This window comes from Nicotiana tabacum, chromosome 1 (assembly GCF_000715075.1).
Source record: "Nicotiana tabacum cultivar K326 chromosome 1, ASM71507v2, whole genome shotgun sequence".
Classification (NCBI taxonomy): Eukaryota; Viridiplantae; Streptophyta; class Magnoliopsida; order Solanales; family Solanaceae; genus Nicotiana; species Nicotiana tabacum.
Genome location: NC_134080.1, coordinates 10,346,876 through 10,418,964, shown reverse-complemented (window position 1 = coordinate 10,418,964; position 72,089 = coordinate 10,346,876). Strand labels below are relative to the sequence as shown.

The 72,089-nt window shown below is 36.4% G+C and overlaps 5 protein-coding genes, 1 long non-coding RNA gene and 2 other non-coding genes across 29 annotated transcripts; 4 read left to right on the top strand and 4 right to left on the bottom strand.

Moving 5' to 3' along the window:
* Positions 1-14,305: 14,305 nt before the first annotated feature.
* LOC107791743 (protein neprosin-like) lies at positions 14,306-17,836 on the top strand. Its single transcript, XM_075218035.1, has 8 exons — positions 14,306-14,356; positions 14,420-14,452; positions 14,788-14,880; positions 14,973-15,167; positions 16,260-16,415; positions 17,060-17,113; positions 17,236-17,376; positions 17,465-17,836. Exons 1-8 carry the CDS (start codon positions 14,306-14,308, stop codon positions 17,834-17,836), a joined length of 1,095 nt encoding a protein of 364 aa, XP_075074136.1.
* Positions 17,837-21,252: 3,416 nt separating this feature from the next.
* On the bottom strand, positions 21,253-22,587 carry LOC107791744 (uncharacterized). The gene is made up of 3 exons (XM_016613863.2): positions 22,301-22,587; positions 22,097-22,215; positions 21,253-22,026 (listed from the first exon to the last, which is right to left on the bottom strand). Exons 2-3 carry the CDS (start codon positions 22,193-22,195, stop codon positions 21,736-21,738), a joined length of 390 nt encoding a protein of 129 aa, XP_016469349.1. The 5' UTR covers positions 22,196-22,215; positions 22,301-22,587; the 3' UTR covers positions 21,253-21,735.
* Positions 22,588-26,674: 4,087 nt separating this feature from the next.
* LOC142161922 (uncharacterized) lies at positions 26,675-27,484 on the bottom strand. The gene is made up of 2 exons (XM_075218029.1): positions 26,915-27,484; positions 26,675-26,827 (listed from the first exon to the last, which is right to left on the bottom strand). The coding sequence occupies exons 1-2, from the start codon at positions 27,482-27,484 to the stop codon at positions 26,675-26,677; spliced, it is 723 nt and encodes a 240-aa protein (XP_075074130.1).
* Positions 27,485-36,200: 8,716 nt separating this feature from the next.
* LOC142165360 (small nucleolar RNA snoR114) lies at positions 36,201-36,287 on the bottom strand. Its single transcript, XR_012696163.1, has one exon. It is a non-coding gene; the product is annotated as a small nucleolar RNA snoR114 (small nucleolar RNA).
* A 5-nt stretch (positions 36,288-36,292) lies between these two features.
* TRNAG-GCC (transfer RNA glycine (anticodon GCC)) lies at positions 36,293-36,363 on the bottom strand. The gene has a single exon. It is a non-coding gene; the product is annotated as a tRNA-Gly (tRNA).
* A 4,429-nt stretch (positions 36,364-40,792) lies between these two features.
* LOC107791742 (putative xyloglucan galactosyltransferase GT20) lies at positions 40,793-43,019 on the top strand. The gene has a single exon (XM_016613861.2). The coding sequence runs from the start codon at positions 40,914-40,916 to the stop codon at positions 42,999-43,001; it is 2,088 nt and encodes a 695-aa protein (XP_016469347.2). The 5' UTR covers positions 40,793-40,913; the 3' UTR covers positions 43,002-43,019.
* A 1,986-nt stretch (positions 43,020-45,005) lies between these two features.
* Positions 45,006-60,055, top strand: LOC107791745 (importin subunit alpha-1a-like). 22 transcript variants are annotated; one of them, XM_075236156.1, is made up of 12 exons: positions 45,006-45,120; positions 45,494-45,582; positions 45,693-45,785; positions 46,039-46,133; positions 46,245-46,339; positions 46,439-46,570; positions 46,658-46,768; positions 46,853-47,082; positions 47,175-47,256; positions 48,062-48,199; positions 59,216-59,401; positions 59,496-60,055. In XM_075236156.1, the coding sequence occupies exons 4-11, from the start codon at positions 46,061-46,063 to the stop codon at positions 59,276-59,278; spliced, it is 924 nt and encodes a 307-aa protein (XP_075092257.1). In that variant the 5' UTR covers positions 45,006-45,120; positions 45,494-45,582; positions 45,693-45,785; positions 46,039-46,060; the 3' UTR covers positions 59,279-59,401; positions 59,496-60,055. The 22 variants fall into 22 exon arrangements, with proteins under 22 accessions (XP_075092257.1, XP_075092103.1, XP_016469357.1 ...); XM_075236002.1 differs by having other exon boundaries at positions 45,494-45,597; XM_075236023.1 differs by lacking the exon at positions 45,693-45,785 and adding an exon at positions 45,336-45,390 and having other exon boundaries at positions 45,057-45,244; positions 45,494-45,597.
* A 5,171-nt stretch (positions 60,056-65,226) lies between these two features.
* Positions 65,227-67,755, top strand: LOC142172067 (uncharacterized). Its single transcript, XR_012701556.1, has 2 exons — positions 65,227-65,820; positions 67,477-67,755. It is a non-coding gene; the product is annotated as an uncharacterized LOC142172067 (long non-coding RNA).
* The last annotated feature ends 4,334 nt before the right edge of the window (positions 67,756-72,089 follow it).

The window sequence follows — 72,089 nt, the reverse complement described above, 5'->3', positions numbered from 1 at the left end:
TACCTTGTATATACTGCCCCAATCTCAAGCTATGCAATTGTCAAAACTCCTTAGTCTACAATAAGAGAAACGATACTATCGTTATCATTTAAGCGTCATAACTATTATGTATCGACCACAACCTATTTTACGATGAAACGGACAGCACCTCCCCTATATATATGACTTCACACCATTCAAAACAATCACCAAACAGCCCAAACAATATCAATAATAAACATATTGAGCTTCCCAAAATAGTCCACGCACAGCCTAATCACTTCATACATACGACGACCACCGTAGTCGTGTCAAACGACCCGGAAATATTACGAATAACTATTAGCCCACAACCCTACATATATATGGTGTTTCTCCACACCCTTCCTCCTCCAAAACTCCACAAAATAGTAGTAAAATACGCAGCCCAACAGCAATGCAAAACAGTCCACAAAACAATAACATTACTACCAAGCCTTTCGATATATATTTCACAAGTTCTAGCTTCAATGGCTTAGCCGCAACTTGGATAATCTTAAATACATATAGAGTAAGAGGTTTCTTACCTTTATACAGAAAGAACAACTCCAATTTGACCTTAAAATTCCATGAAATATCCCTCCAATGCTGCCACAACAACAAGAAAGCGAAACTAGCGATCAATTAGTGTTTTTCGGCACTAGAATCACTTTAGAAGGCTTGAAATCACCTAGGATTGATATTAAGAACATGAGGGAGTATTTAAAGAACATAAACCCTTTAAAACAACCTCTCACACGAGCTGGAACAACACAAAAATGAGCAACAACAAGAAGAACAAGAGACTTACTAGCGCCACGGAATTCCCGACACTTGATTTGTGTTGTTTGCCCTTTTTTTGGGTCTTGAATCTTGAGAGAACCTTGAGAGGATGTTCCTAGGGTTTTAAGGTCTGAAAATAGTGAAAAGAAATGACTTAAAATGGGTTGGAGGCATCCTATATAGGTCCAAATATCTTAAACTGCCTTAGTGGGCCCCATAGAGAGGTGCTCGGCGCAGTCTTGCGAAAACGCGAATATATCTCTACTCCGAGATCGTATCGATGAACGGTTTAATGCGTTAGAAACTAGACTCATTGATACTTAATTTGGTTAGTAGATCACCCCGTAATTCCTTGTAAATTAGGAGAAAAGATTAGAAACATTTGACCTAATGTTTAAGTAAAATTATGAACCTAAGTTGCGACAACTTTTGTCGACTTTTGTTTCATAACTCGATTGACTTCAAGACTTATTATATGGATATTATATGATTAAAATACCTTAATACATGACCTCTTGAGTGTATTAAGAACCGCTAGATTTACCTGAAATTATGAGTTACAACATCCTTGATTCGTTTAACTTCTAATACTTGTTAATCACCCTTATACACTCTTGTATCACTTAAGACCAATATGATTAACTTCTTATCATCTCAAAGATAATTCCTTCTTGGATTTATATTAACTAATATATGGCATGAACTAACACATGTAGATATGGGTTGTAACAAATAACCTTTCGAAGGTTCATAATAAATACCTTTTTCTCATAACACACGAGAACTACCATCATAACCGGGGAAATACTCCACGGTCCACAACCCAATAAGTCGAGTGCCCTCCAGGCATAAATTCTCAAATTAGTGATATTACCACGATCTTCACACTTGGTTTAAATCTTTAATCAATCAAGTGACTACATGTCACACTTATACAATCTTCCCGTGTGATACGCTCCCACGACCTTCCGCACTAGATGAAAAGTCTGCACATCTATACCACCGATCACACTAATGTTGTAAAGCATATCAAGAATCCGTAACCAAGATGCAAAGCCTCCAACATAAAATGCCGATCTTAGGTGACGCTGAGACAATAACAACTTACTCCAAATATCCAATTCTCCTTCTTGCTCATCCGAGCTCGTGACATCCTCCTCAAACACCGAACCGCAACCTTGATCCTCACTTTCAAATTTCATACCACTCACTGCACCTAACAAGCCAATATGCGATAGTACAAAAATTTCATTATAACTCCTGAACCACTATTAGGGTAAACACTTCATCACATAGAAACTTTTTACTTAACTCATTCCAAGAGAACTATAGCTACATGCGAGTGAATTCTCATAACCGTAGAACATTCAAATCCTCAAGTAGTGGTCTAAACCACCATGACCCTTCTGGGATCCGCCTACACATAACAAGGCCATAATACTTGAATACTTCCAAATAAAATCAATTACCGCGGTCGTCAAGCCTCGCACGTACCGCCACAAATCACATGCATAACTTAATCACGCTGAAGGAACTGATCACTGCCACCATTATGCTAATTCAACCATGGCTAAATAATCTAACTTCTTCTAATTCATCCTTAACTTGCCTTAGAGATAATAATAGCTCCAAACCTTACATCACCAACCTAAATCCGCACTCATCTTGAGTAACCCCATTCCACGAGACCATATTGTCTTCAAACCCATGAACCGTTAACACCCTCCTTACACGCACATTCGCATTTTCAACTGATACACACATTCTGATAATTCCTCTACGAATCCGAAGTCTTTTTCTCATTTTCCTCCAAATGTTACACTGCAAGTTGAAAATATCATAGAACATTTCGAGCCTCTTATCATAATCTTCTATAAAAGCTCAATTCTTAACAATAATTATGGACTCGAAATCCTTAGGCACCACACTTTAACCTTTGAATCCACTAGGACCGTTATTCACATGAACACCCATCTCCACGAAGAACCCAAATGAATCACTTCCCTTGTAAATCACCTCTGTATGAAGCATAAATCCCGAATCTTCCCAAAGCCCGAACATGAGCCAATAAGGCCAACTATAGCACACATTTAACAATTCCTTCACTCAAATTACTACTTATGTTCTTTCCCTTAGCTGAAATAACTCACCAATATGCTGGTAATCTTAAACCTTACAAATAGACGACCATGCAATCCAACCGTAGGTTGTGGGACTCTCCCACTTAGCTTGAAGCCACTATTACACATCTCTGAAACCAACCAAGATTCTTTATTTCTTACTGTCATGACCTTACGAAATTATACCGCTAGATTCCTCGAAATCCTTCCATTAGCACTTCATGAACACCCTGAATTTCCATCAATATTCACATATTCGACCTCTTACCGGAATGGCCAGTAAAATCCTCCGCAAAATCTTCACCAACCATGCGACCGATAGCCTGCTCATAGGGAATAACCCACCTATGGAAATCACTTTCCGACATCTTACAACGTTGTTGCACGGGGTACAATCACTACGACATCAATAACACATCCTGAGTCTGATCTCACTCTCTAGTTGCACAAGTACATTCACCCCTCGTGGACATCAATTAGATGTGCGACAAGATCCTTCCAATTCAAAGTTATGTCGTATCCTTCTTCATTTCAAGCAGCTCATTTTCGTTATATCAAATCTCCTGCCGCATAATAGCACACGCTCCAAATTAAATTTGTAGGCCCCAATCACCAATCTCTTAAGTTCCCAAATCATTCCAAACTCTCCTCAAGGTGCGTGGCCATCCTACTACCAAGCCCCTACGCAACTCCGCCACTCTCTCACTTTAGCGGAACTCACCCCTTTAATCGATTACTCGACCTTTTATACTTGGACTGCTAGAAATTTTAACCATTGTCTGACACTCCCACATGTCCTTCCTCATCCTTTGCCGCTCAGTTGTTGCCTTAAATAAAATCTATCTTCGTAACACTTGAACCTACAAATCACTACTAACTTTAAACCTCTCCGAAGATCATTTTTCTCGAGCCGTTAGCATTAGAAACACCGATTCAATCCAGAACCACTGTACCCAGCGATATCTAACAGTCATTTCTCCAATATTATTTCACAATATCTTACCCCAAAGGAGAATTGCAGAATACCATAACACTGGTGAACTTAACGCATTCAATCAAGGACGACGACACCACATCGTAGATGAAAATCCCATCACGCTTGAAATCACCAAGTCTTGTTACTCCATCACTCCAAATCTGGACGTCCCTAGGCTAATTGCTTTTCCTCTACCGGAAATGAAATATTAGATCTCTGAATTGTGCACTGAGTAGAGGCTTCCTTTCAAATCATTCACTACCCCAACACATAGGCAAGTATCCTACTATCAAGTCATTATTGTGCGATAACCAATCGTGAGCATCATAGCAACCTGTGCATGGCCTCTAAGCTATTAGAAGCACAACTACCGAGCCGAAATGATAGAAATATCCTTCCGCAAAGTGACAACAATAGCCCAATCATCTATACCGGGAGAAACATCTCGCACCACGTCCGTAGTACCATTACAATTCCTTAATTCTCGATTTTTAAAAAGCGATCCGCGTCGCGTAAGGTTGAGTAGGAAGGAAACAAGGGCATAAGCCCCAAGGAATCAACGCATGATAAGGAATCAAGAAGGGAAGTGCTCCTAACAGCCCTGTAGCCTCTCGAAGATAAGTACAGATGTCCCATATCGATCCATAAGACTCTACTAGACTCGCTCATGACTCGTGATACCTAAGGGAACCTAGTGCTCTAATACCATGTTGTCACGACCCAAAATCCACTAAGGATCGTGATGGCGCCAGAAACTGCTGTCAGGCAAGCCAACCAAAATACTTAATTAAATTCTCGTTTTAATAATTTTGAAAACTATGATTTTCCTTCAATTTTACCAGTAAAAGATAATCGTTTCAAATCAAATATGAATGTTAAGAAGTTAATACAAAATACCTCATAATCATCCCAGAACAAGGTGTCACAAGTGCATGAGCATTTACTAGGGAATGAAATAAAATACAGTAACTGTCCGGAATACAAAGTGGACAGAAATGAAAAGCATAGTAAAATACTCTGAAAGGGACTCTGCTGGCTACGGGTCGTCTCGATAAATGCAGCTCACCTAAGTCTCCGTATCAACCATGCCGCTATGTCACTAAGACACTAGCCACATATGAACCTGTGCAACAAAAATGCATAGCAAGTATAGTATGAGTACGAAAACAACGTGTACCCAATGAGTATCCCGTCTAATCTCGAAGAAGTAGAGACGAGAGGTCGACTTCGACACTTACTAATGGTCCAATGATAATATAGTAAAAGTGTGAGAAATTCATAGATTTCATAAAGCCAAAATTTAACTCATAAAACCGTAAAGCAGGTAAACAACTTCTCAAATAATAAGGATTTCGAAAGATTTACTTTTCATTATCTTTATCAATTTATCTCTGGCTAGGAAGGGCACTTATCAATATTTAAAATTCTCAGGCAAGCAATACAAGCATGCGCATATCATGCCGAGGTCGTACGGCCCGATCCAACATAAATATAAAATGTGCATTGCCGAGGGTCGAACGGTGCGAACCATAGATGCATCTATTACCCCGCTCGCGAATCATACATGTGATGCGGTCAACATAAATAAACAAACACCCTGCTCACGAATCATACATGCGACGCAGGTACACATAGAAATACATGCTCAAACAGCAAATTAAGAATTTATCGGCGAATGTCTATCCAAATAAAATTCAATTCTCTTTTAGCGATTTAAGAAAATGAAGTTTAATCCCTTTTATAAATTCATTTACTAATTCGATAAGATTTACCCAATTCAACTACCAACAAGATTACAGATATTCCAGGTATAGCATATTTTTGGGTCCTAGACTACCCGGACTTACACATAATAGTATCTACGCACGGACTCTCGTCACCTCGTACGTACATATCCCCCACAAATAGGATCACATAACCAATTATTTCACCTATGGGGACAATTCTCTCTTACAAGGTTAGAAAGGAGACTCACTTCGCTCTGAAGATCCATAACCGGCATTCCACGCTCTTCCGAAGAATCGAATCGATGCACAATGATCCAAACTATCCAATAATTATGCAAATCCATTGATACATATTCAATTACTCACTACAATCCAATTTTTAACAATTCCTAACCCCGATCGAAAAGTTGACAAAATTGCCCTCGGGCCCATGTGCCCGGATTTCGAAGTTTCTCGAAGATAAAGTTTACCCATGAACTCACGAACTCAAATATATGATTTTCTCTTAATTTCATACCCAAAATCGTGGTCAAAATCCAAAAATATCAATTTTCTAAGTCTTCCTCAAAAACCCCAAATTTTCATTAATTTCCATGTTAAAATCCATACACAATCAATGTATTTAACTCCTAATAAGTGGGGATAACTTACCTTGCCATTAAATGATGACACCCCCTCTTGAAATCTTCCAAGAATCGCCCAAGCCAAGAGAAAAATGAAAGAAATGGGCCAAATCCTGTCTTAAAACAAGTCACTGCCTAGCACTTGCCTTCTTCGCGAACGCGGAAATGCCCTCGCGTTTGTGAAGCACAACCTGCTTCAGCCCCAAAATTTCTTCATCGCGTTCGCGGCCCGACTCTCATGTTCGCAAAGGCCAGCTCCCCGGACCCTATGCGTTTGCGCTCCAGGCCTCGCGTTCGCATAGGCCAACGGCCTCAGGCTCCGCTCCCCCCTTTCCTTCTACGCGTTCGCGATCTCCCATACATGTTCGCGTAGTCAACTCAGCCCACCCCTTCGCGTTCACGATTTCCACTTCGCATTCGCAAAGGCCAAATCCAGCAGCCTCCCACTTTCCTCTTCGCGAACGCGGGACTCCCTTCGTGTTCGCAAAGAAGGAAACCAGATACCAGCAATCAGCAGCAGCTTTTTATCCAAATTCGATCCGAAACCACCCCGAAACACACCCGAGGCCCCCCTGACCCCGTCCAATCACAGAAACCAGTCCCATAACTTAACACGGACCTGCTCGAGGCCTCAAATCACATCAAACAATATCGAAATCATGAATCGCACCCCAATTCAAGCTTAATGAACTTTAGAACTTCAAACTTCTACATTCGATGTCAAAACCTATCAATTCACGTCCGATTGACCTCAAAACACAAGTCATATTTGACATTACGGACATATTCCAACTTCCAGAATTGGATTCCGACCCCGATATCAAAAAGTCCACTTCCGGTCAAACTTCTCAAAAACCTTCAAATTTCTATTTTTAGCCAAATGACTCCAAAATGACCTACGAACCTCCGAGTGCACTTCCGATCGCGCTCCCAACTCCAGAATCACCATACGAAGCTATTCTCATACTCGAAATCCCAAACGGATATCGATAACCCTGAAATGCACTTCAACCCAAACTTATGAAATTCCTCCAAAATGCTAACTTCCACAATAGGCGCCAGAACGTTCCTGGGTCTTCCAAAACCCGATCCGGACATACGCCCAAGTCCGAAATCATCATACGAACCTGCTGGAACCTTCGAAATCCGATTCCGAGGTCGTTTACTCAGAAATCCAATCTTAGTTAATTTTTCAACTTAAAGCTTCCTAAATGAGAATTCTCTTTCCAAATCAACTCCGAACTTCCCGGAATTCAATTCCGACCGTGCGCACAAGTCATAATAATACCTGAAGTGAAGCTGCTCATGGTCTCAAACTGTTGAACGACGCGCTAGAGCTCAAAACGACCAGTCGGATCGTTACCAATTATATTTTCTTGATTTAAATTCTTAATATTATCTCATACCAAATTTTAAATATTAGATTATAACTATATTTTATCGAATAAAAATTCTTTTGTCAAATTGTAAGAAAATCAAATGAGTGGAAAATAGTTTTGTATATTTTAAAGTATTTTAGTATATAAAAGAGTTTCACCTAAATTAAAACATAAAAAAAGCTACTCCGTCATCTTCCAAGAACGTCATACTTCCTCTTTCTTTTTTATTGAATTCTTTTTATCTGTCCAAAGGGATAAACTTCTAAATACCAAGTGGTTACGTCCTATTTGGTTAGTATTTTTAATTCTTTCATTTTCTTGCCATTTATATATAATTTAAGTGTATAAATTTAAATAAAATAATATATTAATATTTTTGTATTTCTAAATATTAAATTATTCTGCATAATCCAAAAAAGGAAGAATGTAATATATAAAATTTAGTTGATTTTGTAGTCCTAAATATTAGAAAATAATTAAATGATATTCCTACATATAAGGAAAATAATTAAATGAGTATTCCTACATATTAGGAAATTAACTAAATTATTATTTTATCAAAGGTAAACTCTATTTTTAAAGGGGGAAAAAGTCAACGATATTTCGCTAAGAAGTTTCGTGCATACTATATTATAATTGATTGGACTTTATTTCTAATTTCTTTCATTATCGGTGGTCTTTTCTATTGAAATATATCTATTTAAACTAAAAAATTTGTCAACCTGATGATAGCTTTACTTGTATGATGAATTTGAAAAATAAAGAAATTAATTTTTTGTTTGCTAATTAGCTATTCCAAATACTTAATTATTTATTTTCAGCAAAAAAGATTTAAATTATATTTTACTGATTTAAATTATTAATATTATCTCATACCAAATTTTAAATATTAGATTATAACTATATTTTATCGAATAAAAATTCTTTTGTCAAATTGTAAGAAAATCAAATGAGTGAGAAATAGTTTTGTATATTTTAAAGTATTTTAGTATATAAAAGAGTTTCACCTAAATCAAAACATAAAAAAAAGCTACTCCGTCATCTTCCAAGAACGTCGTACGTCCTCTTTCTTTTTTATTGAATTCTTTGCATCTGTCAAAAGGGATAAACTTCTAAATACCAAGTGGATACCTCCTATTTGGTTAGTATTTTTAATTCTTTTATTTTCTTGACATTTATATATAATTTAAGTGTATAAATTTATATAAAATAAAATATTAATATTTTTATATTTTTAAATATTAAAATTTTCTACGTAATCCAAAAAAGGAAGAATGTAATACATAAAATTTAGTTGATTTTGTAGTCATAAATATTAGAAAAAGAATTAAATGAATATTCCTACATATAAGGAAAATAATTAAATGAGTATTCCTACATATTGGCAAAATAACTAAATTACTATTTTATCCAAGGTAAACTCTATTTTTAAAGGGTAAAAAAATCGGACGACATTTCACTAAGGGGCTTTGTGCATACTATATTACTAGTTTTTAGTGTACGTGCGTTGCACGTGTCTATCATGTTAATCAATAAAATATATACAAAAGGAACAAATTTATTCTGCATATACCCTATACACTCCTATAATTTAGGTAAACCGATCTGTATTTCAGTCATCTTCGTAGGTCGTCAGTCACACACTCTTAATTTAATCCCCTTTTTTGAGTCTTATGTTTCTTCTTATCTCAAAGATTTTTATTTAACTCTAACTTATGCACCACAGGAGAAAGTAGGAACACACCAAAAGAACTCATTCCACCCAATCCCTTCCTAAATAATTATATTTATGGATTACATAATTATATATATTCAAAGTAAATATATAACATTCAAAATTTAGCATGTAAATAGAAAAGTTTTTTTTTAAAAGGAATAAAGGATTCTACTTTTTGTTTGACAAAGTTGCCGAAAAATTGCTCAAAAAAAAAGTAGCTAAGAGTTTCCTTTTAATGTATTGTCCTATTCTATTTATGCATAGGAATAGAATTTAAAATAATTTGATTCCTTCTTGAAATATATATTTTCTTTTAATTAACTTAAGATTTTAGGAATCGAATATATTTTAATTCCTTCTCTAAAACGTACTTTTCTCATTTACTTATGGTAGGAATTTTAGGAATGTATTTTTCACTTTTCTAAATCAAGGTCCTAAATAAGAAAGTAATTAAATGACTATTTTTAAATATTAGGAAAGTAAATTGAATGATTAATACTATATAAAGAAAAATAATAAAATGACTATTTTGTCAAGTGTGAACTCTATTTTAGAGGGTAAATAAGACGAACGATATTTCGCTTAGGGCCTTCGTGCTTTTAATATAATATAGATAATTGATTTGACTTTATTTCTAATTTCTTTCATCATCGGTGGTCTTTTTTATTGAAATATATCTATTTAAACTAAAAAATTTGTCAACTTGAAATTTACTTGTTTATTCATGTTTATTTTTTTAAAATTGTGAAAATAAATAATTGGACTGTTTTACTTAGCTCGTCACTACTGCTCAGTTCCTTATTTATTTCTGTTACTACTGAGGTGGTTGTACTCATACTACACCCTACACTTTATGTGCAGATCCAGGTGAGTTAGAGTGCGGCGATCGTTGAGTTCAGGCCGGCTATTTGTGGAGATTGCAAGGTAGCTGCTAGTCTCCGCAGGACCTTGTTAGTCCTTTTGTCATTTCTTATTTTGGACAGTTAGACAGTTATATTTCTTAGTTCACAGTTTTAGACGCTCATGACTTAGTGACACCCCCATGTTTGGGACTCGTTTCCGTATTTTTCTATATTATATTTAGAGTTGATTTAACTTATGAAAAATTTAAATGTTGAAATATTTTATTAATTTCGTATAATCGATTTAGTAGTAATATTTTGGGAAGTAGGCTTGCCTTATAACACGATAGGCACCATCACGACCATGGTTAGATTTTGGGTCGAGACAGATGCACGACTCTAAACCCGAACCCGGTCGTGATGGCGCCTCTCGTGAAGACAAGGCCAACCAACTAGACCCAATTCACTTGTTAAAGCAGTTAAACAATATAAAAACAGTCTAAAACATGATTTTATTGATAATAAATAGCAGAAATACAATCCGACACAGCCCTAACTGGGGTGTCACAAGTTACGAGCATCTAACAATACTGAATCCTCAAATGTAACTACAGAGTTTTAAATACTGAACTAAGAACATAAAGGAAATAGATAGGGAGGAGCTCCAGGCTGCGAAAGCCAACAGCTACCTAAAGACTCCTCGAAAATCAGTTTGAAGCTGGAATGAATCAGCACTCGGGAGCGGGACCAGCTACGCCTGAATCTGCACACGGCGTGCAGGGAGTAAAGTGAGTACTCCAACTCAGTGAGTAACAAATGTAAATAATGACTGAAAGTAAGAAAACACGTAGGGCACAAGGCATTCTATAATGAAGCAGTAAAATTATTTAAAAACAGTAAACCAGTGAAAATCAAGTAAAAATCCTTTTTCAACAAGTAAACAAGTAATTGACAGGTAATTAATGTAAAGAAAACAAATAGAAGTTCGCCCCTCGGACACTGTATCAACAAATCCGCCCCTCGGACAACGTCTCAAAACAATACCACCTCCTCGGGCTCAATCTCACATCACAATGGGTACCCGTGCTCACTGGGGGTATGCAGACTCCTCGAGGGGCCCTTTACGGCCCGAGCGCAATAACAAGCCATCTCATGGCATCAAATCTAGGCCCTCGGCCTCATATCAATTAAGTCACCTCGTAGCGTACATATCTCAGGCCCTCGGCGTCAAATCAGTATCAGTGTTTCCTCACAATGTAGGCCTCCGGCCTTACTCAATCAAAAATCATCACAAGCCTCTCGGGTAATAGTAAAACAGTGTTTCTCAGCCCAAACATCATTTAAAATATCATTTAAGTCTTAAAACTGAGTAAACATGGTTGAGTAGAAAAACAGTGGACATTAACATGACTGAGTTCAAGTATAAAGTCAAAACAGTGAGGAAATAGTAATAAAAATCCCCGAAGGGTTCAAATAGTTGGCACGAAGCCCAAATATGATATTCAGCCCAAATAATGATGATAGCAATTAGTTTTCAGTCAAATACGCGGTAAAATCATCAAGCGAGACGTACCAAGTCACATCCTCAATAGTGCACGACCCCACGCTCGTCATCAAGTGTGTGCCTCGCCTCAACATAGCACTACGATGTGTAATTCGGGGTTTCAAACCCTCAGAGCATTATTTACAATTATTATTCACCTCGAACCGGCTAAATCTCTAGCTCGCGATGCCTTTTCCCCTCAAATCGGCCTCCACGCGTGTCGAATCTACCCAAAATCAGAACGAGAATGTCAAAATATGCTAAGGAAACGAAGCCCAAGCGAAAACAATCAATAAAAGGCACAAAATTCGAAATTATCAAAACCCGATCCCCGGGCCCACATCTCAAAATTCAGAAATTTTTACATCAATAGATTCTTCATCTCCCCACGAGTCTATACATATCAAGAACATTAAAATCGGAGTCCAAATGACCCCTCAAATCCTCCTTTAAAGGTCTCTTAAACTCAAGCCTTAATCCTCCATTTTTAGCCCTTTAACTCTTTTAATTACAGCCTTAACCCATGAAATACTACCATAAAAATGTGTTTTAGGTCCAAAATCTTTACCTTAACGAAGTCTCCTTGATTTCTCTCTACAAAATCGCCCAAAGCTCCCGAATCCGTGTTCAAAAATGGTGAAAACCTTCAAAAATCGCGAAGAAATCCTTATATACATTCTGCCCAGGGATACCCGCATCTGCGGTCCAAAATCCGCTTCAGCTGTACTGCATATGCGGTCAAATCCTCCGCTTCTGCGGAATTCACTTACGCAGCCTACATCGCATCTGCGACCCAACTTACGCATCTGCGTCTCTGCTCATCTGGTCCTTTTTCGCTTCTGCGATAGATCACCTGGGGACCGCACGTGCGAAAATACCAAAAGCAGCAAATTCAGCTGCTACAACAAAATTCCAACTTCTCCGTTAACCATCCGAAATTACCCCGAGCTCCCCGGGACCTCAACCAAAAGCACAAACATAAACCGAATACCTTATTCAAACTTGTTCCAATCATCAAATCAACCAAAACACCTCGGATTCAAGCTTAAATTTCTAAAATCCTCCAAATTCCGCTTTTGATCAAAAACCTAACCAAACCGCGTCCGAATGACCTGAAATTTTACACACACATCCCAAATGACACGACGGAGCTACTGCAACTCTCGGAATTCTATTCCGACCCCTATATCAAAATCTCGCCTATCAACCGGAATCGCCAAAATATCAACTTCGCTAATTCAAGCCTAAAACTACTCCAATCCTCCAAAACCCATTCTGATCACACTCCTAAGCCATAAATCACCTCCCGAAGCTAACCGAACCATCGGAACTCGCATCCGAGCCCTCTAACACATAAGTCAATATCCTGTTGACTTTTCCAAACTTCCTTAAAAGAGACTAGGTGTCTCAAACCTTACCAAAATCATTCCGGACTCGATCCGACCAATCCGATACCATAAAACACGGATAACGAAGCATAAAGAAGCAGAAATGGGGGAAACGGAACGATAACTCATGAGACGACTGGCCGGGTCGTCACAATAGAATAAAAATTCTTTTGTCATATTGTAAGAAAATCAAACGAGTGGGAAATAGTTTTGTATATTTAAAGTATTTTAGTATATAAAAGAGTTTCACTTAAATCTAAATATATAAAAAAAAAAGCTACTCCGTCATCTTCCAAGAACGCCGTACGTCCTCTTTCTTTTTTATTGAATTCTTTGTATATGTCCAAAGGGATAAACTTCTAAATACCAAGTGGTTACGTCCTATTTGGTTAGTATTTTTAATTCTTTCATTTTCTTGCCATTTATATATAATTTAAGTGTATAAATTTAAATAAAATAATATATTAATATTTTTGTATTTCTAAATATTAATTTTTTTTACCTAATCCAAAAAATGAACAATGTAATATATTAAATTTAGTTGATTTTGTAGTCCTAAATATTAGAAAAATAAATTAATAAGTATTCTTACATATTAAGGAAAATAATTAAATGAGTATTCCTATATAATTGGAAAAGAACTAAGTTACAGAAAATCTTTTTATGTGAGCAGTCAACATTGACTCACAGAAAATCTTTTTATGGATTCTGTTAATCCCGTTTTAGAAAATTACATTAGTGATAATAACCTTGGATAATTTTCCATTTTAAACTCGTTACTTCACTATATAAAACAATTTCATAATACTAGCAAAGTTGATATTTGCTCATATACTTCATCTCTCATACATCTAGTAAATCAAGTTAGTCCCAGGTTTAATGCTTTCATTTTATGTCGATTAATTTGGTTTCTTAAACAATAGTTTTACATGATTTTTTACTTTCATCCATATAAAAATGAAAACAAGTTAGCCCTCGGTTAAGTGATTTCATTTTATGTATGTAAATAAATTAATTTGGTAGCTTAAACATTAGTTTGGTATATAGATACATATACTTACACATTCCTACCTATAAAATGAATTTATGAATTCAGGCAATGTTGATGCATCAAAGAATTTTTGAACGATTTTTACTGGCGTTATATTTTCTTCTAAGTTACAATGGAATTCAAGGAGAAACAAAATTATCCCAATCAGAAGATCTAGAGATGGAGAAGCAACTTAAACTCTTGAACAAACCGGCGGTCAAAACAATTAAGGTATATCTTTGAAAATTCTTGTGCTTATAATTCTCTTGAGTGATTATTATATTTGTGTTGCAGGAAAAAGAGAATATCTTCCATTCGTTCATCTTTGTCTGTGAAGATAATTTCGGTAGATTAAATATATCTATGTAAATATTTTTTATATATTAAAATGCAACTGTATATTAATTAACTAGAATTTAGTAATAACCATATTTATGAATATATGTTTCATGTAATTTTTGGGTTAATGTAACCACCGATTGTGAATAAATATTTACCTTGAATTCAAATATGGATTAATCACGAGACAAATGGAGTATGTAATCGTTCTATCGCGATATCATTTTGCTAGGTGTTAAATTTGTATGTATTCAAAAGTTACAAATTAAATTGCAAGATATTGTGTAACCAGTATTACTTATTTATGAGTTTTTGGTTCACAGACTATATACGGTGATACATATGATTGTGTGGATTTTTATAAACAACCTGCATTTGATCATCCGTTATTGAAGAATCACAACTTTCATCCTCAGGCATGTCTCTTACCCGTCCGTCTTATATTGAGCTTTCTATTAGTGATACAATATTTGTGATGCATAATTCAAGTTTTATTTTGGATGGACAGATGAAACCTATTTTATCGAGGACAAAGCAAAATTTAGTTACATCATCAACTAATCAGTCGTCGAAATTATGGTTAAATGGAAAAGGTTGTCCTTCTGGAACAGTCCCAATTAAAAGAATTACAAAAGATGATCTTATCAGACAAACACATATGCCACCGCCAGAGGATGTCACATTTGATGTTCAATTGGTTGCGGTAAGATAATGATACACCAATTTACTACTTTAGCTAGAATAACTCACTTCCAAAAAATAAAATCCATAATTCCATTTAAATAGAAGGAGTGTCTTGGCGTAACTGGTAAATTTATAGTCATATGACCAAAAGGTCATGAGTTCGAGCCGTGAAAGACATCTTCTTACCGCCATTTACATAGAATATAACAGGCTAAGAACTCAAATTTACAATAAGAAATATTGAAAAGTTCGTGTATAAAGAATAAACATGTTTAGTTTTTCATAATTTCGAAAATCTCATATCTATATATATTTATTGCCTCTGCACAGACTAATAACAATAGTGAGCCAAAAGGAATGTACGGATCTTCACAAGGATACAAGGTACACGAATATAAACATTCATCTTCTCATTTTCTAGATTGTTGTTTGTTTTGTCTTTTAATTGAATTTATTTTTGAAATAATACCCTAAAAGACTTTTTAATTATTAAATATTGAATTTTGCTTCGCAGGTTTTTCCTTTTGCCTTTTTTATATTTAGCTTTTACATGGCATAAAAACGGTTAAATATGCAAATTCCACAATTTGATTTTCTTATACTAGTAGGCAAATCCTTTTTCCACTTTTTCCGGGCAAGCCCTTAATATTTAGCGCTTTTAATATATTTAGCTGGTAAGTCGAAAATAATTAATACTGCTTGTCAATTATATAAATGTGTGTGTATATATATACACACACATACATTGATATAAAATGTGTATACTATATATTAATTTACAAAATATATATTTTTCGGATATTATTTCGGAGGCGGCTATACAATATAGATTTTACTATTATTTACTCAAAGATAAAATAAATAAAAACAAGGGATAGTTATATTTTTGGGCCGCACCCAATATAATAGTCGGCAATGTATAAATATTGTATATTTAGTATATAATATACATCTAACACACATCTATATATGACGGTATATATTTCGTATATATGGGTTACCGTTTCTAATTATTTTAGACCGTCGAAACAAATAAAAAAAAGCCAAAACTAATATACATGTTAGATATACTTTTGTCATGAGTTGACAAAATTTCATTTGCTACATACAGGTTGCTATAGTTCGGACTGAAAATAATCCAAATAATAAGTTTGCGGGAGCTCAAATGGCAGCTAGTATATGGAATCCTCTTGTTAAAGATCAACAACACAGTGCATGCCGATTGAAAATTCAAAAAGGATCAGATACTATGCAAGTTGGTTGGAGAGTAAGTTCAACAACTTGTTAATACAAAAAATAGTTAATGAATACTCCCTCTGGTCCATAATAAGTGACCAATTCGCTTTGGACATACCCATTAAGGAAATACTAAATTCTAGACGAAAATAGTTAGTGTGACTAAACTACCCTTCATTAAATGTTGCGCCGTAGTTATAGTAGTACTTACTTCTCTTCTCAAATGTGAGGAGTAAATGACTTTTTTAGGGATATGTACATAAGGGTAATTTTGAAAAAACAAATTAAATTTTTTCTTGATTATATAAATGGACACTTATTTTGAACCAAAATAAAAAAATAAATTAGTCATTTATTGTGAAGGGAGTATTTTCTTTTAGTTGCTAAAAGTGGGATAAGGGAAGAAATGGAATAAGGTGAAGGATAGGAAATAACTATATTGTACTCTGGATGCAAGTTGTTAAATCACACCAACAAGGATTAGTGATGAAATGGCACGTACTCTTTTATTAGAAAGCATTTTACTCCTTTATGAGACTTTAATTTTCGGTGTAAGTCTAAATTAAATCCGACCCCAATGTAGTTATCGGGCATCGTATGAGAAACGCCAAAAAGGTATTAAATCACTTTCAATAAGTTTCTCAATCATCACGATTTCTCTATTACATGCTACAGGTGGACCCAACACTGTATGGAGAAAACAAAACTAGGCTCTTTATACATTTTCAAGTAAGTTATCTCAGTTACTTCGATGATTTATATTTTAATATTGTGTAACTAATAATCTTTCTGTTTATCTAATGCCTCAATTTGCATAGCATATATATGACACAATTTTGTATATTTTGTAGGGGGGTAACAAACACTGTTTCAATACACTATGTCCTGGTTTTGTTATAGTAAACACTGAGATACCGGTTGATATGGTATACGATCAAGTTTCACATCGTGGAGATAAAACTTCAATGGAAGACACAATGTCCATCGGTCGGGTACGTTTAATTATTCTTTTCTAGAATTAGTATTGAAATTTAAAAAAGAAAACTAATTTAGACATTTCTTTCTTCACAATAAAATTAGGATCTGGTGAATGGAAACTGGTGGCTTTTCCTTGAAGAAAATCATATTCAAATTGGTTTTTGGCCTCAAGGGATTTTCACTGACTTGACTAGCTTTGCTACTAATGTCGAATGGGGAGGAGTGGTATATAGTCCACCAGGTGTACCAGAACCTCCAATGGGCTCTAGCTTTTTTCCTGTTGAAGAGACTAGTTATGATGCTTATTGTAGAGGACTTGCAGTTTTAAATGATAATGGTGAAACTATTGATGTAGATAAAACAACTACACATGTCGATAATCCAAACTTATACAAGGTTGTTGACTTACCCCATGCGATACCGGGAAAGTTTCAGCATTTTGTACTCTATGGGGGACCTGGTGAGAATGCATAAATCTAGGTATTGTAAATTATTACCGTCATGGTATTTAATTCTGGTTATATATAAAATATTTCACATGCTATAAATACTATTTTCGATATATTTACTTTCATTTTCCAATTCTCAATGTTGGGTTCAATTGTGTGTGTAATATGATTTGGAGTCGACATGACATACTCACTTATAAATAGAATAAAAGTTGAGGCAAAGAGTGAATATATAGGATACCGACTTAGAACTAAGACTTATTTGTTATGAGATTGAGAAGGATCGCCCTAATATCTTTAGCATGATGTCTCAAATTCTCGAAGGTGAAAGATTGACAAACAACAAGAATACACTTGTCGTCATGACATCTGCATAGGAAAGAACTCTTTTGAAAAAAAACATCAGAGCATTATAAATGAAGAGATAAAATCTTACTTAAAAAATTCATTTGTAACAATAAGGATTAAAATGGGAATAGAAAACTGAGGAATTTTACTTAAATCACATTGGAAATGCGACATATAAACCACGTTCACCAAAGCGACTTAACTCGTAGCGACTTAAAAGTAGCATTTGCCAAATGCGACTTATAAATCGCATACAAGGAATGCGACTTATAAATCGCATACAAGGAATGCGACTTATATCTCGTTTTCAAACAAACCATAATCCTAATTAGGAGGCTTAAGTACCCAAATAATACAAATATAAAACAAATTAACAAAACTAATACACATCTTAAAAAGTAACCAAGATAGTGTAGACGCTAACACAACTAACGTTGACGCTTGTAATATGATCTATTAACATAACTAAATAGAAGTAGTATTATTTCTTGGAAATAAATATCAAAATTACAAACATATTTATTAGACTAAAGAAAAGTGCTGATTTTACTAATCAGTCAACCGTAGCATCGATGTCAGTTTCCTTCAACAAGTAGGGGCTGTTTCTTGAAGAAGTAAAAGCAAATCAAAACGAAATCGAAAGATTGGTGGAAAAATCTATAACCATGATCCTGAATCTTGAACTCACCTTTCAAGCCATCCACAAAAAACACGGGGACATCGCAAAGGATTGTTCACTGGAGTCGGTAGGAGTGGCAAACGGGGGTCGGGTCGGATATGGTTCGGGTCGAAAACGGGTAATAAAAAACGGATCAATTATTCGACCGACCCATATTTAATACGGATAAAAAACGGGTTAACCGGCGGATAATATGGGTAACCATATTATCCATGAATTCTTGCATATGATCACTTTTGGGAGAATTCTTATTCTCCCTATCTTGAGGAACCCCTAATTTGAGACTTTACAAATATAAAAGTTAGACTCATTGGTTACTCATTGGTTATTCATTGGTTACTCATTGGTTATCTATTTAGAAATATGGTTCTTATTCATATTTGACCCATTTTTAAAAAGTTTATTATCCAACCCATTTTTTAGTGGATAATATGGGTGGTTAACTGTTTTCTTTTAACCATTTTGTCACCCTTAGGAGTCAGGTTACATGTTGACTTCTGTTGTGGTAGTTACATGTAAGGTTGGTGGAAAAAAAACATTTGACTAAAGTTGATTGTAATCCCTTGAACTTTTATTACTTGGTAGTCAAGGATGCTCAGAAAATTTAGGTGAATGTCAACAGATTGAAAATGATGAGGTTAAATGTCATATTAATTATTGAACAGGCTTCATGGAACATATTGAAAATGAGCAAAAAAGGAGCTGAATTGCAGAAGAAAAAAGAGAGAGCTAACTTCACTGCTATCAAATGCACTAGCCGGGAATAAAATCCGAGTTTGTACCGTGGCAGGGTACTATTCTACCACTAGACCACTTATGCTTCTTATTGAAAATATATTTAAGACGACAATAAGCAAACAATTTGTTTAAGCATAAAGTCATCCACCCAGATTTTGATTAAGTTCATTTCTTTTTCTTTTTTTGGTAATTAGTTAGATTTTTATTACCAAAATTAGAGTTATGTACAATATACAAACACCGAATGTTTTGAATGAGCAATGAGTTTGATTCTAAGTATTCAAAGCAGAGGAAATAGAATATTACATAGCCTATAGCTATAGGGCTATGCTCCGCTCCTCGCTCGAGCTACCAACTTTCTTAGATTTCATTTCTATTGACTAATCCGAGTCCTTGAGAGCTTAAACGTCAGCGGGGAAGAACTCCGAAAGAATTTCATCGGCTCCTCCTCTCTTGCCCTCTTGATGGTATCCAATTGAAATGGTTGCTGGATTGCCCCTAGTTCAAGCTCTAAGTCAAGGACATCAAGTCCCAACCTTTAGTCTAAGCTTAGAAACTAAAATAGCAAAAAGATCATCTCAATACCAAAAGTAATTAGGCTTTGCAATCTTCACCTTCATTGAACCTCTAAAATGGATTTCTTGAACTACCTGTCTTGTCAGTACCTCAATACTCTACTGCTTGCCTTGAAACTGAACACTCTATAATTCCTTTCCATCCACACATGGTAAACAACAACTGCTAGTAGTATTTTGTATACCTCAACTCTTGAACTGCTCCTACTAGCATGTTGCATCCCCCACTGTAGTTCATCTTCCCAGACCATTAGATTTCTAGTGACACCTATCCAGTTGAGCAGCTTCTTCCAGAGTTGTGCAGTGGTCTCACAGGTAAAGAACAAATGGGCCAAGCTTTCATGGTCTTGCCCGCATAAGAGACAAAATTGATCTTGAGTCACACCCCACTTGAATAATCTATCTTTTGTATACAATCTCTCAAGTGCAGCCAATCTCAATATGAAAATCCATTTGGGTAAACTTTGGTTGTTACACACAAGTTTCCTCCATGCTACTTTCTGGAATGTACCCCTTAACTTTAAGTAAAATTGCTTTGTAGAGAACTTCTCCGAGAACTAGCAATTTAGCTCCCCAGGCCCACTTGGTGTTTGAGCACCACCACCTTCAGCACACTACTAAAAAAAAGTAAAATTTCGTCCGCTATTTCCGACCAATTTTAATTGGTCGGGAAAACGATGGTTGCAAACGTGTATCGACCGAAATCGATCGGAAATTTCAAACCGATGACTGCCTGTCAAACTTTAATTTCCGACCGAAATCAGTCGGAAACTATTAAAAAAAAATTAATTTTCAAATTTCCGATCAAAATCGATCGGAAACTATTAATTTTTTTTTTAATTTTCAATTTCCGACCGAATTCGGTCGGAAATTTTTAAAAATAATAAATTTATTTAATTAAATAATTAGTTGTAAATTATAATTTATTTAAAAATAAATACAAATTCATAATTTCCAACCGAATTCGGTCGAAAACTATGGATTTCTGGGCAAAAAAATTAATTTCCGACCGAAATCGGTCGGAAATCTAGGTAAAAACTGGGCAGAAAATGCCTATTTTTGAGCTACACCACCTGCCAATTACAACCAATATCCATCCTATAATGACAGCATTACATTGTTGTCATTCAACCATAATTAATTAACAATGAATATACTAACCACAATAACAACAATAAACTAACAAAAACTATTAACTAACACTAACAACCATTATCTAACAACAACAACAATTAATAACAACCACAACAACTAATAACAACCACAAAAACAACTACTAAAATGTTCAATAACAAAATAACAATACAATCATCATTCAAAACTAGTTTCAACTAAATATTGACAAGTACAATACTTTGTTTAGCAATACACACCATTCAATGAGTGTTTTATCTAGCATCATCTCCATCTTCTCTCCTAGAACCTTCATCGTAGGCACATGGGGAAGGCTCACGAGACCGGGGAATGGGGAAAGCACCACTAGCAAGAAGATTGGCCAGCTGACTTTGAAGGAGATTAAATTGTGTGTCCCTCCTTTCTAGCTGAACTCGAAGGGTACCAAATTGTCCATCTCTCTTTTTATCTCTAGCCTGTCTCTTCAAGCTCTGCTGTCAGCTTTGCAATCTTCTGTTCCATAGACGATATAGTCGACTTATCAATCGCCTCGCCTCGGGCGGAAGTCCCTATACCTTGCAATCCAACCCTGTAGCACCGAAATGATTTATCTAGAAGGTCGTATGCTATCCCCTTTTTAGGACCAACAACAACACCCAACCATATCCTCTGCGCTTCTTCGTCTGAAATGGACGGTCGCTCGCCTTGCTCATTCGGTGGCAAGCTTTGAGTGTACTCCTCCACATTAATCTTGTAACGACCCTTTATTTAGAAGATAGAAAATTACTAACTATATAATATTATAACCATTTATAGTAGTTATGAAACTTACATGTGTAGTCTTCGCTCGGTCCTCGACCCATCTAGTTGGATCTGTCGGTGCCTTCTTCTTCCGAATGTGAGTCTCCGCGAAGAACTTATCATGACTCATCTTCCTCCCATATTTTTTTCCTACAAATATAATAAAACGTGTTAACGAATTAACATATATAAATATAGTTCGATAAAAATAGACCGAAATATTTTAAGGAATTACCAGGTGTTTCCTCGTATCCCCATGCTCCTTGAACCCAGACAGTGCAAGGAGCCACCCTTCTCAGAAGCTCGGGCCTTCTTTCCCAGTTCACTCTGCTTCTCGAATTTTTCGATTCTCCAATACCTCTGCAGATCCTCGCATAAATCCGGTAGAACCCATGAAGGCTTCTTCTTAACCTTTCGAGCGGAGGAGAAGGAATCAGAGAGTCTCTTACGGTATTTGTACTCCCAATTTGCACAAATTTAACGGTTATACCGGTCCTCCCAGACACACTTAGAGTGCATACTCCCTTGTTTTAGTGGACGACTTGCGGCATCTAACTAGTTGTTCATAAAAATATTTTGCTTCTTCATTAGGAGGTTGTTCAACACTTTCGTGGGTTTCAAAATCGAAGTACATCCCTAAGCATCCGCAACCATTTCATGGTATCTCGGATGTTGAACATTATTCCCCACCGACCTACTACTTTCACCACCAACTACGTTATGAAATACACCATCACTACCATCAATCTCTCCATGACAAGTCCACACAAAATAATTATCCATAAACCCTTTTTTATAAAGATGAGTCTTAACATCCTCCGATCCAAAAAAATGCAAACACTTGCACTTCACACAAGGACACCTAATCAACCCTCCAATCCGAAACGGTTCAAGTGACATTGCATGCGTAATAAATTCCTTAACTCCTTCTATAAATTCCTCCCTCAAAAACCGACGATTAGGATAATTCCTATTATACATCCAACTATGATATTCCATCTACATAAAGAACGAATAAATTACATGTTATATTGATTATAATTCAAATTAATTTATAGAATTAAGTTGCATAAGAAACTTCTATAAATTTGGACAAATTTTACAAACATATCTGCACAAATTTGATTTCTACAGAAGGCAGAACATATAACCTTCTTTACAAAATAACCAATAAATGTAATTTGTGCAGTAACCTTCCACTAAATGCATTTACAAGACATACTCAGAGAAAAGAAACGACATCAACTAATTCCAAGGTATGCATCAATTTATAACTAAATGCAATAATTCCACAAAGCAGGCACTCATGATTTATACAATCACAACCTTAAACTAAAATTATCATTCCCAGATGGGAAACATTCCTCTTTCTTTTGGTTGAGCAAAGTGAAGTATTTAGGAAATACTAGTAATTCAATTGAGTTGGTCATAAGTAATTAAGCTGAAGTGGCATGATTTTTATTTAAGATCATATACACATACTGCTATGGTCCTATACCTCTCAAGGATTTTTGCACAGATGTTAATAAGTCTAACATTGAGATTTACAAACAAAATTCACAGTTGACACTATTTCTTTCTAAATAAAACCACAGCTGGCCATTGCTCGAAAATCATCACACAAAATTAAGGAAACAGAATACCATTTAAGCTCATTCAACTGCTAAACAGATTCAACAAAGAAATTAAAGAAAGCGACCAAACGGGGAATAGATAAACAGAAGTGAACCTGAATAGACTTGCGAGAAAAGAAAAGAAAACAACTGCCGGAATCCGACAATCCACCGGAACGGCGACCTCGAACGGACCTCAAATCTACTGGGTTTGGATGGTGCTTTCAAGCTGTTTTTCGCGCTGGTTTTGGGTTGATTTCGGGTCTGTTTTTAGTGCATTTAGGGGCAGCTTTCAACTGGTTTTTGAGGAAGGTTCTGCTGCTCTATTGGGTAGGACAGAGCTGGTTTGTTGCTGCTGCTATATAGCAAAGAAAAGGATGAGTGAGGCGGACAAAGAGAAAGGAGTAAAAAAAGTTAGGAAAAGCTAATTGTAACTATTACACTTTTATACTTAATGTAATTATTAACGGCGAAATGTCTTTCTGGCCACTTAAACTTGTAGGGCTTTTGAAAATCGATATATAAACTTTTGTTTTTCCCATTTAAACACTCAAACTCCTGAAACCTATAACTAATAAACACAATTGACCGTTGATCAATCCCATGTGGCGTCAGTTGGTCCTAGTCAGCCCCTGCGTGATGTCACGACTTTTAGGAGCGTGAGAGACCCCCTTCCCAACGCCCAATGGTCAAAAATAGGGCCTATTTAAGTGGGGTCTTATTCTTTCAATTGGATACATATTATCCCTTTATTATATGCATTTGAAGCTTCATTTCGCCTATTTCTTAATATCTGAAGCTTTCTTTAATTTTTTTTTTCTTTTTCCAGATTGTGATAATGAATCAAAGTCATGTATTTTGTCATTGTGGAGTTGAAGCTCATATTTGCATCACTTGGAAGCCAACAAATCCAGGAAGGAGGTTTTATGGGTGCTCAAACTATGGTCGAGCCAATTCTTGTAATTTTTTTAGGTGGTTTGACCCACCTCTTCCAGATCACTATAAACAGGTGATTTCAGGGTTGTTATCAAGAATTAAAGAGAGAGAGAGATCGACTACAGCGTAGGAAGAGGGTGAAGATCATTGTAACTTTAGTTGTTGTAGTAGCACTAATAATTGTAATTTTCTTCTTAGTGTAGTTAGCACTAACTTCATAACCCTATGTACAATGATAATGATAGAATGAATGATGTATTTTTTTGTGGAATGAAAAGCAATTTTAACATAAACAAGCACACATATATAAACAACCAAGTTCGATCAGCCTTCTTGGTTGACAAAATTAGTACTGAACTGCTGTCTAGTAGCAAAAATAGTTTAAACATTGTTCCAAAGGAAAAGTCATAGTTAAACAGACTTAAGTTAACCTACAAATTAAGTTCTGCAACTAACAGACTTAAGTTACCACAAAAACAAACATTCAGTCAGCTTCAAGGTTGAGATTGGTTGATGTTTTGGTGAGATTGGCTCAAGTTTGGACATGGAGACTGGCTTGGATGAGATGAAGAATGGACTTGAGATTGGCCAAGGCTTGCTTGAGTTTGTCTTCTCCTCAACTGTTGTTGAAGTTGCCTTTGTGATATAGCATTTCTTCCTTACCACCTTAGTCCAGGTGCACTGTATCCAAGATCGATATTGGTCTGCCAAGCATCCACTACTTTTGTAGGAGCAGAATGTACCCTATCTCTTGCTCCACACTGCATAGGAAGCCAAATTAGTACCCAAACTACTAATATATAAATAAAAATTCAAATCCTTAATGATCTTACCCTTTCTATCACTATTCCTGTATCACTAAACAATATACTAAATCCAGTAGTTCTTGGTCTTCCTCGTAGTCCACTACCTCTTGGCCTTCCTCTAACACTAGCTATAATATCCTCAGAAGTTCTTGATCTCATACTTCCAGTATCCTGATGTAAGATAAAGTACTTTCTTGTAATTTAAAAATTTTGGTCCTAATACAGATTAACTAAATTAACTAAAATCAATACTTACAGATGTACTAGCAACAGCTGATGGTTGAGTATTTCTGTCCCTGTCAGTTCCAGAATCACTTGTAGGACCTGATTGTTGAGTTGTTGTTTGAGCAGCCTGTGATGGTTGAGTAGCACCAGCATTATTGGTTCCTGTTGTTCCAGATCCTTGTCCTTTCTGAAATTTCCAAAATAAAAATGAGATATAGAAACAACCAAAGTACAAGACACAATCAGACACAAATTGAATACATTACCAGGATAGGACACCCCTTCTTGTTATGGCCTACTGTATTACAATTAGAGCATGTCATTGGTGTCTCTTTCCTTGATCTCTTACCAGACTTCTTCTTAGGTTCAACTTGAGCTCTTTTTCTATTTTTCTTAGGTCTACCAGGCATCTTGGCAATCATAAGAGGCTCAACAGTTGGATTCTGTGTTGATGGCCACATCTCCATGTTGGTTACTGGCTGTATGTAACAACTAAAAGCCTTCAGGTATGTTTCTTTCTTGTACCGGTGGGTTACATAGTCAGCAGGCTCAAATCTCTTAAAAACATTGCACATATTGCATGGGAGCATGGTATTCCTTTGAGCTGCCATGATCTACATGTGCATGTATTGTTGGAGAAGTCAACAATATGTTTGTAAACCCCATGTTGTATCTCATACCTAGTATCCCCATTCCATTTAAATTCATGCTTAACAGCATATTGAGATTGTTCCTCTATGTACCCCATTGCCATAGGAGATACATTATAAATCCACCTTGTTGCAAATTCTCTCATGGTAGTCATCATCTCCATCACCTTCACTCTAATCTCTTCTTACATGGTTATGATAGACTTGTGCCTAGCAGACAAGATCCAACTGTTAAAGGTCTCACACATGTTGTTCTTTACAGAATCACATTTACTCCAATCTTTGAAGAGTGCTCTACACCAACATTGTTTTGGGTATCTCAACAAGTCCTCAATGATCTTACTATCACCTAATTCTGCTAGCTCATCTATCTTAGCCTTCAAATATGCTTCAAATAAGCCCTTGCACTGGCCCAAAACTTCTTCCTTCTTTCCTCTTCTTTCCACTTTTGTTTCCAGTTACTCCATATGTGTCTTGCACACATTCTGTGCTCAGCATTTGGTAACAACTCAGAAACAGATGCAACAAGTCCCTTAAGCAACAAAAAAATAATTAGAATATCATAAACATATATAAAGTATCGAAGTAATTAAAGGAAGAACATGGGTGTAGTATATACCTTCTGCATATCTGAAATGATGGTCAGCCCCTCACCTTGGAATTCAGTGAGCTGCAGATCATGCATCAGGCACCTAAAAAACCATGACCATGTGTGCTTTGTCTCCTTTTCCACCACTGCCCAAGCAATAGGGTACATTTGGTTGTTACCATCTTTACCAATGCATGATAGTAGCTCACCCTTACACACACCCTTCAGAAATGCTCCATCAAAGCCAATAATATTTTTACACCCTTCCAACCAACTAACTTTGCAAGAATGTAGACAAATATAGATACCCACAAACACCTCCTTACCAGGTATTGTCTCATTGGAGGTCTTCATAACAACAGTGCTGCCAGGATTTGTAGACCTCAACATGTCAGCATAATCATATATTCTAGCAAACTCCTTCTTGTAATCACCAAGATATTGACCCATGATCTGATGTTTAGCCCTAGCACATATAGATTTTCCCACATACACACCATACTTTATCCTAATCAAATCCTGCAACTTCCTAAGCTTAATGTCAGGTTGGTTGATAATCTTGTCCTTGAAATGTTTAGCTACCCATGCTGTATTAGCCATCTTGTTTCTAGTTGCTCTAAAACACTTATGAGCAGGGTAGTAGCTCTTGACAATGAAATTCCCTGCCCAAAATATGTCATCTACATCTTGTTGAGTTCACACATTTTGCCCTAACCCTATGTTGTTCATTAGGCCTCAACTTAATTTGAACTCTTCTTTGTACAGCATAATCTTGCAAAGCAGATCTGAACTGTTTCACATTTTCAAACACCATTTCCAACTGGAAATAAATTTTCTTACAAGCAGGATCAAAGTATACCCTACTATTGTATCTTCTTGGTTGAGGGTTATGCACCTCATCTTCTTCATCTACTTCATCATCTGTATCCTCACTACTTGGATCTGAACTGTCCAGATATTGCTCATCCCCTCCCAACTTTCTAGCATATATGGATCTCTTATCTTTATACATGTCTTCAAAACCAGGGTCTATACCTACAGGTCCACTAGGTATCTCATCAGTATTAACTTCAAAAGATCTTAATTTACTACTCTTTGCATTCACTTTAGCCTGTCTAGCAACAACAACTTCAGGTTCTAGGTCACTTGTCTCTCCAACAATATCCTCATCAGAACCATATAATGACTCATCTGTATCATCATCATCATCTTCAGAAATAGCCTCATAATCTTTATCACTCTCAGTACTTAGCTCATCACCCTCAACATCACCCTCAGAATCAGTTGCTAAATGAAAGGTATAAAAGTCATTTTCATCTTCACTGGACTCTTCTGTTTTAGAAGAACTTTCAGCAGCCCTCTTTTTACCCTTTCCATGAGTGTTATCACCCTATTTATATCATTGTTAGGTGAGTGTGTTTCCCTAGCATTAACATCACTTCTTTGCCCATGTGGCATTTCATTAAAGCCAAATGGCTAAATATTAGTGGGGTCCACATTTAAACCACCACTACTTAACATTTCATCTAGGTCCAAATCAATACATGGTGTATTAATTATATGACATATATACACATAAATAAAATCCTCATCCTTAAGGTCGTGACAGAAAGCTAACACATCAGCATCATATTTCAGAAATCTAAATTCTCCTTTTTGGTTAATTTTACATGTTGTTAAGTACCCCATATCCTTAGCCCAATCATGTAATTGAATTATATGTTATTCATCAATATCAGCTTGAAGAACAACTAGCCAAGTTTGACCATTTACATACCTCATAATTAGGTCAGTCACTAACCACCCTAGATGATGAAACTGTAATTTCACAAAGACATCCATTGAAACCTATAACAAAAAGGGGACAAGTCAGATACTCTTTAACCCTAAAAAGCCATAAACTTTAACAAAATGGGAGACAAGAATATTTTGATATTCAAAAAAGACCTAATTTTTTAACCCTAAATGCCATATCACTCATGAGAAAGACAAACCCCTAAAATAAAGTGAACGTACGACTGTTTTCCCCAAAACCCTAATATAAAATCCCATAATATGTGCATGCAGACAAAAGCCCTAATTTTTTAACCCCAAATTCCAGATTAGTCATGAAAAAGACAAAAAAAACTAAAAGAGTGAATATTCAAGTGTTTCCCCAAATATAAAATCTCAAAAAGCGAAATAGCTTCCACTATATCAGATGAAAAATTATGCATGCAGACATACATAGCTTTCACATTATTTGAATCATATAAAAAATTATCCACATTATTTCACAAGAAATTAGAAGACAAAGATGAAAATGACATCAAAAGAAACAAACTAACCTTCAGAGACTAACGTGACTGAAATCGAAAGCTCAGACGAATCTCGATCAGCTTTTCATTAAAATAGGGGGGACCCCAATCGTTTGGTTTTGGAGTGATTAAGATTATTTTGGAAGGAGATGACCAGGTTTAAGCCATTGCTTAACCTAAGTTTAAGAGGGGAGGGATGGTTAGAGAGAGGAAAAGAGACGAAAAGTGGGGGAGGGTTTGTCGGTGTACTGATTAAAAGAGGGGGACCCCAATCGGTTGGGTTTCATTTTGCGCCATTGACGTGTACCAGTCTCATTGGTCATTTGCTGGCTGGATGGACACGTTAGCGAATGTGTAATATACGCGCCTAGGATCAAGGACAAATTGTGTTTATTAGTTATAGGTTTCAGGAGTTTGAGTGTTTAAATGGGAAAGACAAAAGTTTATGTATCGGCTTTTAAAAGCCCTACAAGTTTGAGTGGCTAGGAAGTCATTTCGCTTTAATGTATTAATTAATTGCCAAATAAATTATTAATATCAATTAACGATATTGCTAATATAGTTTTACTTACTTCAGTTGTCAATTTAAGATAATTAAACAATCACCAATCTTTGTCACGTCTACCTAGTATGTAATTGGTAACAAATTATCTAGTATGTAATTATTATATAAAATATCAAATTGACAATTTATTAAATTCTAGCTAGCAAATTACAATGAATCAATGAAAATCAAACTAACATTTTACAAAAACCTAACATATAATTCTTCTTACTGTATAATTTATGTGTAATATTATGTGTAATTATTCTAATATATCACTAATGCACTTCTACTTAGTGTAGTTATCATTTTATAAACTAATCAATGAGTAACATTTCTTAAGAATACTCCTAATTGTCACGACCCGAATTTTTCACCCTCGGGAGTCGTGATGGTGCCTATTCGTGAAAGCTAGGCAAGCCGAGCGTTATAAATTCATTACCTTTTTAATTAAGCATTTTCAACAGTTCAATATAATAGGTGATCAAACAGCGAAATAAATTAAATAACCAGAAATGCGGAAGACGAAAACTTAATAGTTTAACCAAACATTGTTACATGAATCCGAAATACAACACTACCCAAAATTTGGTGTCACAAAGTCATGGACTATCTACGAATACTACAAATAGAGGTCTGAAAGATAAATATAAAGTTGTCTCTGAAATACATAAAAGAAACAGAATGGAAAGATAAAAGGAGACGCCAAGGCCTACGGACGCCTGCAGGACTACCTCGGGTCGCCTGTTGGACAGAAGGCAGCAACCTCACTGTGGTCCAAAAGCTGCAGCACCAGGATCTGCACATTGTGCAGAGTGTAGTATCAACACAACTGACCCCATGTGCTAGTAAGTGTCTAGTCTAACCTCGGCGAAGTAGTGACGAGGCTAGGACTAGACTACCAAATAAACCTGTGCAGTTAAATCATATACAGCGGAAAAATAAAAGCAAATAATTACAGCTAAAGATGAGAGGGAAAAAATATGTTGCGGGGAGTATCAGATAACAACAGAATACCAAAAAAGAATGTAAAGAAACCAAAATTTAAATGCCAACAAGAATAAAGACAACAAACACAGTATTCACTTTCATTTTCTTTCATGTTGCAGGCGTGCAACCCGATCCCATTTCACATATCACCATGGCGGCTTGCCACCCGATCCCATTTCATATATCTTGTTGTAGGCGTGCAACCCGATCCCATTTCATATATCACCGTGGCGGCGTGCCACCGATCCCATTTCATATATCTTGTTGCAGGCGTGCAACCTGATCCCATTTCATATATCACCATGGCGGCATGCCACCCGATTCCATTTCATATATCTTGTTACAGACGTGCAACCCGATTCCATTTCATATATCACTGTTGCGGCGTGCCACCCGGTCCCATTTACAAATCAACATCAATCATAAAAGAATTCTGGCAAGGAAACAAGAGTATAACAACAACATCCCGACAAGGGAGACAATATCTTGAACAATAACATCCCGGAAAGGGAGACAATGTCATAACAATAATATCCCGGCAAGGGAGACAGTATCATAAACAATAACATTCCGGCAAGGAAAACAATATTATAAATAATAACATCCCGGTAAGAGAACCAACAATGATAATCAACATATTAAGCACGAAAAAATCACAACGGAGTCACAACAATTACCATACGAGACTCACGGGCATGCTTGACATCGACGTATAGATACTAATCACCATGCATATACGTCGTACTCCACAATTAACACATAGAAAATAAGACACAACTCATAATCCCTCAAACTAAGGTTAGACCAAACACTTACCTCGATGCCATGAACACAATTCAAGCCTCAACTACCACTTTACCTCTTGTTTCCACTATCAATTCACTTGTATCTAGCCACAATTTACTTAACAATATCAATAAATGCTAAATGAATCAATTCTAATGCATGAAAATAAGTTTTATAAAGTTTTCCCCAAAAAGTCAAAAATCGACCCCGGGCCCACATGGTAAAAACTCGAGGTTCGAACCAAAACTCGATTACCCATTCACCCACGAACTCAAATATATGATTTGTTTTGAAATTGAACCTCAAATCGAGGTCCAAATCCCCAAAATTCGAAAATCCTTTGGTTCTACCCAAAAACACCCAATTTCCCCCATGAAAACCCTTGATTTTGAGTTGAAATCATGTGAAAAAATGTTAAAGATTGAAAGAAAATGAGTTAGAAATGACATACAATCGATTTGGAAGAGTAGTTGCCTTTGAAAAATTGCCCAAAGATGTTTAGGTTTTGAGAAAGTTTGAGAAATGAGAGATTTTCGGCTAAGTTTTATTTTACACAGGTGCAGATATCGCATTTGCGAACCTGACTTCGCAAATGCGGCCCAGGCTTCGCAAGTGCGAAGGTAGGCCAAATCCTGCTTTATTCGCAATAGCGAACAGTTGTTCGCATTTGCAGTCCCTGTTGAGGTCGCATTTGCGACATAAGCCTCACAAATGCGAAGGTTCCTGCCCCAGCCCATCATTGCAAATGCGATTGGTCTTCGCAAATGCGAGTTCGCAATTGTGAAGCCTGCAAACCTGCAACACACAGCAGTTTTTCCTAAGTTCAAAACACTCCGTGACATTTTAAAACTCACCCGAGCCCTCGGGGCTCCAAACCAAACATGCACACAAGTCCAAAAACATTATACAGACTTGCTCGTATGATCAAATCATCAAAATAACATCAATAACTATGAATTTAGCATCAAAATCAAAGAAAATTTCAAGAACTTTCAAAGTTTCAAAATTTTCAACTAAGGATCCGAATCACGTCATATGACCTCCGTTTCTTACCAAATTTTGCAAGCTCAACTTAAATGCCATAAAAGACCTGTACCAGGATCTAGAACCAAAATATGGACCCGATACCATCATATTCAAATACATTCAAATTTCTAAAAACTCTTATAATTTCAGTTAAACAATTTTCTTCAAAAATTCATTTCTCAGGTTTGGGGCCTCGGAATTCAATTTCGGGCATATGTCCAAGTCCCATATTTTCCTACGGACCCTCCGGGACCGTCAAATTACGGGTCCGGATCCGTTTACCTAAAATATTGACCGAGATCAACTCAAATTCATTTTAAAAGCAAAATTTATTATTTTTCACAGATTTTCACATAATGGCTTTCCGGATACACGTCCAAACTGCGTAGATAAATCGAGGTAAGACAAAAAAGAGGTTTTTAAGGCCTGGGAACACATAATCGACTTGTAAAACAAGTGATGACCGTCATCACACTAATATACACTTCTACTTAGTAGATTTTTCAGTGTATAGGCTAATCAATCACTAATTTTTCTTGCTGGTATTACTAATACACTTCTACTTAGTGTAATTCTCAATGTATAAGCTAATCAATAAGTAATAGTTCTTAAGAATACTATTAATACACTTCTACTTAATTAGTCTAATTATTAATACATTGGCTAATCAATCATTAATATTACTTAAGAATATCACTAATACACATCTACTTTCTGTAATTATCCATTTATAAGCTAATCAATCGCTAATATTTCTTACTGATATCGCTAATACACTTCTGCTTAGTGTAATTCTCAGGTATAAGCTAATCAATTAGTAATAGTTCTTAAGACTACTACTGATAAACTTTTAGTTCATCAGTGTAATTACTAATAGATAAGCTAATCAATCATTAATATTACTTAAGCATACCACTAATATGCATCTGCTTTATGTAATTATCAATTTATAAGCTAATCAATCGCTAACATTTCTTACTTATATTACTAATACACTTCTACTTAGTGCAATTCTTAATGCATAAGCTAATGAATCAGTAATAGTTTTTAAGACTATACTAATCCATACTTAATTAGTATGATTATCAATGTATAGGCTAATGAATCACTAGCATTACTTTAGGATACCACTAATATTACTTAACGATACCACTAATAAACCTCCACTTACTTTAATTATCAAACTAAAGATAAACAATCACAAATATTTCTCACAAATATCATTAATACACTTTCATTTAGTGTATAATTATCAATGTATTGGCTAATTAATCACTAACGTTACTTATATAAGGATACCACTAGTTCACTAATTGTTAACGTTACTTAAGGACACCGTTAATACACTTCTACTTACCGTAATTATCAATTTATAAGATAAACCATCGCTAATATTTCTTACGGAAATGACTAATACACTTCTTCTTAGTGTGTAATATTAATGTATAGGTTAATATATGTAATTAAGAATACTACAAATTCACTTTTAGTTTATGTAATTATAAATTACTAAGCTAATTACCACTAATATATTTTTAAGTAGTGTATTACCTTCCCTTAGTGTAAATTTCAATAAATAGGCTAATCAACCACTAAGATAATTAAGTAAATACTTACCGATGGACTTACCGACAGCTTCTTTAGTATTGTGTAATAAAAAATACAAAATAATTATCTATAAGATTATATATTTCAATTACCGACGAAAGTCCATCGGTACTGTAAGAACAAAATTCAAATTATTATGTAAACTTTATTTTCTTTTTCATTTTTTTTTATATATTTATACACACAGACGTACATAGATATAGGACATAGTGTCCATACACACACACACATATATATATATATATATATATATATATATATATATATATATATATATATATATATATATATATATATATATATATATATATATATATATATATATATATATATATATATATATATATATATATATATATATATATATATATATATATATATATATATATATATATATATATATATCAAATAAGTATTAAACATTATTTATTAAAAACCTCTTTATTATTCACACACAAAAAAAATTATTAAATTTATATTTTAATTTGTACAAAAGCGTTTTTCCGATCGAATTCGGTCGGAAATATTGAATTATAATCATTTCGGTTGGTTAATTAAATATATATAATTTTTGTTTTGGGCGGGAAACAAAAAATTCAAACTTTCCTACCGAATTCGGACAGAAATTTGGAAATTTTTTTAATAAATAATTATTTTTGTACATTATATACAAATATGACCAAATATTTGACCAATTTTCGACCGAATTTGGTCGGAAATTTGGTCAATTTTTAATAAATAATTACTTTTGTACATACAAATATTTGACCAATTTCCGACCGAAATCGTTCAGATTTTTTTTTTTGCTGATATAAGTATTATATAGTATTATTTATTTAAAACATCTTTATTATTTACACGCATAAATATTATTAAATTTATATTTTAATTTTTATAAAAGCGTTTTTCGACCGAATTCGGTCGAAAATTTGGAATTTTTTAATAAATAATTATTTTTGTACATTATATACAAGTATGACCAAATATTTGACCAATTTCCAACCAAATTCGGTCGAAAATTTGATAAATTTTTAATAAATAATTATTTTTGTACATAATATACAAGTATGACCAAATACTTGACCAATTTCCGACTGAAATCTGGAAATTTTATTTTTTGGATGTCAGACAATTTTTGTTGGCTTTTACGATCAAATAGTCTTATTTCCGACCGATTTCGGTCGGAAAGCCTTGGACGGAATTTCTAGTAGTGGCACCTCATTCAATATATAGCCTGCTTCATTAAAGTACTTTGTGGTTTTCAAAATCTTCTGATCGATCCAAGATGCTTGCTTCGGGGCATCTTCAAACATACTCATGTTCCTCCCATAGTAACAATGAATCCACTTCGCCCACTTCCTACAAAAAAAAAAGAACCCGTTTTCTTTTTCCTTGTTTTACTTTTGACTATTTAACATTTGAATGATCTGTGCTTTTTAGCAAACATGACTGAAAAGTATTCTGTTGTTCTAGTTACGTGACATTTTCCGTTTCTCGAGATTTAATCTATGTGAAATGTGATAATATTTTAAAAATATTTTTTTCATTATATAAGTTGACATGATAAAAATTGCAATTATAATACTTCTCGTATAGTTATTGAATATCTAAATTTTAAACTTAAAATATTAAATTAATCTAATTGAATTTAGCTTAAATAATTAGTCAAACTAACTTTCGAAAAGCAAAAAGTGCCACATAAATTGAAACTAAATATGTGTTTTAATAGTACATCTAACTTTTGTAGTTGACTCTAGTGGTGGGATGAATGGTTGCTTTTGAAGAAGTAAAGGCAAACCAAGAACAAAGCATAAGATGGGGAAAGAATAAATTAGCATGGACCCAAGTCTTGAATCAATCTTTCTTGCAATTGTCCAAAAACAAAGAGACACTACAAAGGATTGTGTGTGGAGTCTGGCTACATCCTGACTTCTGTTCAAGATGTTATATGTAAACTTGTTCAACAATTCCAAAGGAAACAGTTGACTGATGTTGGCTGTAAGCTTGAACTCCTATTACTTGCAGACTGAAAATGAGGGGAAAAAAAGAAAAGAAAAAAAAAAGAGAGCTCGGATGCACATTTTTTTCATCTTAAGTCAGACGTATGTGACGACCCATCGTTCACAATTAGTGCAAGGTAACTTCATTGCCCTCAAATGCACCAGCCGGGAATCGAACCCGGGTCTGTACCGTGGCAGAGTACTATTCTACCACTAGACCACTGGTGCTTCTTGTTAGAGTTTTAGTTAAAACAAGAATATCGGCTTAGCTTTTAAGCATGAAGTCATCCACCCAGATTTTGGTTAAAGTTTATTTCACATAGACCCATTTTCTTTTTCCTTGTTTTACTTTTAAGTATTTAACATTTGAATGATCTGTGTTTTTTTAGCAAACATGGATGAAAAGTGTTCTGTCTGTCCTTACCTATCGAACTCAGGATGAATTACATTAGAGGTCATATGTGACTAGCTGGTTTCGAACTCAGGACCATGTGGAAAATTTAAACCCTCTTTACCAACAGGCTAGGCATTTTACTTGTTTTAAGTGGGTTCAAAATTATATTTATACCTTTACTTGTCTGAAAACAGCAAAAATATACCTATATATACAGTGTTATTTTTCGATGAAGCGGGTTCATATGAACCCACTTGACTCCGCGTGGGTCCGCCCCTGCCTATCAGTTCCAAACAAGTTGGGAACCGGTTATATAAATCCTCACTAACCATGATTCAAAATGGATATTCATATGATATTGGTAAATCCCAATGCTTATATTTACACCAATTAGCAATGTCATTGTAATGCTGTAAATGCATAGCTCTTAAATTTGGCAATAATTCCTAGACAATTTCATCTTCAAGCACAACCTTGTTTATTTTTGATGCATTCCAGGAGAATTTTCTAGCTCAATTTGATCATTGGGCTCCAAGCAGTTCCCCTGAAGGTTATGCTTGACTATGTCAGTTCTGTTCTCACATTTTCACGGATTTTATATGTGAGAATTTTGAGTAGGTTTTCTGGTTTTTGTGAACTTCAGTTTGTACCTTTTCCATTGCATCAATATATGTGTCGTTGGATCTTAATTCTATACTGCTCGGACTCTCCGAAAATGTGGCCGATCTTCCAAAAGTAGTGCATTTTTGAAGGATCCAATACGGGTGCGGCTACATTTTGGAGAGTCCGCGCAACATAGTCTTAAAGCGCTTATTGTAGTCTATAGCATATTTTTGTTAGGTGTGTAATCTGTAATATTGAAGACGGCATATTTTCAGATATTTTCTTACTGAGAAGTTGGTCTGGAGGATTTATCTGACCTCATTTGAAACCAAACTGCTTCTTACCATGTACACGGGTAAAACCGAGGCTAATGAGTACCCCGATTTTTCGGTGAGGCAAACGAAGCAAGGACATGATTGCAAGGAATCGAAATCGAAGCCAGGAGCCTCTCGCATCAAGGCCCGAGCAAAACACCTATCCTCGGAGCCATCGAGACCGCGCCCCCGGGTCCGGTTCGAGTTCCAAGACCTCGGAAAACATTACCAAACGACCATGCATGATTAACAAAGGAGCTGGAAGGAAAAAGCGAGAGCTCGGATGCACAATCTTTTCATCTTAAGTCAGATGTGTGTGACGACCCATCGTTCACAATTAGTGCGAAGTAACTTCATTGCCCTCAAATACACCAGCCGGGAATCGAACCTGGGTCTGTACTGTGGCAGGGTACTACTCTACCACTAGACCACTGGTGCTTCTTGATAAGTTTTATTTAAGATACTTATAGCAACTGAACTTCTTAAAGCATGAAGTCATCCACCCAGATTTTGGTTAAGTTTATTTCACGTAGACCCATTTTCTTTTTCCTTGTTTTACTTTTAAGTATTTAATTTGAATGATCTGTGTTTTTTTAGCAAATATGGCTGAAAAGTATTCTGTCCGTTTATCTTGTCCCGGTTGTCCCGCGAGTTTTTATGGTATATTTGTAGAATTTCTGTTATATTTGGTTAGTATAAAACAAATCCAACTTATGCACCGGCCATTGATGAAATGATTGCAAAATTTAAAAAGTATTTTTCTCTATTCCCCAAGTTTATTTAATTTCTACAATACTTAATCCATATTTAAAATTAAGAGGTGCAAAGAGACTTGTTCGTAAAATTTATCAAAATTTAGCAATTCAAGAATATGAACAACCATCTCTCGAAGACTTCCAAGCTAACATATATTCTTATGTTAGAATCTAGATCAATGTTTGATAAATATAAATCTATAGAAACAACAAGTGGTGAAACTGCTCCTTCTACTTCTAAGTCTAGAGTAGAAATTCTTATGGGAAGATATTGATGATATAACATGTTTTGATTCCTCTATTGATGATGAACTTGATTATTAGCACCGGAGAATGCTTTTAGCGCAACAATATTTCAAATCGGAGATCATAGACATTCATTAGCAGAGGACAACCTAGAGATTTCCGTATTATTCAGAGATTGGATTGATGCAGAAAGAAGAAATCTTGGTTTTGAAAAATTAACACTAGCGAAGAAGAAAAATACAATGAGATACTTAGCACTGGGATCGATGACGGCATGGAGCTCATAGAACATCAATCAACATTCTAACACTGCCAATTCCAGAACAATGTCCGAGAGATATTATTGATAAGTTACAAAGAAGCTATATAAGAGCTTACAAATATTAGTATGATAATTTGTAATTGGCTACTAAGAGGTCTAGTTCAAACAGAACCCTTCCTAGAAGGTGGCTGCGTAGATTAGGTGCTATTCAAAAGAATTATATTTGTATTTGAGATTTGAAAGTTCTATTAATAAAATAAAAGGCTTTAAGCGTTGAATTGTTTTTATGAATTGTCTTAGTTACTTAATAGTTAATACTTTGAAATTATATTAAATAAATTATAACTCTATTATAAATTTACAGTTACTAGAATATTTCATTACAAGTCTTTTGTTTTAATATTTTATAATTCTTTACTTAGTTTTCTAATTTTCGTTTTAACATAATAACATTTAAATTTATTAAATAAGTCAAAAATCTAGCCGTTGCAAACTTTAAAAACATAGTAATTTTCAAAAACCTAGACGTTTTAAAAAAAATACACTTAAGGCCCACGAACCCGTCCAGTCCCGTTCCGTCCTGTCTCGTCCCGTCTCGTCCCATCCAGTTTCGTCCCGTCTCGTCCCGTTTGTTAGCGGGACGGGATGGGACGACCGTTTCGTCCCGTTTGTCCCGTCCCGTCCCGTTGGACAGTCATAGTTCCAAACAAGTTGAGACCGGCTATATGAATCTTTCACTAATTATGATTCAAAATGGATATTATGATATTGGTACATCCCAATGCTTATGTTTACACCAATTAGCAATGTCATTGTAAAGAGACCAATCATCATAATATACACCAAATACATCATTGGGAGAAGCTCAGCTAGGCACGCGTCACATCAGCTTCTGATCCCAACTTGAATTTGGGATTGAGGCGTAGTTGTCATTATTGTTGATTATTGTTTTCTTTACATGTTTCTAATAGGATTGTGGAATTATCACTACCGGCCTAGGTATCCTCCTCACATGAACATAAAATTATCACTAGCTGAACCACCCTGATGAGCTAGATGAAGATTGAAGAGTATGACATATTTCCAACCAACCTTATATGATAGGCTAAGGAATATGGCTGGTCGCTTTCGCAACTCAAGGGGAGCCATTTCAGTCGCTGGTTAGTTGGCATGACCCCGGTGCCATGGCTATCTTCATTACATAATTCGAGTAGAAAAACAATGAGTTCAGTTGAACCCGTAGAACCTATAATTTAATGCCCATCAATTTCCTCCGCCGGCTGCCTGCTAGAACGGATAGTATGTTGTGAGTTGGTGGATGACTAGGTCTTAGTTTACTTGTTCCTTCTTTTGCTCCTTGTGTATTTAGCTCCGGCATTGGATGTTAGTTACTAACAAAATATTGATCAGGACAATTAACAAATCCTCATGGCCAGTCTACATCTTTAAGTATAATGGACTCTAATCTTAATATCTATTTCTTTAATCAACTTTTTTAATCAGCACCTCCAACACTAATTTCATGGAACTTATATTTAGGTTTGGCTAGTGGTTAATGTTGTGTTCACACTATTCTTCTGTTTTCCATAGTATAGGGCCTTATTTACTTGTTATTGTTACCGCTTTCCATCTATTTTCGGGTTCTTATGTCGTTATTATTTCTATGTTTTCTGTTGATGGTACTGATGTATTTGTTTCTTTTCGTCTTCTTGAGCCGAGGGTCTTTCAGAAACAAACTTTCTACTCCCTGGGGATAGGTGTAAGGTCTGCGTACTCGCTACCCTCCCAGACGCCACTTATGGGATCTTTCACTGGGCTGTTTGTTGTTGTTGTTGTTGTTGTTGTTGGTGGTGGTGTTGTTGTTATGTTTAGATTTGCTAAAAAATGTTCTGTAACCACTAGTAATGGTGGCATTATATATATATATATATACCATGTTCTTGACTCTTTATGATTTGGTAGCATGCAAAATATTAGTATATAAAAAGGGAATATTGACCTTTTCTTTGTTAATTCTCTCTGCTGTATAAGTGCATTGGAACATATAAACGTGCCTGCATATATTGGGATTTTTCATGTTTGTACGTGCTGCCATGTTAAGACAATTTCTTTGGAAAAAAAATCAAACAAATAATACCCAATCTTAGTAGAAAAGAAGAGCTGAAAAGAGAAAGATCAAGAAAATTTTATTGTTAGCTAGTGAGATGGCAATTTCTGTTTCAAAGAAGAAAGCTAAGAGTTACAAAAGAGTTGAACCTAAAGAACTTAGCTTCATTTTTTCTTCTTTCTTAGCTAAACTTCTTTTTAGAATACCAACTATAGTCCTCATCTTGATTCTCATCTTCTTATGGTCTTCTTCTACCACCATTATTTCTGGTAAAGTTGTACATGTCTGCGTCTCATCGCGCAAACTGAACAATCTTTATTGCATTTCTGCTGGCACTGAACCTAATATTGACACCGCGATTTCTCCTATCAATGGTACTTCTCCTTCCATTTTAGCTGATACGAAGGATACAGCATCAAATGTTGTCGATGTTCTGCTAAAAGAATCTAGTCCTCTTGACATTCCATCGCTAATGGTCAATGGAAGTTCCACATCTACTGATAATGTTGTCGATGTTTTGATACAAAAATCTAGTCCTCTTGACGTTCCAACGCCAATGGTCAATGGAAGTTCCACATCCACAAATAATGTTGTCGATGTTCTGCTAAAAGAATCTAGTCGTCTTGACATTCCAACGCCAATGGTCAATGAAAGTTCCACATCCACTAATAATGTTGTCGATGTTCTGCTAAAAGAATCTAGTCGTCTTGACATTCCAACGCCAATGGTCAATGAAAGTTCCACATATACTGATAATGTTGTTGATGTTTTGATACAAAAATCTAGTTCTCTTGACATCCCAATTTCGCGTGTCAATGAGAGTTCCACATTCAATCCTAGTGAGAAACAAACAAGTACAAGTGTATCTGTTAATTCTATTGCAGGAAATCAAATTCTTGCTTTCAGAAACAACATGGTTAAAAGTGGTGATGAGGAACTAGAGATGGCTTACAATGATGTGGAGGATCAATTGCAGGTGCATCGTTCGTGGGTTGCAACGAGCAAAAATCATACAACATGTGATGGCAGGGGAATTTATGTGTATGAATTACCAACAAAGTTCAACAAAGACTTGGTAGCTCAATGTGCAGATATGATTCCTTGGGTCAATCTCTGCAAGTACTTCAGCAATGATGCAATGGGCGAATCGATACAGAAACTTGGCAAAGGGTGGTACCAAACACATCAGTATTCGTTGGAGCTGATATTTCATTCGCGCGTTATGAATCATCCTTGTAGAGTATACAATGCAGATGAAGCAAAGCTATTTTATGTGCCTTTCTATGGTGGATTGGATATCTTGAGATGGCATTTCAAGAATGTCTCGAACGATGTCAAGGACACGTTGGGACTAGACCTTGTAAGATGGCTAGAGTCACAAAAGCATTGGTTTCAAAAATCAGGTAATGATCATGTCTTTGTTTTAGGAAAAATTTCATGGGATTTCAGAAGATCCAGTGACACAAAATGGGGGAGTAGGTTCTTGGAACTAGACGAAATGCAGAATCCGGTTAAGCTCTTGATTGAACGACAACCATGGCATGTTAACGACATAGGAATACCTCATCCTACTTATTTCCATCCACAATCGGACGATGATATAATAACGTGGCAGCTCAAGATCATCAAGTCAAATCGGAAAAGCCTCGTGTCCTTTGCTGGTGCAGCTAGGCCTGGTGCACCAGAGAACATAAGATCAATGTTGATCAACCAATGCACTTCAACTAAAGATGAAGAATGCAAATTCTTGAATTGTAACTCAGGTAAATGTGACCAGCCCGAGTCGATAATTGAGCTATTCATGGAATCTGAATTCTGTTTACAGCCTCCAGGTGATAGTCCAACACGAAAATCAGTTTTCGATTCGTTAATATCAGGTTGTATTCCAGTGATCTTTGATCCCTTTACCGCGTACTATCAATATTCATGGCATTTACCAGAAGATCATAGAAAATACTCAGTTTTCATAGATCAAGAAGATGTGAGAAATATGAAAGTCAATGTAGTAGAGAGGCTTATGCAAATTCCTGCTAAAGAAAGAGAGAACATGAGAAGGTACATTATTTATGAGTTGTTACCTGGATTAGTGTACGGAGATCCAAAGTCTAAGCTGGAGAAATTCCAAGATGCATTCTCTATAACTATAAATAATCTGTTTGAAAGATTGAATAAATTAGAATTATGACAGAATGCAGTATAGATATGTGGCATGTAGACTGTCAATTTTTGTTATTTCTATTTATTTATTTATTTATTTATTTTTGAGAATTAATAAATCTTAATTCTGTTTATTTTTTCTAGTTTCCCGAAATTTTTTCCCTTCCGATGTAAAATGACTTCCATCATACCAAACTACTGAAAATAACTTTCTCATGAAGAGCATTTTCTTAAGAAAAAGCGTCCATCATTAAAAACACACACGCACCACTATAAAGGAAATTGAATGTGATAAGACAGAACACATTTATTTGAATTTCAAATTTTAATATAAATTTTTTTACGGACGAGCTACAACAATTGCGCTTATTAAAGCAATTAAAAGAATTATTAAATCCGTTTAAATGAAAAACAAAATCAGTTTGATAAATGAATTTTAATTTGTTGACTACTACTTATAAAATCTTTCTCTATAATCTAGTTTGATTTTGTTGTACAAATAATTATGTATCATGACGCATATGAAACAGTAGTAATTAGTGAAATAAAAAGGCTTATGCAATCCATCGAAGTAAATCCATCTCCTACGCTCCAAAATGAAAATTTGAACATCACAGCAAAGATGATTAAAATTTATAGCTCCTATGTAAAATAAGTAGCTGCGCAATAGCTACAAAATAGGAGTTAAATAGAATATAAAATATGGACAAACACAAGAACCAATCCCAAGAAAGACGCAGAATAAATTGGATCGGTACTAAGATTTTCGGAGGTACGAGGAAGGATGTGAAATAGAATAATATCGATTCGTATAGGAGAAAGGATTCTCTATTTATACCTAACTTATGGGATAGGCAAAATACATAAGTTGGCACCCGAACAATGGACCAAATCCCTGTTACACACTTTCTGTGGACACAAATAATATTACACACTCAACCTTTTAAAAGTTTGTCTAATACACCCCACTTTTTTCTTGACCACTTTACCTAATTATGAGTAATGTCACGCACCAATAAGGTCGTGACACATGTCATTAACATAAATAAATAAAACAAAAAATATAAAATTACACATATACCATCATCTTCTCCAACCCCATCTCTTCCACCTCCATCTCCTCCTCCACGGACCACCCAAAACATTAGAACACACAATTCAACCCAAAAATTAGAAGCCCAAGTGATTTAATCCCAGAAAGAAATAAAAACATCAAAAGCCAATAAGTCATGGCTCACACCACCATATCATCACCACAACAAGGTCATTGTTAAAAAAAATGCAACAATGGCAAAGGTAGATCGAAAATTACAACTGCTTGGGTACCATATCTATTGAAGCTTATCTACATCAACAAAGACATAAACGGACTATTTTCATTTATAGCTCTCTTCCAAAATTTTGTTTGTCATTTCCATGGCTGTCATCGCTACCACCAACTTTCAGAATAAAAAATTCAGCCTCCTCTTCAAAATAGATTGGAAGCTTGAGATTAATGCAAAATATGTATATTTAAGAGAAAATCAGAAAGAAAAAGAAAAAGAAGGGATTTGGTGGGGGGAGGTGTTGGCTGGCGGAAGAGAGAGATAGAGGAAGGGTGGGGAAGATGAGGAGATTGCAGACACATGACATAAAATAAATAATTAGACAGTATTTTTATTAGTAGACACGCTTCTATCGTGGTGTTTTACACATGCTGAGTCCTGGTCAAAAGCGGTGTGTATTAGACACACTTTTAAAAGGTTGAGTGTGTAATATTATTTATGTTCACAGAAAGTGTATAACAAGGATTTGGTGTATTGTTCCGGTGACAACTTATGTATTTTGCGTACGGGATACGAATGAGGAAGGGGAAATCTTTTTTCTTTCTCCCAAACTTTTAAAAAAAGAATGTATTTGTCCCGGAAAAATAAATTTTTGGAAATTCTTTTTCCAACTCACAAAACTGTGATTTTTTTTAAAAATAAAATATATGTTCAAATATAATTTCAAATTTCATACAATTTTTTCAAACTTAACTCAAAAACTATTTTTTTTTAAATAAAATAAAAATCATCCAAACGCCTGCTACTTTGGGAGTTTTTTCTTTCGCTGCTGCTTTCAAAGGGGTTTTCAGATCTTCTTTCTTTTTCAACGCTAAGTTCCAGGTATGATCTTCTTCTTCTTCTTCCCTTTCTTCTCTGCTCTTCTGCTCTGAATCGCTGCCTTAACAGTCGAAGGACCCGTGCCTTAACAGTTTTCCCCTGAGTAAACGTCAAACGTCGATTTGCCGTAAGAATTTTAATACTAGTATAATTCATCGTTGCATGTCCTTTTGGTGTTAATGTTGTGTTTATTGTTGTTTTTTTGACATATTAATCAGTCCATCCCTGCCATTGGTGTTAGTATTGTGTTTGTAGCTATTTGCTCTGTTTTAGGTATTTTCCGGTACTACTGTTAACTCTTGCTTCTATCTTTCAATTTTAGGGTTACATTGATTCAATTCCCTTCCCGTAATACTACCTATTTTCCTTCTTGCAGTTTTCAATTTTTAAAGGATTTTTACTAAGATGCCTATGGTAACACGTGGTGCTGCGAAGCGTCTTCGGAAACTGCCTAAGGATCCCGAGGTGAATTACGATGAGGTGGTTTTTTTTTAAAAATATTGTGATTTTTCTTCTTATTATATCAGTACATTGTGCATGCCCATTTATCTTGTTGATTGGTAAACCTTGAATAGTGGAGCACCCAAGGTTGTGGCGTAGTGGTCAATAAAGTGGGTGAGAACCATGAGGTCTCAGGTTCAAATCCTAGAGAAGGCGAATAACACTAGGTAATTTCTTCCCGTCTATCCAAGCCTAAGCCTTGGTGGATAGAGTTACCTTGAATACTGGAGCTACTTGTTAGTCTTTTGTGTTCTTAGAAACTAGGTAGATTGACCCTAAGAGGTCGGATACGGTGTGTTTTAGACCCCTTATGTTGTATAGACTGAAGGTCTGTTGATTAGCAAGCTGATTGTATTTTGTTTCCAACGATAGTCTGAATGTGATTTTGTTTGAATGGTAATTGATTTGTTGGTTTTACAGTTGGATGTTCCATCAATAGTTGATGTTCTTAAGTGGTGATTGTGATTTGATGAAGTTGTTGGTGATCAAACAACTCCAAAAATTGTTCCATTACGGTATGACTATGACTGCTCCAGCTTCGTTTCTACTGATTTTCTTGAACTGCTCCAGCTTCGTTTCTACTGATTTTCTTGAACTGCTCCAGCTTCGCAAATTTTAATTCACAGGTATGATCGCTGCACTAGAAGATGCTCGAGACTCTGGTGAACTTGTTCCTCTACTTAATGAAATTCTAGGGAGAGAGGATTCATCAGCGCTCAAGGTAGATAGTGATGTGTTGATCACCTTTTTGTGCCTCTTCTTTAGTGTCTTGTGGTTGTAGCTTCACACTTGCTTTATTCTTATGGTTTTGTGGTCACAGTCTGAAGCTGCTAAGGCTGTCATAGACAGTATTCCTGAATTGTTGGAGCTAACTGATTTGGTGATTAAGAATAAGCTGGTGGAAACTCTTCTAAAGCTTTTGCATTTTCCAGATGGTAATGTTTATCAGCAGGTATGTTTTAAAATTGCAGACCCCTATGCTGTATAGACTGAAGCTATGTTTATTAGCAGACTGATTGTTTTTTCCTTCCAAATATAGGCGGTGGAGAAACTGGGAAAGGTTGCTCAATCCGTTGTAGGTCGTGATTATGCTCTAATTGAGTGTGGGGCTATAGATGATTTGCTGGAAATTTTGAACAGCACTAACGAGGTCGGTTAATTACTGTTGATTTTTTTTTTTTTGCATCTGCAACTATTTGATGCTAAACATTACTGATTACAATTCAATTGTCAGGTGAAACCAGCATTCCCAACTCTTCGTAACCTTCTTACTTCAAATGTTGATGAAGAGGTGCTGAAAAATGCATGCTGGGCACTTTATTACCTTTCTGCTGGTGTAGATCTGACCTCCAATGGATATTGTACTAGATTAACATTCATTCCTCATCCTGTTGTGAGCGATAGTGATATGATTAAGGCCTTCTTTCAAGCTGATGTTCTTCCGGTTCTACTTAATCTCTTCAAGTGAGTGAATTGTTTTTATTTTTCTCATTTAACCTACTTTTTCCTATCTAACGTACGATTGTATCTGATATATACGTCAATTGATGTTTCAGAGATGACGTACGTTCCGTAATCCGCCCTGCCATCAATACAGTTGTATGTATTAGTGTGCTGGGAGACCAGCACCAGAAAGAGGTACGCGGGTATAAGGAGCTTTAGTGGTTGAACCAAAACACTTTGATGAACTAACCAATGAAAAAAGGAACAAACTAAAATAAATTAAGTGATTGAAAGGTAGAAACATCTTAAACAGCATGTATTGAGATTATAATTTAGCATGTTCCTGATTCAACGTCAAATTTGATGTGTTTACAGCCTAATTTCTAATAGCCTCCGAAGAACCCACCCATTTGGTAAAGCTGTCCAGCACAATATTTTAAAAAAGTCTTCTTACAGTAATATCGTTCGGCTGAAGGTGTAAAAATAGGTTCTTTGTCATCTTCAAGTCATGGGCAAGTCCACCTCCCAGCTCCAGCGCTGGCCATCTAGGCTGCATTCTTTTTTTGCCTACATTATTTTTTAGTTTTTTATAACTGGTATTCACTAACTTGGCCTTTTTAGATCTTGGGACAAAATTTCTATGTATGTAAGCTGGTAATAAGAAACTTGTCCTTGATTAAAAGAAGAAAAACTTGGAATTGTCTAGATTAAGGTTGAAAAGCATCTTCAACGCTAAAAAATTGTGCTTGTAAACTTCAAAATGGGCCCTTACTTTCCTAGATATCTTTTGGCATTGTTCATTTTGAGCCCAAAATGATGAAAAACATATCCCACAATTGAGCAGTAATTTTTCAATGTAGAAATAAGCGGTTTGTGTCCTCGGGTTGCTCTTCACATAGTGAGCATTTGCTCTCAATAGGCATTCCTCTTATTTGCAAATTAGACTATGTGGGACATGTATTTTTTCCTACTAACCAAGTGAAGATCTGAATTTTGTAAGATGCTGATCGATAGCTGGAGCATTGCTAAACGTAACGTCCTTGATTGCCTGTTGGGCTTGCTAAAGAGTGGAATAGAGGAGGAGATGGTCTGCATGTTTATAGCATACATTACTATTGGGAGCATGCATCGGGCAAAGGTATGTCGTCTGGATTTAAAAGGACAGCTAAATATATTCAGCTCTTGCATACTTTTTCTACATGTCTTCTAAGGTGCAAATTTTACAAATGTTAGGTGGTCAAATGGGGAGTTCTTTGCTTTTTATACCCTTAACCTATCCGTTACTTTTTGTTTCACACCTAATCTTTTTTTATTTTACGATTTACCCCTTAATGCATTCATATATTTGCAAAGTTGTGAAAGAGTTCAGTTTTCAAGGTGCAAAATAGGAACTATTTTTTGTTAATTATAAAATAAAGGAAGAGAAAGAAAGAAGTTGCCAGAGGAATGAAAGAGAAATTTTAACCTTAAATTGGAACTGTGGATGAATGTGTTAAAACTGAAATCACGAATCCTTGTGGTTGGTGTTGGAATTTCTGAACTTTGCGATACCAGTGACAAAGTAATGGATCACTTATTCAATCAAATTTTATTTATCCTTAAGCTTTATAATACCAACTGCTGTTGAGATGTTCCAAGGGATAATCGCAATAACATTTGAGATGTTTTCCTACCTTCTTCAAGCTTCACTCTACAGGGTCGTTTGGTACAATGGTGGGATATCCGATGGGATTGGCTAATCCCACCTTTTTAGTGTAAAATTTATCCCCTTATTAGATAATCCCTACAATCAAACGTGGGTCAAATTTAGTCCCAATTTATATCCCACCTTATCATATGAACCAAACTACCTCTAAAATCTATTCTATCTTCATTAAAAAACTGCTTTTTAAAATAAAAATTATTTAATTTCTATTTTGCCCTTGCAAAATATGATCTTTCATGATTTTAAAAAGAAGGGGAAATAGCAGTTTTTGTCAGTGTTGTTGCCTAATTTCAGATTGGTTGTACATAGCAAATTATTTTGTTATAAAAGTGTACAGATTCACGTGGCAAGCAAGATGATCAAGTTAATTTCACAATAAAACACCACTTTCCTTTTGCTGATCTTAGAAGAGTGTGCCCTCTCTCGCTCTAGATCTATCTTTCTCGCTCTTCGAATCTGTTAGTTTGTATGAGTCCACCAAACTGTAGAGTACCTGGTCCTCTATGAGATAATGCTGAGAATGCTAATAAAACTAAAAGTAAAGAAGACAAGGGATTTTTACGTGGAAAAATCTCACATAAGGGGATCAAAAAACCACGACCTACACTTGTAGGCTTTTAACTTCACTAACTTGCAATTTCACTATTACAAGTCACTTTGCAATAACCCTATTACAAAGACTTCAGCTAACTTGTGATGCTCTCACCACAAGCCACTTTATAACTCTCCTAGTTACAAAGGCTTTAAACTTATGACTAATCCTAGTCACAACATAAACTCGGAAGTTTACGGATTTTTGGTTTCTCCTGAGACAAAGCTTCTAAGAAAGCAAAATAGGAAATACAATGAAGAACAAATAACAAGATTACAACTCAACTACGGATATACATAAGCTCGTTGTGAAACTGATCCTTAGTGGAGTTGTCTTCTTATTCTTGACACACCAGTGACTTCAATGCCGGATGAACACTGTTATGCTTGAGAGAATATCATTGAATGCACAAAAGATGTTGTGCCTTGCACTAGGTTGTTATATCACAAAAGACATCACAATAGATAGTGATGTCAATTCTTGGTACACGCTTCTTCCCAATGAGAAGTGACTGCTGCACTGTCTGCATAGTCACTTCTGTGCAGTTGACTTGTACTTCTATCAGAGAACCCTAAGGGATCAGGTCCCTGTTGTGTTCCTCTTTATAATGATTGCGGACAGTCACTGACTTGTACTTCTGTCGGAGAACCCTAAGGGACCAGATCACCAGGTCCCTATTGTGTTCCTCCTTGTGGTTCATTCATTTGCTGGAGACCAGACTGGACGTTATTCATTTGAAATGTATACCGCGTGGTCAGGTTCTCTATCTGGTTCTTCAATAAGTTTGTTAGATCATCAAAAACATAAGAAGCATAAGGCAAAGATATTGAAAACCCATCAATTTCCCCCTTTTTGATGATGACAAACTTAGGCATTGATAGTATTTGTTTAGAACGGAAATAGCCAGATAGGGTTTCAGAAATTCCAGAAACCTTTTGCTTTTGATTCCCCCTTAATCAGATCCCTCATATTGGCAATAAGCAACAAGTTTCTACACAAGTTCCCTGACCCTTTCTACACAATTCCCCCAGTCTCCCTGACCTTTTGCTTTTAATTCCCCCTTAATCAGATCCCTCATATTGGCAATAAGCAACAAGTTTCTACACAAGTTCCTTGACCCTTTCTACACAATTCCCCCTGTCTCCCTGACCTTTTCCCCTTTTGGCATCATTAAAAAGAAACACAAGCAGGCAATCAGCATAAAGAAGTCTAACACAACCAACTCATGTCACATATGTGCACACAACATGATAGAAAAAAGAAACCAGAGGGAAACAACATGTACATGCAAAAAGAGAAGTTGTGTCATTAATATTAACACTAGACTGAGCAAAACAAGAGCAATAGTGGTGAAATCCAGCATGCCTATCACAAAAACGAGGCAAACAAAAGAGAAACAACAGCCACAAAACATTAGAGCCAGAAATTAGTTGGTCACTAAGAGAATCCTAGGGGGCACTAAGAGAGGGAGACTTGGAAGAGGAGGCAATAATGTTTTTGAGAACCAGGTCTAGTCGAGCATTTGCAGACAGTTGTTCTTCAAGTAATTGTGCCCGAAGTTTATCATTTTCCTTTGTTAGTCGGGTAACTTCTTCATTAACAGAATCAGGTCCTTTAACTGCTTGACTGAGCTGAGTTTCCAGTATGGCATTTTGAGCCTTCAACCTTCTGATCTCTTTAGAAGCTACATTTTGAGCGTTGATCAGCTGAGAAATGGTCGAGATGCTTCCACCAACTCTTTCTACACATTCACATTCTTCTAAAGTGGTTTTAGAGAAGGTTTGCTTGCGTGTGCCCACTCTGGGATTCCCCAAGGGGACCTTGTAGAATCTGAACACCTGAGTGAGGAGAAAGCCATATGGTAGCCCATGATTCCCACCTTTAAAGTTTGTCACCTTTTGCATATGATCTATCATGATTGCTGGCAGATTGATTGGGACAAACTCATCAAACGCTTCCATTAAGACCATATCGGATTTTGTAGCAATAGACCGCCTCTCAAAACGAGGTAAGAGCACCTTATTCACCAGTTCAAAGAGAAGTTAATACTTAGGAAGCAATACCTTCTTATGCACCTGTTTCCCCCTGCTGAATAGCTTGCTCTTTCATGATGGCTCTCCTGAAGCTTACACCACAGACACCCTTGACTGAGGACATCCCTTCACATGGAATTTTGAGAACCTTTCCCAATGTTGAAGCGTCGAGTACAATGTCTACTCCATTTACTAGTGCACAAATGTGATCCCCCTCAACAGTGAAGAGAGATGCGTAAAAAGTTTGTACCGCATATTCGTACACCAGAGGCATGCTCCCTTCAAACAAGTGTTCCCATTGTTGAAATTCCACAATCTCCAGAATTTGTCTCATACCGGCCATCTCCGAAATTGATGGGTCAAATGTACGACCCCACAAGACTTTCTGAGTTCTTAATCTCTGCTGCCAAAGACCACTATCACTGGGCATGGTCCTCAGAGCACCAGGTTCTTTAACAGTTTCCCGTTTTCGTTTGCTAGACCCTTCAACAGACTTTCCTTTCCAGCTTACTAACCCCACAGTATCATCTTTAGACATGGCTTGCTCAACTTGACTCTTTTTAGACTTGCCGCTGCCCTTCACGGATACACTATTTTGTTTCTCAATGGTTTCATCGGAAGCTCTATCCACAGACTTTTGAGCTTTCATAGATTGTTGCACTAAGGAACCAGGTTCTTTTGGAGCATTTTTGTCAATCCCACTTTCTGGAACACTTTTGTCAGTAACAAATTCCCTCACATTCATCAACCTCCTTTTCCTTGTCTTGACACTCCTGCTTTTCTGCAATGTAAACTTAAAACTCTCTTGCTGATGTGACCTGATAATGGGTGACTTGGAGGAGGACTCTAAGAGCTTAGAATAATCAACAAGTGCAGGAGTGGGCTTGCAGGGAAAAGAATCAGGTTCTTCAGAAGGTTTTTCTGAGAACGTCTCATGAGCCAAAGACTCGAGGAGTACTGTGGTTCTTACATCTCCTAGGAATGGAGTTTCTTCCCCTTGATACTCAGATCTCCTTCATTCATCAGGCTCTCAGCAGCGATAACCATGATGTTCTACGCTGCTTCCTTTTCTGGTGACTCTGAGAGAGTCACTAAGTCCAGAATGGAGGAGTTCAGATATTGGTCAGGATCATCTTCAGAGACTTCTGACACTTGAGAAGTAAAACCTCCTGAGTGTTCTTTGATGAGATCAGAGGAATAACGAGACATAGGGTTTTCAAAATATGGAGGGAAAACAGGGTTTGTCGGAAAAGGGAAAACTGTAGGAAAGGAGGAGGAACTAGGTTGGGATACAGTAGTATTGGAGGGAGTGGAATAGTGAATCTCTGGAAATGATTTGAAGGATGATATGGAAGTGGGAGTGGTGTAAATGGTGGGAGAAGAAGGCGTTCGATTTCCATTATAGGAGCATTTGGTAGGCAAGTAGAGTGAGAGAGAGATGAAGAGAGAATCACAGATATACAGAAGAGATGAAGGTTCATGACTTGCTGTGAGGGAGAAAGAAAGTTTTATTGGAAAAAGGACTAATGATGAGAAGAGAGAGAAACAGGGTATGAATAGTTCTGAAAATGGCGGTAGGTTTGTGAGAAAACGTTACCGTGCAGAGGGGATGAAGGAATTTGAAAGACAAGACATGACATGCAGACTTTGAAAAGTCGGATGATGTGGCAGTTGAGTTAATTTTGTTAACATTTTTTGAGAAGGCATGCGGAAGCACATTACTATTAACCTGGGGTACAAGGACCTGATGCCAGAACAATTTTTTGAAAAAGGTTTTAGCAGTTCCTCTTTCGTAGTTCATAAACTGTACCTTTAGCTTCTATAATCGTCATGCGTGTTTACCTGTAACGGTATCGATGTGAGTTAGGCTTGGCCAGAAAACACTTTAGCTAATTTTACCTGAAGGTGTTTTTCATAGCCATCTAATGGAGAATCAGGTTCTTCATTAGATTTCAATAACTCCAGCTTCACCTTGTTTCTTCCAAAATGTTCCCTCGTCAAGGCTTTGTTGAGGATATCTGGAATTTGGTCTACTTATGCCGCATGACTTTCAGCAGATCAACCCTTTCTCCACATTAATCCTCAGAAGACAATGCTTCACCCCGATGTGATTGGTCCTCTTGTCTTGAACTGGATAGAGAAGGTATATCATTAGAAGACACCCCAAAATCTTCCAGTTACTGCTTAACTCATAGGGTTTTAGCATATCAGGATGCTGCCGCTATACATTCTGCTTCAGTTGTTGACGAAACTATTGAATTTTGCTTCCTTGTGCCCTAGGAGATGAATTATGATCATGGCAAGTGAGCCATTCCAGAAGTGTTTTTCCTGTCCACAAGACAACTTGCATCGTTAACATCAGCATACCTAACAAGATAAGAACTGTCACTTGAGGGGTAATGCAGGACCAGGTCCTGAGTTCTTTTAAGGTATCTCAAACTTCTTTTGGAGGCCCTCAAGTAGGATTCCTGAGGACTTGACTTTGGATTCTATTCTGGAGTGGAGATACAAAAGGGACCAAAAATTTTTGTTTTTTTTTTAAATTTTCAATACTTGTCTAACTCTAAAAAAAGGAGTAATTAGGTTATCAAATAGATGGGAGCTTTTGTGTTTCCAGTTTGGGACTGAGGCTTGATTGGTAGGGAACTTGAGAGGTTAATTTGATTTCCCTACACTCTTTGTTCTGTTAATTTTGGAGCACCATGAACTGCATCTCCACTCTTTCTTCAGTTTCAGTGGTAGTAAGTGAGGTACCAGGTTCCTTGTGATAAGTGGAAGATGATGTTGCATTGTCTTTCACCTGTCTCCTTCATCTTACTCATCATATCTGCCTCCCTATTTGAAACCTCAGATATTTCCCGGGGCACAAAGATGGTTCATTATATTGATCATCACTGTTTCTTCCTTGGTTAGAGGAAGGTGTCTTGTTGAATACCCTATGAGCACTTCCTTCCACTTAATGTGCCCTTTGCTGTAGACTTTGTGACCTTTGCTTTGTGGAGAGTATCCTAGAAGGATTCCTTCATTGCCTTTGAATTAAACTTCCCAAGCTGGTCCTTCCTTTTGTCGAGAACATGGCATTTTCAGTCAAGAAGGTTCTCAGATGAGTTGTCTTTGGCTTTCTTCCATTTGGCAGCTCATAGTGGGTTTTGATTCAGAAGGGACCTAATCATACACCTGTTCACCAAGTAGAAAGTAGTATTTACTGCTTTTGCCCAGACACTCTTGGCGATTCCATTGTCGATGAGCATTGTCCATGCCATATCTTCCACTTCTGTTCTTTCTTTCAGCAATACCATATTGCTATGGAGTCCTTGGTGCTGAGAAGTTGTGTGTGATTCCAATTTTTTGTTACAAGCTCTTCCAATTTGGCGTTGTCGCATTCTGTCCTGTGGTCAGATCTGCTGCATACTACCTTCAATTTTATCTTCACTTGAATCTTCTTGACAAAGGCCTTAAACACTTCGACAGTCTCATCCTTTGTTCTAGGAACCAATGTCCAGGTGAATTTTGACAGACCACGAATCAGGTCCTTCTCTAGCATCTCATATCACCAGCTTGTTAAAGATTCAAAGTTAACAGCGTAGATGTTCTTGTTTCTTTTGGCCGCTGAGACCACTTTCCCAGTCACCAGATTGGTAACTGTGCACTCTTTTGACAAGAACTCTACTTTGTTCCCTTTAACGCAGTTTTTGAGAGACACTCAAGACACTGTACTTCAGGCCATCCGCATAGTACATGTTCTCAATTTAGTGACAGAGAGATTTTCAACTTTTCCGGCACTGAGAATGTACCCTTTCCCTTTTTCAATGGATGCATTCCTTTCCTGCAGGGCTTTCAGTGAGAAGAAATCTATGGTGCTTCCAGTCACGTGCTTTGAGCATTCACTGTCCTTGGTTCATTGCAGTCCGCTTCCTCTCACTGTTCCCTGCACATGCAAATCAGGATTAGATTTAGGAACCCAAACCAGTTTGGGTCCCTTGTTATGATAAAAGGGATGGATAATGGCTTTTCTAGTCCATGCAGGCAATATTCGTTTCTTGCGACCGGTACTTGGTCCCTTGTTAGTAGTCACTTTGTCAGTAAGCACTTTGTTTTTCTGAACAGATTGAACCCTGGCCTGACAATTTTCTTTAAAGTGCCCATTGTTCCCACAGTGGGTGCACATCCAGTTATCAGGAACAGTGACGTACTTGCTGTGAGGGTTGTAAGGAGTTTTCTCCCTTTGGAACCCGATTCCCTACTTGTTTCCACTGTTATTCAAGTACATGACAGTCACAGCATCTGAGGACCAGGTCCACTTCAGAGATTTCCCAAGATCACTTTTGACTTTCTCTAATTCAGCTTGAATTTGCCGATTTTTCTCATATTCACCACATAGACTGGTTTTCACATCGTTTAATTCATGTTCAAGCTTGATGTGTGTCTCACTAGCTACTTCTTTCCCTTTCCCAAGGCTCACAGTCCTGTGTTATCTATTGAGCCCTTCAATGGTTTCCTCTAGGACAATGATTATCATTAAAAAATCATTTCTCTCTTGCTTAGTAGCTAATTTGTTTTCTTCTAGAGTGTGTTTCTCATTACTGAGACCTTCTACTGTTTCCTTCAAATCAACCACCACTACCATCAGGTCATCTCTCTCATTTTCTACACTAGTTATCTTTTCATTTAGAGCTTCCTTTTCTTTTTCAAGATTAGCTATGGTCTCATTTAGGTCCACTACACAAACAACCAGATCATCTCTAGATTGTTCAGCTTCTCCTAGTTCTAAGGTCAGGATCTCCTTATCATTATCAAGGCTATAATAAGCATCAATTAAAACATTAGCTAATGACCTTAACTTCTTAGAAGAGTAGGACTTCAGATTTCTCTGAACATCCCTGAAATTTATCTCATCATCTTCATCCTCATCAAACTGAGCCATCAGCGCGAACAATGAGTCATACTTCGTTGCTTCAGTTTCCACTGCCATCATAGAATTGTTTTCTACATCTGGTTCCCTTTCTGATTCACTGGAGGAGTCTCCCCCAGCAGCAAGTGTCTGCTTCACAATATTGTTAGCTGCACTTTTCGATTGAATCGTTTGTTTGGAACCAGGTTCCTTTTTGCTGCTTTGTCAGGATTTTGCTTGTATTGCTCCTGTTTCGCGAGTGGGCAGTCTTTGATGAAATGCCCTGGGCTTTCTGCACCTGTGACAGAGATCATCATAGAATTGCTTTCTGCACTTGAACTGCCCCTCTTTGGTATACCCCCATTTCTTCGAACCATCTTTTGAAATCTTTTAGTAAGATAGGCCATGTCACTATCTTCATTACTGGAGTCACTGCTTTCAGCTTTGAGTACCAGGTTCTTTTCCTTTTTAGGCTCTCTCCTTTCACTGTCTTTCTTTTTTTTCATCTCGTATGTCTTCAGATTACCAATCAACTCATCCATGGTTAGAGTTTGTAGATCTTTAGCTTCAGTGATGGCATTTACCTTACTTTCCCAAGAACCAGGTAGAACACTGAGGATTTTCCTTACAAACTTGTTTATGGGAATGACATCTCCAAGTGAATGAAGAGGTGAATCTGGTGTGCATATCTTGTATAGACCCATCATCATTCATCCTAAAGAGCTCATACTTTGTGGTGAGCATGTCAATCTTGGACTGTTTAACCTGAGTAGTTCCTTCGTGTGCGGTTTGCAACGCTTCCCATATTTATTTGACAGTATCACACGCTGAGACTCTGTTGAACTTATCAGGTCCTATGTCACATACCAAGATTTTCTTGGCACGATAGTTCTTTTCTACGGCTTTTTTGTCAATGTCGCTGTACTCTTTTCTGTCTTTCGGCACCATTGGTCCAGTTTCTTCAAGCTTCTTCATAGGAACACGTGGACCATCACAAATGATGTCCCATAGTTCTGAATCTTCGGCCATTATAAAGTCATGCATGCGAGTCTTCCACCAGCCATAGTATTGATCGTTGAATCTAGGAGGTTTGTAGGTTGATTGTCCTTCCTCAAAGTTGGGTGGAGCAACCATTGAGATCCTTTCTAGGTGTTAACCTTTTAGAAAGAACCTGCTCTGATACCAATTGTTAGTTTGTATGAGTCCACCAAACTGTAGAGTATCTGGTCCTCTATGAGATAATGCGGAGAATGCTAATAAAACTGAAAGTAAAGAAGACAAGGGATTTTTACGTGGAGAAATCCCACACAAGGGGATCAAAAAAATCACGACCTACACTTGTAGGCTTTTAACTTCACTAACTTGCAATCTCGCTATTACAAGCCACTTTGCAATAACCCTATTACAAAGACTTCAACTAACTTGTGATGCTCTCACCACAAGCCACTTTATAACTCTCCTAGTTACAAAGACTTTAAACTTATGACTAATCCTAGTCACAACATAAACTCGGAAGTTTACGGATTTTTGGTTTTTCCCAAGACAGTTTCTAAGAAAGCAAAATGGGAAATACAATGAAGAACAAATAACAAGATTACAACTCAACTACGGATATACATAAGCTCGTTGTGAAACTGATCCTTAGTGGAGTTATCTTCTTGTTCTTGACACACCAGTGATTTCAATGCCGGATGAACACTGTTATGCTTGAGAGAATATCACTGAATGCACAAAAGATGTGCTTTGCACCAGGTTGGTATATCACAAAAGACATCACAATAGATAGTGATGTCAATTCTTGGTACACGCTTCTTCCCAATGAGAAGTGACTGATGCACTGTCTGCACAGTCACTTCTGTGCAGTTGCATTCCAGCTGTACAGTTGACTTGTACTTCTGTCAGAGAACCCTAAGGGACCAGGTCCCTGTTGTGTTCCTTTTTATAATGATTGCGGCCGGTCACTGACTTGTACTTCTGTCGGAGAACCCTAAGGGACAAGATCACCAGGTCCCCGTTGTGTTCCTCCTTGTGGTTCATTCATTTGCTGGAGACCAGACTGGACGTTATTCATTTGAAATGTATACCGCGTGGTCAGGTTCTCTATCTGGTTCTTCAATAAGTTTGTTAGATCATCAAAACATAAGAAGCATAAGGCAAAGATATTGAAAACCCATTAGAATCAAATGCAGCTAATCCAATGAAATCTCAAGAGGAAAGTTAAGCATGTTTTTGAATTGGTTGTCCTTGAATTTGGCTATTCATTGTTTTTAAATTGCTTTAATTTTGGGGTTATACCTATCTGCCCTGTGGGTAATTTGTTTCTTTAGAATCTTCACTAACTGATTGTTTAATTGCTGCTGAAGTTCATTGCCTGTTCGTGTCAGTGTTCTACAAGTTTTCATTTTTTAAGTGTTCTTTTCCAGGCTTTGCTATTTTTTTTGGTTATAAAGATTGATTATTTATATACTGAAAGATTTGTTTTTTTCGTTAGAACTCTTTCTTTTTCTGCTCTAGTTTGGATTAGTCAAGGCATTGTCTAGTGATACTCTTTAGCCATAAAACTTTTCCATTTTAAACTGCTGAGTGGATGTCATTGAGCTGATACAGTGAATGAATACTGCTTAGCTAGAAGAAAGAACTAGTAGAGTTAAGCATGGCGTTAAGAAACAATCATCGACGGATCAGAATTAACTCGCATCGTAATGGAAGAAGAGAGGAGGGCTGGTATATGGTTGTGAGGGAAGATAACCATGGAAAGAGTTCTAATTGTTTATAATTAGGTCTTTTTTAAAGTGTTCTAGCTGTAATATCCAAACTGCCCTTCCTGGTTGGACTGTTGGTCACTGTTAGTAAATATAAGCAGTCATTTTGTTTACTTAAATGTTAAATGTGCTACCCCAAATAACAGGGAGAAAAACTGCTATTCCTCCCAGTGTTGTGAAAAGCACTCGCTTCAGCATTTAAAGCACGAAGCGAGACCTCGGGCGCTTCTGTGATGTGAAGCGTAGCAAGTTGAATAAAGCGAGAGCTTCGGCGTGCTTCTGCAAAAAAATGGGTATTGCTGCTGCTGCTGCAATTTTAATTGCTATTATCGGTACCAGTGACATTGCTTACACCAAGTATGTAACCTCTTTTTCTCGGTAAATCATCTCTCTTATATACTGATTATTTTACTAACTCTGATGTTTTCTTTCCTCGTGATTTTGGCTTTAGAGACTTGGTGGATTGCTGCATAGATCCTCTGTGTGATTATCTTGGCTTCTCTGGGGGTACAGCAGCTTGTATCATCAGTCTAAAAGCAGTAGAAAGTATATTGAAGTTTGGAAAGCGTATTGAAGAGGAAGATGGCGGCGGCACTGGTGGTTATACTAAGCGGATCGAAGAGGCTGGGGGTTTGGAAAAGCTTGAATACCTGTCTACTACTGAAATTGAATATGAGGCTGTTCCAATATTGGGTACATATTGGCCGTCACTAGGATGTTATGCTGAGGTGACTTTGACATACTTTTCATCTTCATATGACTTTACCTTTTCTTGACATACTTTCCATCTTCATATGACAGCTATCGCATATAATGCGTATAACGAAATATTGGAGCTCTAACAACGAAAAACGGAAGGACCCAATGTATTAGTGATGTCTTAAGGGATTAACCTGTTCTTGACATATTTTCCATCTTTATATGACAGAGATGGCGTAAAATGGAAAGGGATAACTTTTTGACAAATTTCTCTATTATTATATTTATACATTTCTACTTCTGCCTTCTTATTAATGAAAACTGGTCACCTCACGATAAACATGCTTACCAGCTTCAAGGGTACCATTGGAATTTAAATTGTTTGTTTTGTGCTCCAAGGATTCGTATTGTTGCAGCATTCATGTGTGTACTTTGGCTTGAATGGACGAAAAAGTCACTTTATTTGCATTTAATGCCTTTCGTCTTCCAGCCTTGGGGTCTGTTTTTGTGCTACTTTATCTTTGTATTGCTGTAGTTTCTCTTAGTTTTCCTTAGAAGAATTATGTCAAATAACCATTCATCCAACCGCTTAAATTAAAAAATAATCGGCGAAGGTATAGTATATGCATACTTTATATATTATATATGTATAATTATATATAATCCATGTATAAATTATATGTATGGTTAGAAAAAGTAAATAATGAATATGAACGACTATTTATGTAAAAATCCCTTTTCCTTAGTCTGTTGAGCCCGTTTTGGTAAATCTCCTTGTGGCACGTACTACAGTGCCACAGACACCAAGGCATGCTTGCCTTGTGCTGTTATGATTAGTTAATCTGCTAACCGCTCTGTTTTAATTTATGTGACAATTTGAATCTGAATGGAGTAAGAAAAACATGAAGACTGGTAAAACTTGTGGCTTTAAACATGTCATTTATGTGGTTATCATAGCTTTTCGTTGTGAGAAAAATGAAAAGTATAAAATTAATTATTTTTAAATTTAGAAGAGTATGGAATGAGCTAAAAAGAAATATCACATAAATCGGGAAGAAGGGATTGCTTTTGGACCATTAAAAGAAAAAAAAAGACTTTTCTATTAATTGCAAGGAAATTTAGCTGTGTTCCAGGGATATTGTAGTTTTACCATAACTTGGCTTTTTCTTTTTTATGTAAGCATATTTTGAACTGGTTATGACACATAGTGTAGTGTAATAGGAAAGTTTGAGTAGGATGCTATTTATCTTTTTTTACTTTTCCCCGTAATTTATTTTCATTTAAAACTTAGTAAATGATTAAAAGTTTAAAAGTCACGTCTAATTAAAACCTAACATTACGGCCGTTCCCCTAATTTGGAAAACCCAAATGGCTCATTGACTTCGCCGTTCTCTAGCCAATGTTGCTATAATGGTTGAAATTATGTGCTCATTTTGCTTAGTTTTATAATTTGTGTCACACCTTCTTTTTTTCGAGTGATAGGGGAGTTTTTTCAATTAAAGTGATATTATCTGAAATGAGATTATTTGTTTAATTAGAGTCGCCACTTGAAATATTTGTTATGGTGTCCCAATTCACCGGTTTATTTTAAAATCCCATATCGAGGAAATTGACTTTATTTATGATCCGCAAACACAGAAGACCGGGTAAGGAATTCTGTTAACTCGGAAGAAGGTGTGAGGCACTCCCGAGTACCGTGATTTTAGCACGGTTGCTTAACAATTAATACATGGCTTAAATATCTGAATTATTATATGTTTTAGAACCTTTTATGCGTTACCGCTTCTATACCGCTTTATTATTTTAAACAATTATGAAATTATTTAAACAAGTCGCGATATCGCGCACTTATTATTTTTGTACACATGCCATGTGAAACGTACCCGTGATTCACAACATGTTTAATTTTTTTAATTATTTGAAGTTGGGGCCAAGTCGCGTGAAGCGCGCACTTGAGTTGGGATTTACGTATCGTGATTATGCAACCCACAATCACGATGATTTATTATTAATCACGCCTGAAGCAAGCTACGATGTTCGTTTATTTAAGATTGTTGTACGGTCATGCTTTATGTAGGGAGTAAATAGGCTAGTTAACACGATCTATTTAATTTGTCTCAAATCAATCGGAGCCTCAAATTAAACTATTTAAGTTTAGTGACCATGCATACGGTCCAAGTACCTTCTTTATTATACTATCTTTGCCTATTCCCAAAACTATACATATCTCAAAGAATTATTGAGGTCAATTGCATATGATACAATAAAAGGTCAAAACCAGCAAATATCTACAAGAAAGCTAAAGAAATAAACTGGCACAACAATTAATTAAAAGAACACATCTAAGACATATGTAATATTAAAATAATTGAAAACTAAATGGACCATTCATAACTTTACTGTAACGACCCGACTGGTCGTTTTGAGCTCTAGAGCGTCGTTCGGCAATTCGAGGCCAGGAACAGCTTCACTTCAGGTATTAAGATTTGTACGCATGATCGAAATTGAATTCCGGGAAGTTCGAAGTTGATTTGGGAAGAGAATTCTCATTTCGGAAGCTTTAAGTTGAAATAATTGACTAAGATTGGATTTATGAGTAAACGACCTCGGAATTGGGATTCAAAGGTTCTTGCAAATTTGTATAATAATTTCGGACTTGGACGTATATCCGATTGGGTTTGGAAAGACCCGAGAACGTTTCGGCACCTATTGTGGAAGTTAGCATTTTTTGAAGAATTTCATAAGTTTGGGTTGAGGTGCATTTCAGTATTATCAATGTCCGTTTGGGATTTCGATTATGGGAATAGCTCCGTATGGTGATTCTGGTGTTACGATCGGAAGTGAATTCAGAGGTCTGTGGGTCATATTGGAGTCATTTGGCTAAAGTTAGAAATTTGAAGGTTTTTGAGAAGTTTGGCCGGAAGTGGACTTTTAGATATCGGGGTCGAAATCCGATTTCAAAAGTTGGAATAGGTCCGTAATGTCGAACATGGCTTGTGTACAAAAATTAAGGTCAATCGAATGTGATTTGCCAGGTTTCAGCATCGAATGAAGAAGTTCGAAGTTCTAAAGTTCATCAAGTTTGAAATGGAGCGCGATTCATAGTTTTAGCGTTGTTTGATGTGATTTGAGGCCTCGAACAGGTTCGTGTGATGTTATGGAACTAGTTTGCACGATTGGACGGGTCCCGGGGGGGGGGGGGGGCTCGGGTGTGTTTTGAGGTGGTTTCGGATCATTTCAGGCTGTGTTGTTGCTGCAGATTTCTGTTTCTGGTTTCCTTCTTCGCGATCGCCAAGGGGGTTCCGCGTTCGCGAAGAAGAAGGTGGGAGGCGGCTGGATTTGGCCTTCGCGAACGCGAAGTGGAGGTCGCGAATGCGAAGGGGTGGGTTGAGTTGGCTACGTGAACGCGTAGAAGGAAAGAGGGGAGCTGGGCCTGAGGTCGTTGGCCTACGCGAACGCGAGGCCTGAACCGCGAACGAGTAGGGTTAGGGTGGCTGGCATTCGCGAACGCGATCACTGGGCCGCGAACGCGATGAGGAGAATTTGGGGCTGAAGCAGGTTGTGCTTCGCGAACGCGAGGGCATTTCCGCGTTCACGAAGAAGGGCAGTGCTGGCCAGTGAGTTGTTTTAAGACGGGATTTGGCCCATTTTCTTTCATTTTCTCTTGGCTTGAGCGATTCTTTGAGGGTTTCAAGAGGGGTTTTTTTTATCATCAATGGCAAGTTAAGTTATTCCCACTTATTATGAGTTAAATACATTGATTATGTATAGATTTTAACATGAAAATTAGTAGAAATTTGGGGTTTTGAGGAAGACCTAGAAATTTGGTATTCTTAGATTTTGACCACGATTTGGGTACGAAATTGGCAGTAAATTATATATTTGAGTTCGTGAGGTTATGGGTAAACTTTATCTTCAAAAATCATGTGGGTCCAAGGGCAATTTTGTCAATTTTTCGATCGGGGATAGGAATTGTTATAAATTTGATTATTAAGAGTAATTGAGCATAAATTAATGGGTTTGCATAATTATTGGCTAGTTTTGAAGCGTTGTGCATCGGTTTGAGTCGTCAGAAGAGCTTGGAAGCCGGTTATGGAACTTCGGAGCGAGGTAAGTCTCTTTTCTAACCTTGTAAGAGGGAATTAACCCCATAGGTGAACTAAATTAATATGTGCCTCTATTTGTGGGTGATACGTACGCACGAGGTGACGAGAGTCCGTACGTAGCTACTAGTTATGCCTATGTCTGAGTAGTTTTAGGTTTATACCATGCCTTGTTAATAATGTTGTTGATTTATGTTTATTGTTTGCCTTGAGAAGAAGCGAGATTGAGCTTGCTAAGTAAATGTCTTGAAAAGAGTTGAAATTGAGGAATTTGAGATCTTAAAAGTTTTTATTTGAATTTCATATTTTTGAAAAGGATTGAAGGAATATTATAATAGCTTAAGAAATCTATGTGCAACTGCATCACATGTATGTTTCGCGAACGGGGTAATTTCCTTAGAAAGCTACAAGTTGAATTTTCCTTATTTTGAAAAGAATCAAGAAAGAGATATGATTTCAATGTTAAATTTATATTTGACCGCGTCGCAAGTATGATTCGTGAGCGGGGTGATTCCTTAAATTTATATTTTACCGCGTCGCATGTATGATTCGCGAGCAGGGTATTCCCTTCTACTACTCTTATGGGATAGGGCCGTTTGCCTCGACAGGATTTATGTACCACACCCCAACGGAATGTCCCTTTAAAGTTGCTGCAAAATTATTCTTCAAAAATGTGGTGAAGCATTTCGGGATGCCAGAGGATGTTGTTAGTGATAGGGATGCACGGTTCACAGGCAAATTATGGACTTACTTGTTCAATTTGCTGGGCACAAACTTGAAGTTTTCAACTGTTGACATGTGATTTTTGTCCCTCCCCAAATTTTTCACATTTTAGCACATAAATATTTATTTTAGCCTTAATGTAGCTATTTCAGCTTATTTTGACTCTTTGACTTTATTTTCGTCACAAAAACGAAAATTGCAAAAAATATACATAAATTTTAGTTTATTTATTTCTCATAAACTTTAAAAAATACAAAAATAATACTTTATATTTTTATCTTTATATATATATATAAAAAAAAACTAAAATTATTTTGTCAGTCTTATTTTTATAAAAAATATAAAAATAGTTTCGTTTTAATTGCCAGTCTTATTTTTATAGTTATTTTGCTTATGTAAGATTAATTAAATAAATTCATGTTTTCATTCTCGGTTCCGGGCAAAGAATAATATTCGGGTTCAAACGACCCATTTTTAGGCCTAATTTTCGAACCTAGCCCGTAACAATCCGAGCCCAACACACGTGGGGGACATAGACAAAACACAAGAACATGAGCACATGGACAAAGTAACATGGGAAGGCTTTTAAAATTGGACCACTTAGATTTAAAAAAGAGAGAAAAAAGCATATAAAAATACCCTACATTTACATATACACAGATGGAGCACATGGGAGGAGGACTTAGACATTTTTTGAAAAAAGAAAGAAAGAGACCACCACTGTTGGTCTTCTTCTCCATTTTTGGAGAAGAAGAAAAACCATACACACCTGGAGACCGCCCCCCTCCTCTCTTCATCTTGTTCAAAACACCCTACCACTGCCCAGCTCCATTGCCAAAGAACACCCCCTCCCAGAAACGCGGACAGAGTATACATTCGATATACACTCGATATACCGCGGATATACACGGGCAGAACACCCCCTCCCCAACGTATCTCCTTCTTCTTTCTCCTCACGACCAGCTGAAAACGACCCCCTGAACGACGTTTCCCAAACGACCTCCATAGCCTGAACCTTCCAACTCCGACCACTGCCCGTCCTCAATGACCCTACCAGCACCCCCCACGCCTGAGCTCCACCAGTCCCTCACCACTCCTTCGAGACGTTGTGCTGCCCGACAGTGAAAAAAAAATACAGCAAAAATGGTGATAGGGACGTGAGAGGTTTTCAGTTCAATTCCGTTCGAGGTTCCGTCATGGTCGTGTCGTTCGTGTTGTAATTCGTGACTGTTGATTCATTTTGCTGTCGAGGTATGTTTGCGGTTCCTTTCATTTCTTAAATAAAAAGGACTATTGTTGGATGTTCAAAGTACTACAATATCTTTGTTATTCTGTCCTACATTTAAGTTCTAATGCAGTGTATTTTAATCTCGTTTTGAAAAAGATCCAAAGCCCCGTTGTTCGAGCTTTCGTATGTTTGTTTCAGTTATGGCTTCTGCGTTTTGTTATGCTTATGCTTCAAGCTAATGACAGTGATGAATATTAAATCATATGTTATGTTACACTGTTATAGGGCTTCACCTGTGGGTTGATAACTTTTAATGTTTGTTTGTTCATTTGGTTTTATTATAATTACTCTAGGAAATAATTTAATATGCTATTTTGTTTTGTACTTTGAGTCGATCGGTTTAGATTAATGGAGTTAAACTAACAGATAAAGAAGAGTAGGCTTAAAATTCGGATTGATATTTTCTTGTAACGTTTGGTTACTGTAGTAGTAACATAAGAATGAATTTTATATTAAAATTATTACATTAGTTGAATTTTCCATGGCCCTCGCAAAGTAGAAAATTGCAGTTGTCTTAGGTTTACCTTTTAAATAATAAAATGAGACGAGCCTCGCCAAATAAAACGCACAAACTCCGGGGCCCTCATAAATGTATATATTAAAAATACTTAAAATTTGGGATGGGCCGTTTAAGCGAATTTCACGGCCTTCCTCAAAGATAATAACGTGTTAGTCTCTTTAGGCACGTTTTTAATAATATTACTTTTCCTAAATCAGGGTGCACATTTATGTGACCCAAATCCAAATCCCAACGAAGTCGAAATATGTTGACAACCACGGGTGCATTGATTGTAACGTGGTTCGGGACACGTTTTCACGACGTTGCATTTCTATTAAAAAATAATAATAAAAGCGGATTAAACTTAATAAAAGCACACAAGTCATAACATGTATAAAAATCAGATATTTAGCCATTACAACAATTTAAGCGACCGTGGTAGAACCACGGGATTCGGGGGTGCCTAACACCTTCCCTCGGGTCAACAGAATTCCTTACTTAGAATTTCTGGTTCGCAGACTTCATTTGGAAAGTCGAATATTTTCCTCGAATTGGGATTCAAGATAAACCGGTGACTTGGGACACCAAAAGCCAAACCTTTCCCAAGTGGCGACTCTGAATTAAATAAATAATCTCATTTCGAATATTGTCACTTAAATTGGAAAAACTCCCTCGCGCATTTACCCTTCGGGGCGGGCGCGCAAAAAGGAGGTGTGACAACACACACACACACACACCACTCTTATGGAACTCGTGCATAACATTTGGCTAGAAGCCAGGGTATCTAAGGATCTTTCCCTGAATTGAATTATGACAACCATTTTATGATAGTTAGTATACCTTTATATATGCCCCGGTTATGGAGGGAACATGCTAGTTGAGAGCTTTAGTGTAATTGCAAAGAAGAGAATTGTACCACGTATTTTATACATGTTTATTTTCATATGCTTACTCTGTTTCATATTTATTCACTTCTTTCCTGCATTTGAAATCATTGGACCACTAATAAGAATCGAAGTCGACCTCTCATCACTACTTCTTCGAGATTAGATGGGATACTTACTGGGTACACGTTATTTTTGTACTCATACTACACTTGTTGTGCATTTTTGTTGCACAGGCACATGTATGACCATTGGCCTAGTCAGGCGCAACGACATGTTTGATACGGAGACTTAGATGAGCTGCACCTCTTGAGGCAACCCGCAACCAGCAAAGTCTCCTTCAGAGTACTGTATTGTATTTTCTTTTCTGTCCAATTTATATTCCGGATAGTTATTGTATTACATTGTTTCCTAGAAATTGCTCATTTACTTGTGACACCGGGTTCTGGGATGTCAACGGGATTATTCAGTGTCAAAATTTGTTAAAGACTTCATTATTTATTTAGTGGAATTCTTTATTAATTGTTTAATATTTTAAAAAGGAATAATTTAAAAATATTAAAACGAGAAATTTTTAGCTATTTAGTGTTGGCTCGCCTGACAGTGCTGTCCGGCGCCATCACGACCCTTAGTGAATTTTGGGTCGTGACAATACATAACAAAAGCAAACAATACACATTCAGAGGTATTTAATGAGCTGAAAGCATTTCATATTATTTAACAAGCTAACAAAGAGCAAGCAGGAATGAAAAGAGATCGAGAAACGGACCTCTGTGAACTCAGAAATTCTTAAAAATGAAGTTCGATAACGGAAATCCAAACAGAAACTCGCCCGGACCCCTCGACAACCTTGACAGACTGAGCTCAACTTAAGAGAACAACAATAGTTAATGAAGGTGAAACTGCTACATTTTATAGTGAAAGAGAGCTGGTCGGAGATGGTGAAACGCCGGCGAAACACTGACAAGGCAGTGACCTAGCGGAAATGATTTTACATGGCTTCATAATAGATTTTAGGAGTGGAACAGAGAAGCCCAACTGTTGGGGTTTGCTAGATCTTTTGCTGCGTTTTCTGCTGTGTTTGGATAGCTTTATTAGGTGATTTTGCAGGGTTTCATGGTTGATTTTCGTGGCTTTTGGGGTTGAAGTTTGTGTTGTAATGGAGTGTTTATGGCTGGACTTTGGATAAGGATACTGTGTTTTTTCTATCCGTTCCTTTTACAAATCTCTCTTCTCTCATTTTTTGTTTCTTCTACAAATCCCCCTTTTATTCTCTCGTGTTCTCTGCTTTTGTTTCCTTCCAGCTCCCCCTATTTTGTTATGTGTGTGACCCCCTTAACTGTGTGAATGAGTGGAAGATATATAGGCATAGGTATAGGAATTAATTGATAGCAAGAAAATAAGAGTGTGTATGTGCTTGTGAGTATTGAGTGAGAGCATGTGTGTTTGTTACAAAAGATTTGAAAAAATCTTGCTAGGTGACATTTTTGCATTGTGAGCACGTGATTTTTGCCTTACGAAAAACTACTCCAAAATAAAATCAAAAAAATAAAATAAATCTCTTTTACTGTGTAATTTTTGAATTTGCGTGGTGTTAAATATTTGTGTTATGACCATAAATGTTTACTTTGTCATAAATAAAATGAAAAATAAAATAAAATACATGTTGCATGCATATAGGATTTAACTATGTATTTAAAAGATAATTTAAATAAAATCACAAAAATATGCAATAGTTCTATTTTTAAATATTTCAGTGTGTGATTAATGTTTTGTCTATGTATTAATAGGAAATTTATCTTTGTAAGGGTAATTTTGTTTTTATTATTTTTATTAAGAAATTAATAATTAGGAATTTAATTAGGAAATTAAAAGAAGTAGAAATTAAGTGGGTAAAACGGATCTAGGCCAAATCTTAAACAAAACAATCAGGCCCAAAACATTTTAACCCACCCCCACAGCCCAATCCAAAACAGCCCAGGTACCGGTCCAATTCAGCTACGCCAAACGACGTCGTTTGGTGATCATTCATCAAGGGCCGTTAGATTAGATCAATTCAACGGCTGAGATACACTACCCTTACCCGGAACCCTCTACCCGACCCATCGCCCCAACTCAGCCCGACCCTGGCATTAAACCAAACGACATCATTTGGTTTAATGAACAAATCCTGGCCACTCATTCTGATTGATCTAACGGTCAAGATCAATCCACCCCTCCCCTATATAAGTTCCAGACCCCTACCCCGGCCCCAAACTAAACACCCCCCTCCTACACTGTTCATCATCGTCCCCCAAACCCCCACTCCTAACCCTAGCCGCCCTAGGATCCCACCGCCTGAAACCCGGCGGCATCAACGCCGCCGGTCACCACCTTAACAACCTAGAACCCCCTGAACATCCTCTATCCAGTTATGCTAGCCACTTGGCTCGAATCTGCTTGAAGGTTCTCGAATCTTCATTTGAAGATTCGAGCCGAGTTTAGATCTAAACCTAACAGCCCCAAATCGACACCATAGCTTCCCCTAACCACCCTGAGTATGGATCTATTGTTTGTTTGGCTCGAATCAGTTCCAAGCTTCTCGAATCTTCTTTTGAAGATTCGGACCAAACAAGAACAAACTCAGATCTGTTTTAAGCTGACACCAAATGACCCCTAGGCTACCCTCACCCTTGTATCATGTTTGGTTCTCTTCGAATCTGACCAGAAATGGTTAAATCCCAAATCAAACTTTCAAGAACCCTAAAAATACCAAACTTTTGGATTCCGTTCAGATTGAATAAAGATTGAGGTTTAATCGACCTTAGTCGAAGTATTTTCAGTGGAAAATACTTCGACTAAGGTCTGTTTGATTTCAAACAAAATCCGAAGCCGAGTTGAGTTCGAGTCTGATTAAAATTCAGAGGTACTTTTCTATTTCTGTTTGCATATTCTGTATGTATTTTTGTTTGTTTTAATAACTTGTTAATTTTTTTTATATTTTTTGTTTTGATTAATTCTGTCATTTTGTCTCATGCCCGTCTATATGATCAAAATATGAAACTGTTTCTGTTGGTTGTGATTGTTCATAATGTAAGTAATCGACTCGATTAAGTTCGTCGATTAGTTATATTATGAATTCTCATTTATGATAATGCTAATAAAAACAGTCTGCTTCTATTGTTTTAGACTGATTATGGACAAATGTTGTAAATAGTCTACTGATTAATACTTGTCAATTAAATCATGTTTGTTTGCAAATCAGTAATTTCAAATGTATGATGTGTATATATTGTTTTCTGAACAGGGCATTGTCAGTATATTGACAATGCTCCTGTGTTTGTTTGATTTATTGTTCAAAGTTAAAGCTCAGTTACTGAACTCAGTGTAATATGTTGCTATGATGATTGGTTCTGAATTCAGTATGATTCTACCAATGTTTGATTGAATGTAATTGTGTTAGGAGTTACATTTTTAATCAGAATTCAGTCCAAACTTTAGGATTGGTTATAGCTGCTTAAACAGATTTTAAAATCTGTATTGTGAAATTCTGAATTTAAGACAGTAATAACATTAATTACAGTAGAAAATATGGGATATTTTTGGACAGAATAGTGAGGGTAATATGATATAAAAGTGAGCTGATAGTGGAGTGATAATGGCTATTAGTTAATGAGTAATAATGGGGAACAAAGGGTAATGGGCTGATTAAAATCAGGATAGGATCATTTAATGTATTAAAAAGTAGTTTGTAATGGAACTTTCTATTTTAAAAGAAGAAAGGGGTCCAAGAAGCACTTAAAAAAGCATAGGACCAGCCCTGTATAAATACAGGAGCTGGACAGCTTAATGAAAAAAAAAACTTGAAGAGAGTTTGAGAGATTTTAGGAGATTTTGGAAGAAGAAAAATCTGATTGAGAGTTTTCAGTTAGACAGAGAAGAGAGTTTAGAGAGACTTCATAACATATTTTGAAAGAGAATTTAAGAAAAATACACCTAGAGTGAGATAAAAGAGAAAAACCCAGCAGAAAAATCAGATTCTTCTTGGAATCTGAAGAGGAAGAGGAAAAAGAAAAACAGAAACAGATATAGAAACAGAAAAGAAAATCAGAAACATACTTTTCTTTGGATCTGTCCGGGTCTATTTGTTTGATATTACTTGGATTAAATCTGAAAGTTTTTTTTCCCAAAAATCCTGTTACTGTGCATCTGGGCTCCTCGGATCCTATTCTTGTTCAGACTTGCTGTGTTATCGGTACATTCTACTGATTTTGTTATTGCTGCTACTGCTGAAATTTACTCCTTCTACCTTCATTTTCAGGTACATGTCTTTTAAATTTTAAGTTGGAAAGAGATTCAACATGACTCATCAATGAAGCTTGAATTGAAATTCTGTTTTCCATTTGTCCAAGTTCATCAGTTTAAATTTCATTTTTTGTTTCATGTTAGTTAATTAGTAGTGAATTCAATTTGATAGCTATGAGCTAATTGTCTTACTTTGAAAGTTCGTATAAAGCTTTGTAATAATGCTAGCCCTTCATCTCATTAGTTTAATCATATTTGAACTGTCAAGGTAGGAAACATGACATAAAGATTGGCCATTAACTAGGCCTTGTGGCGTTGTTAGAATAGAGTGAAAATATCAAAACCATATTGCTAGTTTATTCTTATACTTGATTTAGTTATGGATGGAATGATATAAGTTGTACGTTCTTATGTGGTATGATAACAGGTATTTATAGAACCATTAGTGGATGGTGAGTTGAGTTGTTATGGCTCATTATGATGTTAAAATGCTATGAATGTTTCAAGATATACAAATACGTTGCATGTAAGGCAATGTTGTCAATCAATTTGTATAATAATTCTT

What these genes read in the sequence shown, in the direction of transcription:
- LOC107791742 (XM_016613861.2), top strand. Translation starts at nt 40,914, where the DNA reads ATGGCAATTTCTGTTTCAAAGAAGAAAGCTAAGAGTTACAAAAGAGTT.
- LOC107791745 (XM_016613871.2), top strand. Translation starts at nt 46,061, where the DNA reads ATGTTCTTAAGTGGTGATTGTGATTTGATGAAGTTGTTGGTGATCAAA. An exon ending in CCAAAAATTGTTCCATTACG is followed by an intron (nt 46,134 to 46,244) that starts GTATGACTATGA and finishes TTTAATTCACAG; the next exon opens with GTATGATCGCTGCACTAGAA. An exon ending in GTTCTACTTAATCTCTTCAA is followed by an intron (nt 47,083 to 47,174) that starts GTGAGTGAATTG and finishes TTGATGTTTCAG; the next exon opens with AGATGACGTACGTTCCGTAA.
- LOC142161922 (XM_075218029.1), bottom strand. Translation starts at nt 27,484, where the DNA reads ATGGCTAATACAGCATGGGTAGCTAAACATTTCAAGGACAAGATTATC. An exon ending in TCATTTCAGATATGCAGAAG is followed by an intron (nt 26,828 to 26,914) that starts GTATATACTACA and finishes TTGTTGCTTAAG; the next exon opens with GGACTTGTTGCATCTGTTTC.
- LOC107791743 (XM_075218035.1), top strand. Translation starts at nt 14,306, where the DNA reads ATGGAGAAGCAACTTAAACTCTTGAACAAACCGGCGGTCAAAACAATT. An exon ending in CGGCGGTCAAAACAATTAAG is followed by an intron (nt 14,357 to 14,419) that starts GTATATCTTTGA and finishes TTTGTGTTGCAG; the next exon opens with GAAAAAGAGAATATCTTCCA. An exon ending in ACACAATGTCCATCGGTCGG is followed by an intron (nt 17,377 to 17,464) that starts GTACGTTTAATT and finishes CAATAAAATTAG; the next exon opens with GATCTGGTGAATGGAAACTG.
- LOC107791744 (XM_016613863.2), bottom strand. Translation starts at nt 22,195, where the DNA reads ATGAGTCATGATAAGTTCTTCGCGGAGACTCACATTCGGAAGAAGAAG. An exon ending in ACCGAGCGAAGACTACACAT is followed by an intron (nt 22,027 to 22,096) that starts GTAAGTTTCATA and finishes TTCTAAATAAAG; the next exon opens with GGTCGTTACAAGATTAATGT.